This window comes from Bos javanicus, chromosome 1 (genome assembly GCF_032452875.1).
Source record: "Bos javanicus breed banteng chromosome 1, ARS-OSU_banteng_1.0, whole genome shotgun sequence".
Taxonomy (NCBI): domain Eukaryota; kingdom Metazoa; phylum Chordata; class Mammalia; order Artiodactyla; family Bovidae; genus Bos; species Bos javanicus.
Genome location: NC_083868.1, coordinates 131,242,354 through 131,314,442, shown reverse-complemented (window position 1 = coordinate 131,314,442; position 72,089 = coordinate 131,242,354). Strand labels below are relative to the sequence as shown.

Here is a 72,089-nt window from a genome sequence, read left to right as displayed (position 1 = left end):
TTTTTCTGGAAAGTTGCCTATCTCCATTTCATTTCATTGTTTCTGGGATTTTACCTTGTTTCCTTCATCTGGAACATAACTTTCTGCCTTTTCATGCTGATTAACTTTATGTAACGTGGCTTTTGTTTTAGTCACTGTGGTACTATGGTTCTTCTTGCTTCTTCTGTCTGCCCTCTGACGGATGAGGCTAAAAGGCTTGTGTAAGTTTCCTGATGGGAGGGACTGGTGGTGGGGAAAACTGGGTTTTGCTCTGGTGAGCACGGTCTTGCTTAGTAAAGCTTTAATCTAATCGTCTGCTGATGGGTGGTATTGTGCTATCTCCCTGGTAGTTTTTTGTCCTGAGGCGACCCAGCTCTTGGGTCTACAGGCTCTATGTTTGGGTTAATGGTGACCTCCAAGAGGGTTTATGTCAAGGGGGACCTTTCTAGACTGTTGTTGCCAGTGCCCCCATCTCTGTGGTGAGGGCTGACCCACACTTCCACAGGAGACCCTCCAACACTATCAGGTTCAGTCTCCTGTGGGGTCACTGCTCCTTTCCTCTGAGTCTTGGTGCATGCAAGGTTTTGTTTGTGCCCTCCAAGACTGGAGTCTCTGTTTCCCCCAGTCCTGTGGAAGTCTTGTAATCAAATCCTGCTGGCCTTCAAGGTCAGATTCCCTGGGAATCCCCAAGGAATCTTTTAGCTTTTGATGTGCTGAGGTCATGGTACAGAGACAAACCAGAAAAGCAGTCTGACAGGTAGCTGAATATACAGTCACAAGCATCCTTTGGAAACAGTTTGTAAGTAAGAGCCCTTGGAGAGAGTATGCAGACTAAGGATAGTGGTGGTCTGAGAACAACATCTAGAGGTTGACATTTAAGGTGTGAGCCAAAAAGATGATTGATAAGAGAGGAAAGAGAAGCTGATGGATACAGTGGAGGTAGTCACAAGCACTAGAGAGTAGTGGTCTCCCACTACAGACATCTACAATGCTGGAATCTTGAGAAGGGCTGGCCTCACCTACATCTTTTTCCTCACCTCTTACTGGCCCCTCTAACTCTTGCTCCTAATCCAGATTGTATGCCAACCCCTTACTAAATTAATTAGAAAAGCCCTAATAGATGCAATATCCCCTAAAGTGTTATTTAGTTTTGCTAAAGACTTCTGCCCAGTTGTACTCCATTGCACTTTATATTTAGCAAAATAACCCCCTGGCAACTTCAACCTATTCATCAAAAATCACCCCAAATGTGCTGATTAAGACCACAGAGTCTCAGGATCAGACTCATTAGCCAGGGGATCCTTCAGTTTAATTCTCTATGGACTTTCCTCAGTCGTCTTCACCAGAGGGCCCTGCAGCCCTGGACCCAGGAAAATGAGAAAGCATGTCCTGCAAAGGCTTAACCAACCAGAATTCTCTGCAGTCTTCAAGAATCAGAAAAAGGAGGAATGTCGCTGTCCTAAGAAACATATTCTAAACCCACAAAATAGCATTTAAAGAGGGAAAGTAAAGAGCAGACTGAGTGTGGATTTAAACACATGTTCTTAAGGATTCAGAATTCACTTATACCAATAATCACAAATTACATGAATCTCTAAACTGAAAAGAGATATGTTTTCCAAGAGAAAAATGAGTTACTAGGTAACAATGAAAGATTAAATGTTGAGCCATATTATCTTTCTTAAATTTCAGAAGACACAGTCATAACTCACAACCAAGGAGGAGGGATTTAGGTAAATATTTGAATAATCCTGAACTGGAAACAGAATAAATTTTGAAGTAAGAGCAACAATACTGCTGGGAAGAGGATGGAGGGGAGGCTAGAGAGGGTGGTTCAAGGGAAAGAAGCTGGAACTAGATGGAGTTTTAAAGAGACTTACAGCTTTTATGAAAACTCAGAGTATCTAAACATAGAGAAAATTTCTGCACCCACACCAAATTACATGTAGTTAAGTTGTACAATGTGATAATTATATATGTGTGTATATATATACCTTGTTAAATTATTACCACTATCAAGTTAATTAACACATCCATCACTTCACCTGGTTTCCCTTTTTGTTTGGTTGGTTTTGATTTTTGGTGAGAGCACTTAAGATCTACTCTCGTAGGAAATTTCAGTAAAATAATGAAATATAGTGATGCTGAATACCTTTCCATGTAACTTTTGGCCATTTATATTCTTCTTCAGAAAAAATGAGTATTTAGATCTTTTGCCCATTTTTAATTGAGTTATTTGGTTTTTTGCTAATGAGTTGTGTCTCATATTTTTTTATATTAACCCTGTATCAGATACATGGTTTGAGAATATTTTCTCCCATTCCACAGCTTGCCTATTTGTTTTGTTGATTTTTTTCTTTGCTGTGCAGAGGCTTTTTAGACTGATATGGTATTGTTTGTATATTTTGCTTTTGTTGTCTTTATTTTTGATGTCATATCCAAAAAATAATTGCTAAGACCAATGTGAAAGAACTTTCCGCTGTGAATATATCACTTGTGACATATTCTTGCCTGAATTCTTTAATCTGAATCATCAAGTTTTCAAATTTAACTTCCGGTTCCAGGCTGCCCACATGTGACTGACCAAAGTCATTCTTAACCACTTGGGCTTGGCAGCTGACTCATTCAGAAGCTGTAGAGTAGAACGAAGTAACCTAGAGTGCAGGCCCTGGGGCTAGACTGGCTGGAACTGAATTTCACTGGTTAATCTTACTAGCAGTAGAACGTGGGGAAGTCATCCCTGTGCCTCAGTTTCCTCATTTGCAAAATGGGAATGATGACTATATTTGCCTCATAGGGAAGTTCTAAAGAGAAATTATTTATAAATATAAGACCCTTAGGATAGCACTGCACACATCATGAGGGCTACATTGCCACTTGCTGTTATTAAACATCACCTGTTCTTGTGTGATATATTAGTAATGTAACAGGTGTCTGTGTACACCTTAGGGATATGTATATGGTCTTGCCTTGATTTATCCGGCCCTATCTTTCTACCACACTTCACATCATTGTGCCTTGTCTCCCACTCTACTTATTGGATTCCAGCTTTATTCGTCCTGGATCAGTTCCTAGACTATCCATTTCTGTTCCTCCCCAGGACTTCACAAGGTATTCCTTTTGCCTAGATGCTCTTCACACAGATGACTGTTCCTCAGCTTAAATCTCATCTCCATCTTAGTCTGGCTACATGGGCTTTGCCATCCAAAGTGGACTCACTCCATATACCTTTCATACCTGTGTTCATTTTGGGGGGCTATTTTGTTTTGTAATAATGTTATTGATTTACTTTGATATCTGCCTCTGCCTATGATGGTTAGCTCTGTCCCATCTGCTTTTGTAATCACAGTGCCTAGCACAGGGCAGGGCACGTGGAAGAATTCTGTTGATAGTTGTTAAGTGAATGCACAAACTAGAAGAGCCATTCAAGTAATTCTTCTCAAAGGAAAACAAAAAAGGAAAGAAAGAAAGAAATGGTGGCATTATATTAGAGCCAGAAAAACAGTATAAGGGTACATCTTTTCATGGCATTTTCTCTTCCTTGGGAAAAAAAAATAACTGTAAAGTTTTGCTCACTTCATTCCACTGTAATAAAATTGAAAATAATAAGAAATATAGTGGCAGCCAGAATGCAAACTGGAGACAAGCTAATTTAAAGGAGGTACAAAAAAAAAAGACAGAAAAATATAGAAGTAGCAGAACATAGGGGGAAAACTAGCCAGTAAATACTGAGAGACTGAGAGTTTACAACAGATTGGGGGTCTTCTTAAGGAGAACAAAAAAAGAATATCTGAAGAGGGCCATGCCTGCTTCCTTCATGAACTGTATTCCCACAATCACAGGGACTGCCTGGACACTTTACTGCTAGAGCTTACCAGGAAGCTTTCATGGTAAAAATCAATAAGGAAATAGATCAGAAAACAATAGATCAAAAAACAATCAGAAAATTGTTTTTTCTGAATCTTGGTTCCTGACTCTCCACTGCACCAAACTGGCTGTTTTACTTTCAAAGTGACCAGAATGTGAAATCTTCTTCAAATGGAAAGTGAAAAGCAAGAAACATCACAATGTAATCATGTCTAGAATGAGTTAGGAAATAGTAGAAAACCCTGAGTCCTTTAATGAACCTGAATTCAAGTCTCCATGAATTATGTAATCATGTAATCATGTAATCATGAATTACAGGCAGCAGAGATCATCTCAGTGTTACTTTCAACATTAGAAATAGGAACCTGAAGAATGAAGGCAAATGAATACTATTTTAATTTTTTTAGAGATTCCTTAAAAAAACTGGAACTAGAACTGCCATACGACCCAGCAATCCCGCTGCTGGGCATACACATCAAGGAAACCAGAATTGAAAGAGACATGTGTACCCCAATCTTCATCACAGCACTGTTTATAATAGCCAGGACATGGAAGCAACCTAGATGTCCATCAGCAGATGAATGGATAAGAATGCTGTGGTACATATACACGGTAGAATATTACTCAGCTATTAAAAAGAACACATTTGAATCAGTTCTAATGAGGTGGATGAAACTGGAGCCTATTATACAGAGTGAAGTAAGCCAGAAAGAAAAACACCAATACAGTATACTAATGCATATATATGGAATTTAGAAAGGTGGTAACAATAACCTTATATGCAAGACAGCAAAAGAGACACAGATGTATCTGTGTCTTTTGGACTCTGTGGGAGAGCACAAAGGTGGGATGATTTGGGAGAATGGCATTGAAACATGTAAATTATCATATGTGAAACGAATCACCAGTCCAGGTTCGATGCATGAGACAGGGTGCTCGGGACTGGTGTACTGGGATGACCCAGAGGGATGAGATGGGGAGAGAGGTGGGAGAGGGGTTCAGGATGGGGAACACATGTACACCCATGGTGGAAAAAAAAAAAGTTAAAAGACACACTTAAAAATCTACCCACAAATAAGCTTGCCATTGTGTACAGTTAAGTTCCAGGGAAAATCATTTGTCTTATTGAGCTGGCATTTTAGTGCATCTCCCTTCTTCTGCTACTGCTACTAAGTCACTTCAGTCGTGTCCGACTCTGTGTGACCCCATAGACGGCAGCCCATCAGACTCCCCCATCCCTGGGATTCTCCAGGCAAGAACACTGGAGTGGGTTGCCATTTCCTTCTCCAGTGCATGAAAGTGAAAATTGACAGTGAAGTCGCTCAGTCGTGTCCGACCCTCAGCGACCCCATGGACTGCAGCCTACCAGGCTCCTCCATCCATGGGACTTTCCAGGCAGGATTACTGGAGTGGGGTGCCATTGCCTTCTCCGCCATTCTTCTGCAGTTGCAGCCTTAGTGTTACATAAGTCCAAACATGCTTGTGTAACTTCTTCATGATATCACCAACTACTATACACAAACAGAGGACACACAAATGGAAGTCTAACATCCCAGACTATAAGAATTTCTAGACTAGAAGCTCAGAATCCTAGACTAGAATAATTTCTATTAGAAAGATTTGAAAATCCCAACATATCATAAATGTGATCTTTTAGAAAAAAAGGAGAAATCAATCAAAACAAAAGAGTTTACAAAGAACAGACCATGCTACATCATCCCCAATCCTGGAGTTATTAAGAGCAAGGAATATTCTAGAGAACTCCTATCTGTATCTTGATATCAGTAAGCATCTGAAAAGGCTGTCCATGGTACCATTTTGAATCAAATAAAGACTGTAGACTCAATGATATTACCATCAGTTCAGTTCAGTTCAGTCGCTCAGTTGTGTCCCACTCTTTGCGACCCCATGAATCGCAGCACACCAGGCCTCCCTGTCCATCACCAACTCCCGGAGTTCACTCAGACTCACGTCTATCAAGTCAGTGATGCCACTCAACCATCTCATCCCCTTCTTCTCCTGCCCACAATCCCTCCCACCATCAGGGTTTTTCCAATTAGTCAGCTCTTCGCATCAGGTAGCCAAAGTATTGGAGTTTCAGATTCATCATTAGTCCTTCCATTGAATATTCAGGACTGATTTCCTTTAGGATGGACTGGCTGGTTCTCCTTGCAGTCCAAGGGACTCTCAAGAGTCTTCTCCAACACCACAGTTCAAAAGCATCAATTCTTCGGCGCTCAGCCTTCTTCACAGTCCAACTCTCAAATCCATACATGACCACTGGAAAAACCATAGCCTTGACTAGACGGACCTTTGTTAGCAAAGTAATGTCTCTGCTTTTGAATATGCTATCTAGGTTGGACATAACTTTCCTTTCAAGGAGTAAGCGTCTTAATTTCATGGCTGCAGTCACCATCTGCAGTGATTTTGAAGACCAGAAAAATAAAGTCTGACACTGTTTCCACTGTTTCCCCATCTATTTCCCATGAAGTGATGGGACCGGATGCCATGATCTTCATTTTCTGAATGTTGAGCTTTAAGCCAACTTTTTCACTCTCCACTTTCACATTCATCAAGAGGCTTTTTAGTTCCTCTTTACTTTCTGCCATAAGGGATGTGTCATCTGCATATCTGAGGTTATTGATATTTCTTCCAGCAATCTTGATTCCAGCTTGTGTTTCTTCCAGTCCAGCGTTTCTCATGATGTACTCTGCATATAAGTTAAATAAGCAGGGTGACAATATACAACCTTGACGTACTCCTTTTCCTATTTGAAACCAGTCTGTTGTTCCATGTCCAGTTCTAACTGTTGCTTCCTGACCTGCATATAGGTTTCTCAAGAGGCAGGTCAGCTGGTCTGGTATTCCCATCTCTTGAAGAATTTCCCACAGTTTATTTTGATCCACACGGTCAAAGGCTTTGGCATAGTCAATAAAGCAGAAATAGATGTTTTTCTGGAACTCTCTTGCTTTTTCCATGATCCAGCAGATGTTGGCAATTTGATCTCTGGTTCCTCTGCCTTTTCTAAAACCAGCTTAAACATCGGGAAGTTCACGGTTCACATATTGCTGAAGCCTGGCTTGGAGAATTTTGAGCATTACTTTACTAGCATGTGAGATGAGTGCAATTGTGCAGTAGTTTGAGCATTCTTTGGCATTGCCTTTCTTTGGGATTGGAATGAAAATGAACCTTTTCCAGTCCTGTGGCCACTGCTGAGTTTTCCAAATTTGCTGGCATATTGAGCGCAGCACTTTCACAGCATCATCTTTCAGGATTTGGAATAGCTCAACTGGAATTCCATCACCTCCACTAGCTTTGTTCGTAGTGAAGCTTTCTAGGGCCCACTTGACTTTACAGGTGAATGCAAATCATATGTCAACTACAGTAGAAGTCTGGTACAGTAGAAGCCCAGTTCACTCATTAAACAAAAAAATAAATAAATTAGAGTAAAACCACCAGAAACACTTATCTACTTTAAATTTTTATTTGATACTAAACTATTCAAACTGTACAATCACTTGTCAATCTTTAGATTGACAGCAAGATATATTTTTGTTCTCTTTCTTGCAAAAAAGCACATCTTTGATAAATCCTTTATGATTCTAAGTTGTTGGGGTTTTTCTAGCAAACAAAGATTTAAAGACATTCACAATTTGAATGCAAACCACTTTTTCAATTTTTGTGATCTTTTGTCTGTTTTCTAATTTTCTATATTTCTCTCACCCACATCTAAATAGACAGAATTTCTTTAAGCACCTCAGCCTTATCAATTTATTCAAAGCACTTGGCTCAGTTTTCACATAGACAATTTTTCCTTTTCATACTATTATTTCATTGGTTCCCATGATATCTGATTAATTTATATAAAAAGCTACTGTAGCAAGAGCAACTGGTATAAATGGGCTTGAGGCAACTCTTGGAAACATAAGTCTTAACAGTTGAAAGCAGCAGGAATCCCAGACATATCTGAGTAAGTTGCCAGCCTGATTCTGCAAAACACAGAAACTCCTCAGTTGGCTTAAAGACGGTATGGAAAGTACTGGTTACCAGAAATCATTCAATGGAAGCTGGCAAATCTCCACAATGATAATTTAGAAGCTGCAGCAAAATCGTGGGCATTCTCTGGGGCAGTGCTGACTTGCTCTACAAAGTTCAACATTTCTTTCAGTGTCATGAAGAAGATAGACGAATCAAATTTTCCAGTGGCACAGAATTGATAGGAATACTAACATAGCAAGGATCAACTCAAAATCAAAACACTCTCAACTTCTATGAATTTGTCAGATGTTCTTCCACAGGGAATTTGATATGGAAAACAGTGCAACACTGTTAGGTGCTGGATAATTGCATAAAGATTATATTAGATGCACTTATGTGGATACAACATGATCTCTGGAGTGGCCCAGATCTCCAAATGCCTGGATCAGTGCCTGGCATATGGAAGTTGCTCTGCTCAAGAGATATGTTTGAATATATAAATATACTACTTAGAGTGGGAAAAAAGCAAGGTGCTGAAGAATGTACATCATGCATTTGTGCGAAAAGAAAGAGGATAGTCTTTGTTAGTTTGTGTCTAAATAATTGGTGCATAGATAATTACTGGAAAGAAGATCAAGAAATTGATGAATGAGTGTCTCTAGGGAATGTCTCTAGGAAGAGATCCTCCAAGGGATCTTCCCAACTCAGGATCTAGATACCGGATCCTGGATCTCTAGGATATCTGAGATATGAATTAGAAGAAAAATTTACTTTTTTCTATATATTTTTATACTATTCCAATTTTTTCACTGTGTATATATTTTAAATTAACCTAATAGATAATAGTAACTTTAAACTACTTGGAATGTTAGATTGAAAACTGATATTTAAACTACACAAGGATAAAATGTGTAATCCTGCATTTTGCTTAAAAAAATAATTTCCCCATATGAGAAAGACAAAGTCCTGCACACTTGGGTTCTGAGAAGGGTCTCAGATTTAGGCTTTTTACCTTTATGCAGGGGAGCCCTTCTAACAGCCCCCTGTGTCTCCTGGCTGGACCACCTCGAAGTCCTCCCACCTGACCTCATAGTCCCTCCCTACAGACCCAGCCCCACCCAAGACATGAAAACTCACCCAAAGGTAATTTCCCATCATTTTTTTCTCTTTCGCTTTTTAAAAATTGAAATAATAATATACTGTGTTAAAAGGCAAAAAATTTTGCTAAGCTTACCATGAAAAAAGTAGAGGCCCCTGACCCTGCCACCAACACTCCAAGGTTCTACCACCCAAGTGCAATCACTTCCATCTTTTTAGGCTGCTTCAGCTGCTATTTTCTTCTATATTACAAATGTAATATGATGTGATATTCATATGATATATCATCATTGCCTGAATTTCAATGTAAGATATTATCTACTGAGTTATTATTATGTAAGGTGAAATATTAACACACTCACAAAACAGCCCCACACAAAATACAATCCAGCCACACCTTCCTAACCTTTCTATATAAGTGACATCAAAAATTTATGCTATTATGCTTATATTAACATTATAAATGGTTAAGAAATGTATTATTCTTTCTTTTCTTTTTTAATACAATTGCCTATTTTTTTATTTTGCTTGCTTTTCTGTGGACCATCATTGTACATGCTCAGTTGCTCAGTCATGTCCAACTCTTTGCAAACCCATGGACTGTAGCCTGCCAGGCTCCTCTGTCCATGGGATTCTACAGACAAGAATATTGGAATGGGATGCAATTTCCTTCTCTCTGGGATATTCCCAACTCAGGGATCGAACCTGCATCTCTTAACATCTCCTACATCAGCAGGTGGGTTCTTTACCACTAGCGCCACCTGGGAATGCCACAAATGGCATTCATTATTTCATTCTTTTTTGGCTGAATAATAGTCCATTGTGTATATATACCTCATTGAAGCCCATTGATTTTTAACCTAATTTGAACTATCTATTCTCTATCTCTGCCACACAGCCACCATCCTAGGACCATCACCCTGAAAATTCCTTGTACTTCTCTCCTAGGCTGGATTCTTACTCCCCAAATCTGATCTATGTCCCGTTTTGGAAGACCCCATTCTCCAACTGCTTCCTTGAAATGGTGCATGAAAGGTAAACTGAGACATGAATATTAAAATAAGTTTTCATTCTACTCACACTTTTTTTGGAAATTTGGCTAAGTGACACGACTAAGCAACTAACACACACACACACACACAGAGAAAGTTAGATTGGAAAAACACCTTGCTCTACTATCTTTTAGTTTATACTGTTGTTGTTGAGAAATCTGAGTCCATTCTGATTTACGATCCTTTCTATATGACCCATTTCTCTTCTCCAGAAATTTTTAAGTACTCTTTCTGTCCCCAGGGTTTTGAAATTTTATAATGATATGACTTTACATAAATTTTGTTATCATTGTTGTGTTTCATCCACTGAACTGGAGCTCTCTTAAAGGCCCTTTCCACTGGAAACTTAAGTTCCATGGCCAAAGAAAATTGTTTTAAATTATATATTTGTTCATTTTCTCATCTGTGATTTTTATGTTCTCTTTCTGAAAAGCTTTGTCTTCAGATATTAGCTTTCTTGACCTGATCCTCTAGTGTTGTTACCTTTCCTCCTATTTTCTACTTGGCATTCCATTCTTTGACAATTTGTGCTACTGTTTTATCTTCCAAAACCTGTACTGAAACATTCATTTATGCTTTCATTTTTAATTTCCAAGAACTCTTTTTTTTCCTTCTCTCTGAATGTTTGGTTTTATTAGCTTTCTGTTCTTGTTTCATGAACACAATACCTTCCTTATTTCTCTGAAAACATTTGGCCATATGGTTTTATTGTTGCTCAGTTTCCATCAGCCCATTCTGTATTGTCTGTTTCCTACAATATTTCCTGTTTCCTTTTCTCTATTTCTTTATTTTGATCTTCATATTTCACAGAAGAGGTTTTCCTCAAAAGGCTAGTGATGATAGGAAGCCCTGCATGCTTGGCTGTGCTTGCCAGGGCCAGAAGAATCCCCACATGACAATGTCTGTGCATCTTTTCTCTTTGGCATCTTGTTTCTCCTCTCATCCCTGGTTGGGAGGGAAAATTCTGGCTGCTAGTGTTCTTGGAGTTGGTGTCAGAGGCATGGGGCCTTAGTGACTAATACAGTTCTGCTTCCTGCTTCCATCACATCCCTGAAGTCCTAATCTACAGAGCCCTGAATCGTTCCCTTTTTAACCATGTGGGGCCAGGACAGGGGCTGGGCTTCTAACTGCTTCTTGACTCAAACATGTTTCATCATCAGCTGCAGCCACCTTCAGTGCCCCTGATTCCTGAAGATTTTTGGCACTTTGTGAAAGGAATGAGGTTGTTTCTTCATTTACCTCCTCCACACAAGCACCCTCTGCAGGCTTTCACCATTCAGCTTTTTCTAGACTATTGGGTCAGTTACCACTCGTGTATCAGCTTTCCAGCTTCAAGATTGGCTAACATCTCCCTGCATTGTTTTTGTCCTTGGGCTTATGCCTTCTTTTATCCTGTAACTGTTATTTGGGGAGACATAGCATAGGGGCTTCCCAGGTGGCTCAGTGCTCATGAATCCACCTGCCGATGCAGGAGCCAAAGGAGACTCAGGTTCACTCCCTGGGTTGGGAAGATCCCCTGGAGGAGGAATTGGCAACCCACTCCAGGATTCTTACTGAGATAATCCTGTGGACAGGAGAGCCTGGCAGACCGCAGTCCATAGGGCAGCAAAGAGTTGGACATGACTGAAGCAACTGAGAATGTTAGCTAGAGCTCACACATGCACACACAGGAGACAAAGGGGAAAAGAAATTGTAGGAAAATAAAATTTTGTAGGATCAAAGTTTTAAATATGCTCCTCACTTATGCTGTGAGTTTCAGAGGTTAATTAAAGGACTTTTGAGAAATAATTAACAGTTTGGCCATTGTCTGGAGTTTTTCTACTGCCTTTTATATTTTTATATGGGGGATTCTCCAGGCTTCCCTGGCAGCTCAGATATTAAAGAATCTGCCTGCAGTGTGGGAGATGTGGGTTCAATCCCTGGGTTGGGGAGATCCCATGGAGAAGGGAACAGCTACGCACTCCAGTATCCTGGCCTGGAAAAATCCATGGACAGAGGAGCCTGGCAGGCTACAGTCCATGGAGTTTTAAAGAGTCAGACACGAATGAGTAACTTTCACTACTTCACTTATGGGAGGCTCTGCTGTACAGGTTGGGTAAAATGAAGCTGGTTTTGGGTTCCCAACCATGCCCTCTATATTCCATGTTTCTAGACCTCTTCATTCTAGCAGATGGCTCCTCGCCTCTCCCACAGCAGCACGGAGATCCAGGGAGTCGAAGGAGACTGCTTCAGAGGGGCTGTGCTTCAGTGGCAGTATTGTGCAGTTTGAGTAAACTCTGGGAGTTGGTGATGGACAGGGAGGCCGGCATGCTGTGGTCCATGGGGTCTCAAAGACATGACCAAGCAACTGAACTGAACTGAAGTCACTGCACTGAGATGGGATCTGCTCTCCACTATATTCTAGTCGAGTGCTGACAAAGTCAAAGCTAGACATCTCTGAAAGCCTATCTGCAAGCCTTGAATCAACTCTTGCAGCCAGTGACCAGAGCCCAAGCTGGTGACTGTGCACTCCTAACTTGACAGTAGGAGGCAGGACCAGTACAGAGTTCAGTTCCCAGAGCAACTTATTGAAATCATTTAGAAAACAAACACTAATTGACCCTAATGAACCCCTGAACTCTGAAGCAAAATCAGGGTTAAAGATTTTAGTGATGGCTAATTCTGGAAGCCTTCTTGTTTATAGAAGTGAAAACAGTGACAGATTTTATTTTCTTGGGCTACAAAATCACTGTGGATGATGACTGCAGCCATGAAATTAAAAGATTCTTGCTCCTTGGAAGGAAAAGTACAGCCAGCCTAGACAAGGCATTAAAAAGCACAGACATTACTTTGTCAACAAAGGTCCATATAATCAAATCTATGGTTTTTCCAGTAGTCATATATGGATGTGAGAGTTGGACCATAAAGAGGGCTGAGTGCCGGAGAATTAATGCTTTTGAAATGTGGTGCTGGAGAAGACTCTTGAGAGTCCCTTGGACTACAAGGAGGTCAAACCATTCAATCCTAAAGGAAATCAACCTTGAATATTCATTGAAAGGACTGATGCTGAAGCTGAAGCTCCAATCTGGCCACCTGATTCAAAGAGCTGACTCATTGGAAAAGACCCTGATGCTGGGAAAGGGGATGACAGAGGATGAGACAGTTGGATGGAATCACTGACTCAATGGACATGAATTTAAGCAAACTCCAGGAGATGGTGAAGAACAGGAAAGTCTGGTGTGCTACAGTCAATGGGGTCACAAAGAGTCAGACATGACTTAGCAACTGAATAACCACAACAAACATAGGTATACTATAAAAAACAACAGAAAAGGAAAAGTCAGAAAATATCTTTTAAAAGTAGACTGACATATCACTATAAATTATCTTGGCATACTATTGAAAAACACAGCTCATTGATTCCGCAAAATATTTGCTTCTAGAAAAATAGAATTTTTCTAACTCAAGTGTACTCTTCTCATTAATCTAAACTTTGTGACCTTTCTGAATTTTCCACTTGTCTCTGGAAAAGCTTGCCCTCAGTGTGTTTGCTGCTCAACACAACCGAGGATAGTTATAATGTACCAGGCACCACTGTAAATTAGAGTTCCTTCCAAGATCCTCTCTTTATTTTGACTTGATTATTGTTCCTCAAGAAACTATGCAGACAGAATTATCATAAAAGGAAGGTATAAGCATTAGATGAAAATGAAGAATGAACCCACCTTTTCTTGCTGTTGAGGCCATGTGAAGAGCAAAATTTTCAAGGTGCCATTTATTATATAATATAAATTTCACATAAAAAATAGATTAAACACAGAAAAAAATTCTTCTGAGCTTTTCATACTGGTCTCATAAAATTTTAGTGATCACTGCAGGCATTCTCGCTGCTGCTGCTGCTGCTAAGTCGCTTCAGTCGTGTCTGACTCTGTGTGACCCCATAGACGGTAGCCCACCAGGCTCCCCCATCCCTGGGATTCTCTAGGCAAGAATAGTGGAGTGGGTTGCCATTTCCTTCTCTAATGCATGAAAGTGAAAAGTCAAAGTGAAGTCTCTCAGTCATGTCTGACTCTTAGTGACCCCATGGACTACAGCCTACCAGGCTCCTCCATCCATGGGATTTTCCAGCCAAGAGTACTGGAGTGGGGTGCCATTGCCTTCTCCAGCAGGCATTCTTATCAATTCTTAAATGTCATAAACATTTTCTGTGACTTACTGCATCATCATATATGCAGCTTATTGAATCACTGACTTAAGTATCATTCTCACCAATTTCCTTAGGGAATACAGTGATGGAATCATGCACCTAAGAGGGACCCAAGATAGTCCAACCTCTTCCTTTTATTATTGATGTAGTTAGGTAGGTAGAATAGTAGGTAGATAAGTAATAGTTAACTCCAATTTCACAGTGGATTTAAGCCTCTGAAGCAGGTCAGCACCTCCCATACTGGCACATATCCCCAGATATTGATGCAGAAATTAAAACTGGCGACAGTCCAAAACCAAAGTTTTTATAAATAAATAGGCAATGGCACCCCACTCCAGTACTCTTGCCTGGAAAATCCCATGGATGGAGGAGCCTGGTAGGCTGCAGTCCATAGGGTCGCTAAGAGTCGGACACAACTGAGCGACTTCACTTTGACTTTTCACTTTCATACATTAGAGAAGGAAATGGCAACCCACTCCAGTGTTCTTGCCTGGAGAATCCCAGGGACTGGGGAGCCTGGTGGGCTGCCGTCTATGGGGTCGCAGAGTCGGACACGACTGAAGTGACTTAGTAGCAGCAGCAGGAAAGTCTTTTAGGTGGAGTGCACACCAGTCCCTCCAGTTTCATATCCAATCACTTCTGACATTTCCAATACCTACCTGATCCTGGAAGCAACCGCATTTTTCCCCATCAATTAAAACTCTAAATCAGTTCTGTCTAAATAGAACTTTTTGTCATGATGGAAATTTTCAGCATCTATGTTGTTCAATTAGATAGCCACTAGGCACATGTGTCTAATTAAATTAGTTAAAATTACATAAAAGAAATCACTTCAGTTCCTCACTTGCACCAGCTACTTTTCCAGTGCTCAAAAGCCCCAAGTAGCTAGTGGCTATAGTATCGGACAACACAAATTAGAACATTTCCATCACTGCAGAAAGTTCTATTGGACAGTGCTGCCCTAACTCATCAAAAACACTTTTAAAATATTCAGAAGCAGAGGTTCTATCATTGTTTATTATAAATGCTTTCCATATTAAAATATTTCTTCACCAACTATACATGTATTCACACACATATGCACACACACATTCTAAATTCTAATAACATATTTGAAAATCACTTTTTATTTCACAAAGAGCTTTCCCACTCATGATATTACTTTATTTTCACAAGAATTTATGATCAGACAAGATTAATGTGTTGGGTGATGTGCCTTGCAAAACAGATAGTAGTATCTCACTTCACAATTGAGAAAACTAAGCCCTAGAAAGGTTAAGTGATTTGTCTATGTTATAGAGCCAGAAGTTGGAGAGGTAAAGATTTAAGCAAAGGTTTTCCAACTCCAAATCCACATCTCAGTTTCATAAGTCACAAATTTCATAATTCACAAATTCATTCAAAGTCACAAATTCATACCATTCATTCATTTACTTATTTGTCAACATTTGTTAAGCACCTACTCCAAACCAGCCATTGTGCAGATTCTAGAATACCAAAATTAGTAAGACACATTTCTATTTTAAAGGCACTCCCAGTAAAGCAGACAAGATTAATGAGTGAAACTGGCAGCTACAATCCCCAGTGACTTGAGCAACAGCAGAGGAAGAAGGAGATGCTCTAGGAACACAAAGAGGAGCACCTTGGCTGCCATAGTCAAGGCAGGAGGAGGGAATCAACAGAAACTCTGGAGGAAACATCTAAGCTCAGGATGGAAGGAACAGCAGGTGTTGGCTAGGTGAAGAGTGAAGAGTCCTGGAAAAGAAAACAATACATTCCAGGGACTAGAGGCAGGAGTATGCAGGACAAATTCAGCAAACTTTCAAGACAAAGTCAGATTTTTCTCATATGCTCTGATTTAATTTCTTTCCTACTTTCATTCCCTCCAGTCTTCTCTTTCAGTTCCTAGTGTGTTTAATTCTTTTTCCTGATTCCTCCGTTTTCCCACTCCTTTTCCCACTGTCTCCAGTTGCCCAACTCATGACCCCTCTATTATCTCTGCTGCCTTCTCTCTTTTTAACCCCCGAGTTCTCAGTGTTGGCATAGACTTCTGGCACTTTCCTTCCCATAATCTTTGCCAATTCATCCAAAAAGCCTTTCCCAACAAATATACACACAAATATTTGTGCATGTGCGTGATCATACTCCCCAGAGGGAATGCAGAGTGTGCTGCATGCTCTTGTAGATGTTGTTAGCTCAGTTGGCTATTATTTACTGAGTGCCCACAGTGTCCCAGGTACTCACTGTTCCAGACACAAAGCAGCCTTCTTGGAGTACACTTCCCAATTGGGGAGCACACAATAAAGGAAGAAATAAATATAGGAAGTGACAGGTTACAGATATCCATACACATCAGTACATAAATGAGATACCATACATGATTCTCTAAGTTGCTCTTTTTCACTCTACTGTATATCAAGGGTGCGTTTACTCTTCTATACAGATCGATCTTTGTGATCTCTTTTTATGTCCAAGGCGACCTTGAGCAGCATGCAGAGGCAGCCTTTTCCTCCCTTTATTGTGCTTCTTTCTCGCAGAAGCTCAGACCCCTGCTTTTACCCTATACATCATTGCTTGGCTCCACTCTGAATCCAGGTGACCTAGTGAGCCACTTAGAGAGCACATCCTAGTCTCTTCTGTATCCCAGGTTCGTTTGTCCCCAGGGGATGCACATGGCAACAGTCAATGTACCCTCAGCCCACAGTGATCAGTTCAGTTCAGTCACTCAGTTGTGTCCGACTCTTTGCGACCCCATGAATCGCAGCACGCCGGGCCTCCCTGTCCATTGCCAACTCCCAGAGTCTACCCAAACCCATGTCCATCGAGTTGGTGATGCCATCCAGCCATCTCATCCTCTGTCATCCCCTTCTCCTCCTGCCCCCAATCCTTCCCAGCATTAGGGTCTTTTCCATTGAGTCAACTCTTCACATGAGGTGGCCATAGTGATCAGAAGGACCATAACAACTTAGACTACCTTTTAGCCACATCCAAGCAAGTCCACACTGGTATTTCCAAGCAAGGTCACAGGGTGTCTGGTCTGTGCTTTTCTTTCACGCCCTCTCTGGATGCATTATGAGCTCATTGCAATTTCCTTTCTGAGTTAAACAGTGTTTCCTTGTTGTTTGTACACTAATTTAAACACCCCCAAATAAACTTCTTTTGTTCTCCCTAAAGGAATAGATAGATAATTAAAGCTTACCACCCAGGGGTCTCCCCAGACGGCACTTCATATGACACATGCTCCAGGAGACAAGCGTTTACTTTGCTGTCAGTCTGAGCCAAGTCCCCATTAGAGGTTCTACGATCTCCCAACTTGGTGACCTGGGGCAGGTTCCTCTGTGGTCACTCTTCCACATATCATCCACCTTCTGGTAACTCCAAATCACTGGCCCCTTGAACATGCCTTGCTTCCTCTCTCCGCCACGTCTTTACACATTGCTGGTCCATCTATCTGAAATGATAACAAAAACGCCCATCGCTTACTTTGCCCCTGCTATCCGCCAGTCCCTATGTCAGCCAGTTTTTAAAATGCAGGTGCCATGTTAAATTTGTTTATTTTTATTTATTTGTTTGTTTTTGGCTCTGTGTGGGCTTTCTCTAGAAAAACCCTTGAGATAGAATAATTGCCTATTTCTTGGAACCGAACAATGAATCAATTTTCTTTCTTTCTTCTTTTTATACTTTTATTAAGGTACATTCACATACCATAAAATTCATGAATTTTTAAAAAGTAAGCAATCTAATCACTTTAGTGAGTTTACAGAGTTCAGCAATCATCACTACAATTTTAGAACATTCCCACTACTCCAATAAAAAATCCTTCTTGCCCATTTCTCATCACTCCCCAAACTCCACCCCAGGCAACCACTAATCTATCAATATTTTCTATCTCTATAGATTTTTCTTTCTGGACATTTAAATAAATGGAATTATCTCATGTGTGGTCTTTTGTGTCTGGCTTTTCTCTTAGCATGGTTTTGAGGTTCACTTGTATTGGAGAATGTATCAGAACTCTTTTTCTTATTAGTGCTGTATCAGTTCAGTTCAGTTCAGTCACTCAGTCATGTCTGACTCTTTGCGACCCGATGGACCATAGCACACCAGGCCTCCCTGTCGATCACCAACTCCTGGAGTTCACCCAAACCCATGTCCATTGAGTTGGTGATGCCATCCAACCATCTCATCCTCTGTCGTCCCCTTCTCCTCCTGTCCTCAATCTTTCCCAGCATCAGGATCTTTTCAAATGAGTCAGCTCTTCGCATCAGGTGGCCCAAGTATTGGAGTTTCAGATTCAGTATCAGTCCTCCCAATGAACACTTAGGACTGATCTCCTTTAGGATGGACTGGTTGGATCTCCTTGCAGTCCAAGGGACTCTCAAGAGTCTTCTCCAACACCACAGTTCAAAAGCATCAATTCTTCGGTGCTCAGCTTTATTTATAGTCCAACTCTTACATCCATATATGACTACTGGAAAAACCATAACCTTGACTTGATGGACCTTTGTTGGCAAAGTAATGTCTCTGCTTTTTAATATGCTGTCTAGGTTGGTCATAACTTTCCTTCCAAGGAGTAAGTGTCTTTTAATTTCATGGCTGCAATCACCATCTGCAGTGATTTTGGAGCCCCCCCCCCCAAAAAAGTCTGCCACTGTTTCCACTGTTTCCCCATCTATTTCCCATGAAGTGATGGGACTGGATGCCATGGTCTTAGTTTTCTGAATGTTGAGCTTTAAGCCAACTTTTTCACTCTCCTCTTTCACTTTCATCAAGAGGCTCTTTACTTCTTCTTCACTTTCTGCCAAAAGAGTGGTGTCATCTGCATATCTGAAGTTATTGATATTTCTCCCGGCAATCTTGATTCCAGCTGGCGCTTCATCCAGCCCAGCATTTCTCATGATGTGCTCTGCATAGAAGTTAAATAAATATGGTGATAATATACAGCCTTGATGTACTCCTTTTCCTATTTGGAACCAGCCTGTTGTTCTGTATCCAGTTCTAACTGTTGCATACAGATTTCTCAAGAGGCAGGTCATACAGGCTTCTCAAGAGGTAGGTCAGGTGGTCTGGAATTCACATCTCTTTCAGAATTTTCCACAGTTTATTGTGGTCCACACAGTCAAAGGCTTTGGCATAGTCAATAAAACAGAAATAGATGTTTTTCTGGAACTCTCTTGCTTTTTCCATGATCCAGTGGATGTTGGCAATTTGATCTCTGGTTCCTCTGCCTTTTTTAAAACCAGCTTGAACATCTGGAAGTTCACAGTTCATGTATGGCTAAAGCCTGGCTTAGAGAATTTTGAGCATTACTTTACTAGTGTGTGAGATGAGTGCAATTATGCAGTAGTTTGAGCATTCTCTGGCATTGCCTTTCTTTGGGATTGGAATGAAAACTGACTTTTACCAGTCCTGTGGCCACTGCTGAGTTTCCCAAATTTGCTGGCATATTGAGTGCAGCACTTTCACAGCATCTTTTAGGATTTGAAAGAGCTCAACTGGAATTCCATCACCTCCACTAGCTTTGTTTGTAGTGATGCTTCCTAAGGCCCACTTGACTTCACGTCCAGGATGTCTGGCTCTAAGTGAGTGATCATACCATCATGATTATCTGGGTCATGAATATCTTTTTTGTACAATCTTCTGTGTATTCTTGCCACCTCTTCTTAGTGCTGTATAGGATTCTGTGAATATTCTATGAATTCTATAGTCTATGAATATACCACATTCTGTTCATCTGTTCTGTGACTGATAGACATTTTGGTTGTTTCCAGTCTCTGCTACTGTGAATAATGCTGCATACATGTCTTTTTTGTGGACATAGGATAGGATGAAATTATTACTCCCAATACTTCATTCCCCATCAATAAGATAATATTACCACATCTTTGCCATATAATCTTGCAGCATCTACTCTTCTGAACAGAGTATAATTCCCCCCTCCCCCATTAATGTTGGACTTGGCCATGTGAGTTATTTTGACCAATGGATTGTCAGCAAAAGTAATGGTATGACAGATCCAAGATGAGGTACTAAGTAACATGAGAAATGTGTACTCATCCCTCTTGAGGTTAGGCCATCTGCCATGAGAATACACCCAAGGTACCTTCTGGTCTCTAAAAGAGAAGACATGTGAAGCTGATCTGAACCCAATATATAGCCTCTGACAATAAATCCTGCTAATCTCAGCTGAGTCCAGCAGTGGCCCCACCAATTATAGAGTTACGAGTGAAAAAACTATGTATTACCTGTTGTTAGCAACTGACTTTGGGGAATGGTTTTTATGAAACATTATTTCAGCAATAACTGACTAATACATCTTACTCTCTTCCTAATCCTTTATCCAAATTACCATTATATATCCTTATAGCATATACAACTTATCTGATATGCGACAGGATTTCACATGTACTCTATTAAATTATTCTTTACTTCCCTCTGTGTGGTAACTTCCATGATGAACATGAAAGTCCAAGGGATCATTAAGTATAGTTATACTTAATAGAACTATTAAGTATAGTTCCTAGTATGTGATAAGCACTCAAAGATGTTTCTTAAAATATTTTTGGTACATATAGTCTTTTCCTGGCACCAAGAAAATAATTTCCAATTAACACTGAGTATTATCTTATGGGCAAAATGAATTCTCACTTTTAATTTTCTCTTTTCTACCTACTGCTGCTTCTATTTTCCATCATAATTTTTTTCTTTTTAAAATTTATTTATTTTTAATTGAATGATAATTGCTTTACAGTATTGTGTTGGTTTCTGCCGAGTATCAACATGAATGAGCCATAGGTATGTCCCCTCCTTCTTGAACCTCCCTCTCACCTTTGTTCCCATCCCACCTCTAAAATTTTAATCATCTCTTTTATATCCATTTTCTCTGGATCCTCACAATAACCCAGTTTTATTCCCAATTAATAGATCATGATGAGAGAAGAAGTGACCTTCTCAAGGTCACACAGCTAGGAAGGACAGAAGACCTGTTAGGTCTGACCATAGGCCCAGTATATTACCAAGAAAGACGTGCCCCTGGATACAGAGTGAAGTAAGCCAGAAAGAAAAACACCAATACAGTATACTAACGCATATATATGGAATTTAGAAAGATGGTAATGATAACCCTGTATGCGAGACAGCAAAAGAGACACTGATGTATAGAACAGTCTTTTGGACTCTGTGGGAGAGGGCGGGCGATGATTTGGGAGAATGGCATTGAAACATGTATAATATCATATAAGAAATGAATCACCAGTCCAGGTTGGATGCAGGTTACAGAATGCTTGGGGCTGGTGCACTGGGATGACCCAGAGGGATGGTATGGGGAGGGAGGTGGGAGGGGGGTTCAGGATGGGGAACACATGTACACCCGTGGCGGATTCATGTTGATGTCTGGCAAAACCAATACAATATTGTAAAGTAATTAACCTCTAATTAAAATAAATAAATTTTAAAAAAAGATAAATTTCCACCACTATCATAAAAAAAAAAAAAAAGAAGAAGAAGAAGAAGTGCCCCTGGTTATTTCTCACCTGAGTGTTTTTTTGTGTGTGTGTTTTGGCTTTTCTGCTCTCCCAGGCAGTCCATCAGTCATTGGGGTCACAAATTTTTGCTCTGCCTGTTTCTTTTCTGATAAACTCTGATTTTGTTTCTATATTACTGGGCAGCCAACATTATGAATCTTCTCCTATGTGACAGCAAAGGCTGATGTGTTTTCTGTTTTGCATACCTTTGCTTTAAGCACACTTTTTTTTTTCTTATATAGAATCTGGTGCTACTTCTGCTTTTCTTACTTTCAGATGTTTATTTTCAATATGAAATAGTTTGTAAGGCTTATCTACTTGACCAAATTATTCTATTTACTATAGCCTCTATAAACCATTTTTAATAACTTCTTCCACTCATCCATCAATTTCTTCTTTATGAGGACAGCTCTCCTTTAACATTTCTTTGCATATAATGTTCTTGAATATTTACCAATAAAAAATTTGTCTTTTCCTTTCCCCTTTCCCTGATACTTCTTTTTCAAAGATTAATGTTCATAACATTTTGTGTCCCTGTGTATGAATTATTTCAAAAAATAGAAAACACCCCTCCATTCTGGGTATGTTACCTTTTGGTTACTTGTTTGAGAATTCAAGGAGTTCACAACTCTTGAAATAAGTTTAAATTGACAAAACTCTGGGTCGGTAGAGTGAGGATGATGAAGTTACTTTCCCCTCCAATTAAAGCTTTCTTTAGAATGAAATAAAAATCATATGTTGAATGCTAAGAGGGAAAGAAGCCAGTAAGATGACAAAATATGGTAAAAAGCACTCATTGGGACATTTCAAAATCTGTGTTAGCAGAGGAGGAATAAACAGAAAAGGTAAATGTTTAATCTGATAATATTTAAAGCAACAATATTAATTCCTACTGACCTATCTGGAGCTTTTATTCATGCATCCATTCAACATTTATTGATATTTTACTATGCATCAACAATTATCAAAATACCTAGCCTATAAGTTGGCATTCAATAAATATCCAATGCCCTGGATTGAATTCTTATGCAATGAGAATAGAGATAAATACTATAATGAAGATAGTTTGGTCTCTTGAGCTTACAATCTGGAGGATTAAGAAGAGGCTTCATATTCATTGGAGAATGTATTAGGTACTGGAAAGTTTTAACTAATCTCCCATTTAATCCTAATAGCTCATACTCTAAGGATAAGAAAAATAGGGACTAAAGTCACTTAGGGGTACACTGGGAGAAGTAGCAGTAAATTGAATCACCAATGGCCTAAATAAACAGAAATTTGTTTTTCTCACATAACAGATAGGCAGGTGAATTTCTGGATACAATAGGTAAAAATATCAAGATTGACACTTCTATGGCTCTTTTGTTTTTTTCTTTTCTTCCTTTAGTTTCATGGTTACAAGACACGTGCTGTATCTCTGTATATCAATCCATATTCAAGACATAAATAAGAAGAATGGTGCTATATACTTTGATAAGGAGAAAAATAGTGCTATATATTTCTGTCCTTTTTAATAGTAGAGGAAAATCAGATTTAACATCATATTGTTTCCTATGTATTATTTCATTTAACTGTCTTCTCATTGGAATACATTTTTTAAAAGTTCTTTTGGTGAAGATCTGTGGTAGTAAAATTTCTGAGTCCTCATTGTCTGAAAATTTACTTATTTAATGTGCATACCTGAATTACAATTGAGCTAGGTATAAAAATAAGTTCAAAATTATTTTCCATCATGGTTTTGAAGATATTTCTCCATTGTCTACTTGATTTAAATATTGCTAAGTAGAGAATGACATTGAAACATGTAAAATATCATATAAGAAACGAGTTGCCAGTCCAGGTTCGATGCACGATACTGGATGCTTGGGGCTAGTGCACTGGGATGACCCAGAGGGATGGTATGGGGAGGGAGGAGGGAGGAGGGTTCAGGATGGGGAACACATGTATACCTGTGGCAGATTCATTTTGATATTTGGCAAAACTAATACAATTATGTAAAGTTTAAAAATAAAATAAATTAAAAAAAAATATTGCTAAGTAGAAGTCTGGTGTCACTCAAATTATCATTCCATTGTAGTTAATCTGCCTTTTGTAACTGCTCTGTTGTTCAGTCACTCAGTTCTATCCTACTCTTTGTGACTCCATGGACTACAGCACGCCAGGCTTTCCTGTCCTTTATTGTCTCCTAGAGTTTGTAATTGCTATCTTTTTTATAATTCTTATTTTGATTGAAGTATAGTTGATCTACAATATTTCAGGTGTATAGCAAAGTGATTCATTTATATATATGCAAATTTTTTTCAGACTATTTTCCATCATACGTTATTACAAGCTATTGAATATAGTTCCTTGTGTTATAGGTCCTTATTATTTGTCTGTTTTATACATAATAGTTTGTGTCTGCTAGTCCCGCGTCCGAGATCAGGGGTGGCGAAGAGAGGAGTTACCCCGCGTCCGAGGTCAGGAGCGGCGGCTGGGAGGAGATACCCTATGCCCCAAGCCCGAGGCCAGGGGCAGCGGGCGGGAGGAGCTACCCCACACCCCTAAGCCCGAGGCCAGGGGCAGCGGCCGGGAGGAGCAACCCCACGTCCAAGAAGCCGTGGCTGCGCAGGCGCAGGAGGGCCTAGAGGAGCTATCCCACACTGAAGATCAGGAAGGGTGGCAGTGAGGAGATACCCTCTTCCAAGGTAAGGAGCAATGGCTGCGTTTTGCTGGAGCAGCCGTGAAGAGATACCCCACACCCAAGGTAAGAGAAACGCAAGTAAGACGGTAGGTGTTGCAAGAGGGCGTCAGAGGGCAGACACACTGAAACCATACTCACAGAAAACTAGTCAATCTAATCACACTAGGACCACAGCCTTGTCTAACTCAATGAAACTAAGCCATGCCCAGGGAACCCAAGACGGGCGGGTCCTGGTGGAGAGATCTGACAGAATGTGGTCCACTGGAGAAGAGAATGGCAAACCACTTCAGTATTCTTGCCTTGAGAACCCCATGAACAGTATGAAAAGGCAAAATGATAGGATACTGAAAGAGAACTCCCCAGGTCAGTAGGTGCCCAATATGCTACTGGAGATCAGTGGAGAAATAACTCCAGAAAGAATGAAGGGATGGAGCCAAAGCAAAAACAATACCCAGCTGTGGATGTGACTGGTGATAAAAGCAAGGTCCGATGCTGTAAAGAGCAATATTGCAAAGGAACCTGGAATGTCAGGTCCATGAATCAAGGCAAATTGGAAGTGGTCAAACAAGAGATGGCAAGAGTGAACGTCGACATTCTAGGAATCAGTGAACTGAAATGGACTGGAATGGGTGAATTTAACTCAGATGACCATTATACCTACTACTGCAGGCAGGAATCCCTCAGAAGAAATGGAGTGGCCATCATGGTCAACAGAAGAGTCCAAAATGCAGTACTTGGAGGCAATCTCAAAAACGACAGAATGATCTCTGTTCGTTTCCAAGGCAAACCATTCAATATCACAGTAATCTAAGTCTATGCCCCAACCAGTAATGCTGAAGAAGCTGAAGTTGAATGGTTCTATGAAGTCCTACAAGACCTTTTACAACTAACACCCAAAAATGATGTCCTTTTCATTATAGGGGACTGGAATGCAAAAGTAGGAAGTCAAGAAACACCTGGAGTAACAGGCAAATTTGGCCTTGGCATACAGAATGAAGCAGGGCACAGGCTAATAGAGTTTTGCCAAGAAAATGCACTGGTCATAACAAACACCCTCTTCCAACAACACAAGAGAAGACTCTATACATGGACATCACCAGATGGTCAACACTGAAACCAGATTGATTCTATTCTTTGCAGCCAAAGATGGAGAAGCTCTATACAGTCAGCAAAAACAAGACCAGGAGCTGACTGTGGCTCAGATCATCAACTCCTTATTGCCAAATTCAGACTTAAATTGAAGAAAGTAGGGAAAACCACTAGACAGTTCAGGTATGACCTAAATCAAATCCCTTATGATTATACAGTGGAAGTGAGAAATAGATTTAAGGGCCTAGATCTGATAGATAGAGTGCCTGATGAACTCTATCAGGAATGAGGTTCGTGACATTGTACAGGAGACAGGGATCAAGACCATTCCCATAAAAAATAAATGCAAAAAAGCAAAATGGCTGTCTGGGGAGGCCTTACAAATAGCTGTGAAAAGAAGAGAAGTGAAAAGCAAAGGAGAAAAGGAAAGATATAAACATCTGAATGCAGAGTTCCAAAGAATAGCAAGAAGAAATAAGAAAGCCTTCTTCAGTGATCAATGCAAAGAAATAGAGGAAAACAACAGAATGGGAAAGACTAGGGATCTCTTCAAGAAAATCAGAGATACCAAAGGAACATTTCAAGCAAAGATGGGTTCAATAAAGGACAGAAATGGCATGGACCTAACAGAAGCAGAAGATATTAAGAAGAGATGGCAAGAATACATAGAAGAATTGTACAAAAAAGATCTTCACGAACCAGATAATCACGATGGTGTCATCACTGACCTAGAGCCAGACATCCTGGAATGTGAAGTCAAGTGGGCCTTAGAAAGCATCACTATGAACAAAGCTAGTGGAGGTGATGGAATTCCAGTTGAGCTATTTCAAATCCTGAAAGATGATGCTGTGAAAGTGCTGCACTCAATATGCCAGCAAATTTGGAAAACTCAGCAGTGGCCACAGGACTGGAAAAGGTCAGTTTTCATTCCAATCCCAAAGAAAAGCAATGCCAAAAAATGTTCAAACTACCAAACAATTGCACTCATCTCACACGCTAGTAAAGTAATGCTCAAAATTCTCCAAGCCAGGCTTCAGCAATATGTGAACCGTGAACTTCCTGATGTTCAAGCTGGTTTTAGAAAAGGCAGAGAAACCAGAGATAAAATTGCCAACAGCTGCTGGATCATGGAAAAAGCAAGAGAGTTCCAGAAAAACATCTATTTCTGCTTTATTGACTATGCCAAAACCTTTGACCGTGTGGATCAAAATAAACTGTGGAAAATTCTGAAAGAGATGGGAATACCAGACCACCTGATCTGCCTCTTGAGAAATTTGTATGCAGGTCAGGAAGCAACAGTTAGAACTGGACATGAAACAACAGACTGTTTCCAAATAGAAAAAGGAGTACATCAAGGCTGTATATTGTCACCCTGTTTATTTAACTTATATGCAGAGTACATCATGAGAAATGCTAGACTGGGAGAAACACAAGCTGGAATCAAGATTGCTGGGAGAAATATCAATAACCTCAGATATGCAGATGACACCACTCTTATGGCAGAAAGTGAAGAGGAACTCAAAAGCCTCTTGATGAAAGTGGAAGTGGAGAGTGAAAAAGTTGGCTTAAAGCTCAACATTCAGAAAACGAAGATCATGGCATCCAGTCCCATCACTTCATGGGAAATAGATGGGGAAACAGTGGAAACAGTGTCAGACTTTATTTTTCTGGGCTCCAAAATCACTACAGATGGTGACTGCAGCCATGAAATTAAAAGACGCTTACTCCTTGGAAGGAAAGTTATGACCAACCTAGACAGCATATTCAAAAGCAGAGACATTACTTTGCCAACAAAGGTTCATCTAGTCAAGGCTATGGTTTTTCCTGTGGTCATGTATGGATGTGACAGTTGGACTGTGAAGAAGGCTGAGCGCTGAAGAATTGATGCTTTTGAACTGTGGTGTTGGAGAAGACTCTTGAGAGTCTCTTGGACTGCAAGGAGATCCAACCAGTCCATTCTGAAGGAGATCAGCCCTGGGATTTCTTTGGAAGGAATGATGCTAAAGCTGAAACTCCAGTACTTTGGCCACCTCATGTGAAGAGTTGATTCATTGGAAAAGACTCTGATGCTGGGAGGGATTGGGGGCAAGAGGAGAAGGGGACGACAGAGGACGAGATGGCTGGATGGCATCACTGACTCGATGGACGTGAGTCTCAGTGAACTCCGGGAGTTGGTGATGGACAGAGAGGCCTGGTGTGCTGCGATTCATGGGGTCACAAAGAGTCGGACACGACTGAGCGACTGATCTGATCTGATCTGATCTGAGTCCCAAAGTGAATTTGTCCCTCCCCTATTTGCTTTCCCCTTTGGTACCATAAGTTTGTTTTCTATAACAGTTTTTGTTTGTGTTTTATAAATAAGTTGATTTATATCATATTTTAGATACCATATATAAGTAATATCATATGCTATTTGTCTTTCTCTAACTTTCTTCACTTTGTATGATATTTCTAGGTCCATCCATGTTGCTACAAATGACATTATTTCACTATTTTTTTGTGGCTGAGGAATACTCTATATGTATGTAATATGTATATACACACCACATCTTCTTGATTTAGCCATCTCTCAGACATCTAAGTTGTTTTCATATCTTGGCTACCATAAATAGTGCTTCTATGAACATTAGGGTTCATGTATCTTTTCTCCAGATATATGCTTAGGAGTGGGATTACTGGATGACATGGTAGTTCTATTTTTAGTTTTTTAAAGAAAACTCCATATTGGTTTCCATAATGGCTGCACCAATTTACATTCCCATAAATAGGAGTGTTTATTTTTCTGCAGTGTTTGTTATTTATGGACATTTTAAAGATGGCCATTATGACCACAGTGAGTTGATACTTGATTGTAGTTTTGATTTGTATTTCACTAATGTAAGTGTTATTTTAAAATTTTTCTGTTTTTTCTTGATGTTCTGAAGTTTCATACAAAGTTTCTAAGTATAGGTTATTTTTATTTATCCTGTTCTGCACTGGTGGTCTCTATAAATCTCAAAACTATGACCATATCAGGTATTGGAAATTTTCAGATACTGACTTTCTTCCATTCTCTTCATTTTCTCTTCCTGAAACTCTTATCACAGTGCTTAGATTTCATCTATTTTAATTTTTTCTTTACTTTTTCCCATACTTTCATCAAAGAGTAAGCAAAGACATTCAGTTTAGTTAAAAACAAAGATGAAATTTACTTGAATAAGAGGAAGATAAAACATATACAGATTGATTACCAGGGGGAAAATAGTGATACAGGGTTTATAAAAGAAAAAATAAACCCATTTTGTGGTAATGATAAACTTATTTTTATGTCCTTGGTAGATGTTTGGCTGAAATTGTGTGCCCTGGAGCATATTACCATTGTGGTCAGGGAGACAGCTCAAGTTACATGGGTTGTCCACAAAATATTGTGATCTCACCCAGGAAAGTTTGTGGGATGCTCATCACTAGGCAGTGGCTGCTCCTGTCCTTCTGATGGCTTCTCCACTTCAGTAAACCTGAGACTACACATTTCCCTCACTATTATTCTTTATTTTTTAATCTCTTGTTCTTTTTGTATAACACTCTGGAATACTCCTCAGCTCAACGTTTTGGCTCACTGATTCACCCTTCAACTGGTTCAATGTGCTATTTAAACCATAAATCAAGGATTCTTTTCTCAATAACTGTAAGTAGATAATTAGACACTCATGTGACTGACAAGTTGCTGTTTGCTATCATATAGGAGCTCAGCCTGGGCATAATCAGGGGATCTGGCTTCTCATCATGTGGGCCTCAACAATGGGGTGTAGGAGAGTAGCTCAGTCCCAAAAGCTAGTGTCCTGAGAGATCCAGAGGGAAGCTGTATTACCTTTCATGATTTAGCTTTGGCTATGGAAGTACCATAACCACAACCCTGCCTAAATTTAAGGGATGAGAACATAGATTCTATCCCTCAATGAGAACTATGTCCAAGTCATATTATAAGAAGGGAATCTGGAATGGGAATTGTGATGGAAAATTCAGTTCAGTCACTCAGTCATGTCTGACTCTTTGCAACCCTATGGCCTGCAGCATGCCAGGCTTCCCTGTTCATCACCAACTTCCTGGTTTGCTCAAACCATCGAGTCTGTCACGCCATCCAACCATCTCATCCTCTGTTGTCCCCTTCTCCTCTTCCCTTCAATCTTTCCCAGCATCAGGGTCTTTTCCAATGAGTCAGTTCTTTGCATCAGGTGGCCAATGTATTGGAGTTTCAGCTTCAGCATCAGTCCTTCCAATGAATATTCAGGACTGATTTCCTTTAGGATTGGCTGGTTTGATCTCCTTACAGTGCAAGGGACTCTCAAGAGTCTTCTCCAACACCACAGTTCAAAAGCATCAATTCTTTGGCACTCAGCTTTATTTATAGTCCAACTCTTACATCCATATATGACTACTGGAAAAACCATAGCTTTGACTAGACAGAACTTTGTTGGCAAAGTAATGTCTCTCTGATTTTTAATATGCTGTCTGGGTTGGTCATAGCTTTTCTTCCAAGGAACAAGCGTCTTTCAATTTCATGGCTGCAGTCACCATCCACAGTGATTTTGGAGCCCAAGAAAATAAAGTTTTGTCACTGTTTCCATTGTTTCCCCATCTATTTACTATGAAGTGATGGGACCAGATGCCATGATCTTAGTTTTCTGAATGTTGAGCTTTAAGCCAACTTTTTCACTCTCCTCTTTCACTTTCATCAAGAGGCTTTTGAGTTCCTCTTCACTTTCTGCCATAAGGGTGGTGTCATCTGCATATCTGAGGTTATTAATATTTCTCCCAGCAAATTATGAAAATCTGTCACATTTTCTTTCCTTTTTGATGGTGACCTTCTTGAGTTACTGGTCAGTTTTGTTGTGGGTCACTTATATAGTCTGTCCCCTCTTCTTGGGGCAGTCTCATGACAGTGGTGGATTCAGACTCACAGAGACAATGCTACAAGAGCCCAGAGACCACCTGAGCCCTTAGCAGCAGTGTGGTGGCCTCACCTCTCTGCTGTGGTTCATGTTCTACTTTTTCTATCAAGGACTCCCCATTTTAAGTGCACAGACAGTCCCTTTGTTGTTTTATAGCTTGGCTATGTATTTCCTTTTACTATCATTTTGGTGATTTGGTGTATGAAGGGAAGATTTAGCATTTCCTCAACCTATCATACTGAACAGAATTTCCTTGGTTGGAATTTTTATTGTCTACATTTTACAGTTAAAGAATGTGAGGCTCAGAAAGGTTAAGTGACTTGCCTAAGCTTGAGAGGTTGAAATGAGTCTGACTCCAAAGTTACTATGCTCTACCCCATCTCACTTAAAAGTTCTTGTTCATGTCCAAAATATTACTGTAGATAAAGGAGACAGATTTCATCAACCATACATATAAATCCATCCAACTCTCTTGTAATCAGACCTCATATATGAAGTATTTTAGTGCATCAGCAGGAATGGCTTATGAAACTTTGATAGCTTGAATCCAGCAGCTTCTTATCCCATGATTTGAAAAGATATCTCACCATTTTTGATAACAAATTCTTTACCAGGAAAAAATATATATGATTTTATAACTTGCAATGGTCAGATACTAGGTAGCAGGATCATACTTTCTGTATAATATTTTATAATAAACCTAAAATTGTGAGTTTAAAACAGAGCAATTAATTTCTTAACACTTCTTTTAATAATATTTCCAGTGACTCATAGGAACTGATTTCCTTCCTTCAAGCCTGTGAGTATACATCAACTCAGAATAACAAACCAGAAACAACCCCAAGGCATCGAGTCATCATGTTGTTGTTGTTTAGCCTCTGGGTCATGTCTGACTCTTTTGCCCACAGACTGTAGCCATCCAGGCTCCTCTGTCCATGGGATTTCCCAGGCAAGAATAATGGAGTGGGTTGCTATTTTCTTCTCCAGGGGATCTTCCCAATCCAGGGATCAAATCTGTGTCTCCTGCATTAGCAGGTGGGTTCTTTACCACTGAGCCACCTGGGAAGCCCAGAGAGCTGCCTGGAAATAATCATCATAGCCATTTTAGTATTATTGTCTTGGAAAAAGACATTTTGTTTAAATATAAATTATATATAAGTTTGCACTTAGACTCTTCAATGGGCTCTTCCCTTTCACATCTTCTGGGTCATTTCTATTTCATTTTCTTGTCCCTTCTCACCATTTTTCAACTCAACATGAAAGTCCTGACTCAGCTCTCAATATGCTACATGGGGGAGCAGTGGTTCCCACACGTGGAGAGCAGTATAACTACCGACAAAGCGCAAGAAAAGTATCACATACAAAAATGTAAAGCCATGGGCCTAACATGAGAGTTGATAGTTGTTTATTTTGCCAAGTATATTAAAACAAAGAAAAAGAAAAGAAAAGCTACTATCATTTCCAAAACAAGGACACACATACTTTTAAAGATTAAGAAAAATGTAATCTCACACTTCAGATTTTCTTTCTTTTTTTTTTCATTACTGTTTATCATGCGTGTGTGCTTAGTCATTTCAGTCATCTTATTCTTTGTGACCCTACAGACTATGGCCCACCAGGCTCCTCTGTCAATGGGATTCTCTAGGCAAGAATGCTCGAGTGTGTTGCCACCCCAGGGGGTCTTCCTGACCCAGTGATCAAATCTGAGTCTCCTGTGTCTCCTGCATTGCAGGTGGATTCTTTACCACTGAGCTACCAGGGAAGCCTGTATTGTTTATCATAGGATATTGAATACAGTTCCCTGTATTCATGTATATGGTAGGATTTTGCTGTTTATTTATTCTATATTTAAGAGTTTGCATTTGCTAATCACAAGCTCATAATCCAACCCTCCTGCTTGGCAATTACAAGTCTGTTCCTTGTATCTGTGAGCCTGCTTCTGTTTTATACATAATTTCTTTTGTGTCATATTTTAGATTCTACCTATAAATGATATCATACGGTATTTGTCTTTCTCTTTCTGACTTCCCTCAGTTCAATTCAGTTCAGTTGCAGTCGTGTCCAACTCTTTGTGACGCCATAGACTGCAGCTTGCCAGGCTTCCCTGTCCATCACCAACTCCCGGAGCTTACCCAAACTCATGTCCATTGAGTTGGTGACGCCATCCAACCATCTCATCTTCTGTTGTCCCCTTCTCCTCCCACCTTCAATTTTTCCCCACATTAGGGTCTTTTCAAATGAGTCAGTTCTTTGAATCAAGTGGCCAAAGTATTGGAGTTTCAGCTTCAGCATCAGTCCTTCCAATGAATATTCAGGATTGATTTCCTTTAGGATGGACTGGGTGGATCTCTTTGCAGTCCAAGGGACTCTCAAGAGTCTTCTCCAACACCACAGTTCAAAAGCATCAATTTTTCCATGCTCAGCTTTATTTCCCTTGCTGCTGCTGCTGCTGCTAAGTCGCTTCAGTCGTGTCTGACTCTGTGCGACCCCATAGACGGCAGCCCACCAGGCTCCCCCATCCCTGGGATTCTACAGGCAAGAACACTGGAGTGGGTTGCCATTTCCTTCTCCAATGCATGAAAGTGAAAAGTGAAAGTGAAGTCGCTCAGTCGTGTCCGACCCTCAGCAACCCCATGGACTGCAGCCCTCTAGGCTCCTCCATCCATGGGATTTTCCAGGCAAGAGTACTGGAGTGGGGTGCCATTGCCTTCTCCTTATTTCCCTTAGTCATACTTTAATTTTTAAACATGAAAAACTCACTGTAATTTTTTTTTTTGTAGTTCATTCATCTCCCCACAAGACAAAAAACTGACTTGTGGTTTGGGAATATTTGCTCTAGGTAATGTTGGAATTACTAAAGGAGATCAGTCCTGGGTGTTCATTGCAAGGACTGGTGTTGAAGCTGAAACTTGAATACTTTGGCCACCTCATGCAAAGAGTTGACTTATTGGAAAAGACCCTGATGCTAGGAGGGATTGGGGGCAGGACAAGAAGGGGACGACAGAGGATGAGATGGCTGGATGGCATCACCGACTCAATGGACATGGGTTTGGATAAACTCCGGGAGTTGGTGATAGACAGGGAGGCCCGGCGTGCTGCGATTCATGGAGTTGCAAAGAGTCGGACATGACTGAGCGACTGAAATGACTGACTGAATCTTGTTCCAGTGTGATGTCACTTACAGCTGTTACTGGACATCAGCTGGCATATCACTGTCCCTTAGTTTTTCTTCACTCTCCTGCAATGCACCTCTTCCTCCACATACCTGGGGACCCAGTCATGTTTGTCAAAAATAACTGCACAAAATTCTGCCTGCCTACTCTTCAATAATGATGTATTTTTTTGACTTGGGCAGGTATACTGTGTAACCACTAATCTCATTTATCCCAAAGGCTTGTTGGTTTTGGGAATCTATATGTTTCACTTGTGCTTCTTAGTCATATGGGTAAAGATTTCACCACTTTCACAGAACATCCAAGGTCTTCTCACACTTTGGGACATAAGAATCTCTAAGAATCTAGAGCGAACATTTTCTTTAACCCTCAATGAACAGAAGACAGTAGTCAAAGGGGAAGCATCAATTATATATGTATATAGTCTCACACAACAGAAAGTCCAGCTGATGCAGCTGATGGGAGGGACTGGTGGTGGAAAAAAACTGGATCTTGCTCTGTGGGCAGGGCCATGCTTAGTAAAGCTTTAATCCAATTATCTGCTGATGGGTGGGGTTGCGCTCCCTCCCTGTTGACTGTTTGACCGGAGGCAGCCCAGCCTTGGGGTCTACAGGCTCTATGGTAGGATTGGTGGAATCCCCCCAAGAGGACTTATGCCAGGAGGCCCCTTCCAGATTGCTGTTGCCAATGCACCTGTCCCCATGGTGAGCCACTGCCAACCCACACCTCCAAGGGAGACCCTCCAACACTGGCAGGAGGAGATGTGTGCACTTCATTCTACTCTGCCATCTTGAACAAGAAAAGCCTCATCCACCAGAGGGCAGACAGAAGAAGCAAGATGAACCATAATTCTGCTGCAGCTAGAACCAAAACCACATCACAGAAAGTTAACAGGATGAAAAAGTAAAGGGTTTTGTACCAGATGAAGGGACAAGATGTTGTTGTTGTTGGTCAGTCACTCAGTCATGTCCAACTCTTTGCTACCTCATGGACTGCAGCATGCGAGGTTTCCCTGTCCTTTACCAGTGCCCGGAGCTTGCTCAAACTCATGTCAACTGAGTTGGTGATGCCATCCAACCATCTCATCCTCTGTTGTCCCCTTCTCCTCCTGCCTTCCATCGTTCACAGCATCACGGTCTTTTCCAATGAGTCAGCTGTTCACATCAGGTAGTCAAAGTACTGGAGCTTCAGTTTCAGCATCAGTCCTTCCAAAGAATATTCAGGCTTTATTTCCTTTAGGATTGCCTGATTCAATCTCCTTGCAGTCCAAGGGACTCTCAAGAGTCTTCTACAACTACAGTTCAAAAGCATCAACTCTTCAGTGCTCAGCTTTCTTTATGATTCAACTCACATCCATACATGACTACTGGAAAAACCATAGCTTGATATACAGACCCTCGTCTGCAAAGTAATGTCTTTGCTTTTTAATATACTGTCTATGTTTGTCATAGCTTTCTTTCCCAAGGAGCAAGCGTCTTTTAATATCACCATCCACAGTGATTTTGGAACCCAAGAAAATAAAGTCTGTCACTGTTTCCATTGTTTCCCCATCTATTTGCCATGAAGTGATGGGACCTGATGCCATGATCTTCATTTTTTAAATGTTGAGTTTTTAAACCAGCTTTTTTTAACTCTTTTCTTTAACCTTTATCAAGAGGTTCTTTAGTTTCTCTTTGCTTTCTGACATATAGTGGTGTCATCTGCATATCTGAGGTTATTGATATTTCTTCTGGAAATCTTGATTCCAGCTTGTGCTTTCTCCAACCTGGCAGTAAGCATGATGTACTCTGCATATAAGTTAAATAAACAGAGTAACAATATACAGCCTTGGCATACTCCTTTCCCAGTTTGGAACCAGTCTGTTGTTTCATGTCCAGTTCTAACTGTTGCTTCTTGACCTGCATACAGGTTTTTCAGAAGGCAGATAAGATGGTCTGGTATTCCCATCTCTTTAAGAGTTTTCCACAGTTTGTTGTGATCCACACAAGCAAAAGCTTTAGAATAGCAGATGAAGCAGAAGTAGGTGTTTTTCTGGAACTCTCTTGATTTTTCTATGATTCAACAGATGCTGGCAATTTAATCTCTGGTTCCTCTGCCTTTTCTAAATCCAGCTTGTACATCTGGAAGTTCTCGGTTCACGTACTTTTGAGGCCTAGCTTGGAGGATTTTGAGTACAATCTTGCTAGCATGTGAAATGAATGCAATTGTGCAATAGTTTGAACATTCTTTGGCATTGTCCCTCTTTGGGATTGGAGGGAAACTGACCTTTTCTAGGCCTGTGGCTACTGCTGAGTATAACCTAAATCAAATCCCTTATGATTATACAATGGAAGTGACAAATAGACTCAAGGGGTTAGATCTGATAGACAAAATCCCTGAGGAACTATGGATGGAGGTTCATAATATTGTACAGGAGGCAGTGATAAAAACCATCCCCAAGAAAAAGGGACAAGGTAAAACCCTAGAAAAACAACCAAATGAAGTGGAGATAGGCAAACTTCCAGAAAAAAAAATTCAGAATAATGATAGTGAAGCTGATCCTGGATCTCAAAGAATGGAAGTAAAAATTGAGAAGATGCAAGAAACGTTTACCAAAGACCTAGAAGAACTAAAAAACAAACAGATAAACAATATACTATGTACATACTAAGTCGCTTCAGTCATGTCTGACTCTGTGTGACCCTATGGTTCTGCAGCTTGCCAGGATCCTCTGTCCATGGGGATTCTCCAGGCAAGAATACTAGAGTGGGTTGCTGTGCCCTCTTCCAAGGGATCTTTCAGCCTTAGAGACAGAACCCACATCTCTTCTATCTAGTGCATTGGCAAGTGGGTTCTTTACCACTGGTGCCATCTGGGAAGCAAGAAGGAAAGAATAGCAGAATAACTGAGGCAGAAGAATGGATAAGTGACCTGGAAGATAGAATGGTGAAAATCACTTTCTCACAACAAAATATAAAAAAAAAAAAAAAAGAATTAAAAAAAATTAAGACAGCCTAAGAGACCTCTGGAACAACATTAAACACACCAACATTCACATTATAGGAGTCTCAGAAGGAGAAGAGAAAGGATCTGAGAAAATATTTGAAGAAATAATAGCTGAAAACTTTTCTAACATGGAAAAGGAAGTAGTCAACCAAGTTCAGGAAACACAGAGAGTCCCAGGCAGGATAAACCCAAGGAGGAACACACCAAGACAAAATGACAAAAATTAAAGACAAAGACAAAACCTTAAAATCAACAAGGGAAGAATGACAAATAATATACAAGGGAACTCCTATCAGTCTATTAGCTAATTTTTCAACAGAAACTCTATAAGCCAGAAGGGAATGGCATGATATATTTAAAGTGATGAAAGGGAAGAACCTACAACCAGGAATACTCTACCCAGCAAGAGTCTCTTTCAGATTTGATGGAGAAATCAAAAACTTTCCAGAAAAGCAAAAGTGAAGAGAATTTAGCACCATGAAACCAGGTTTGCAACAAATATAAATGAAATTTTCTAGGCAGAAAACACAAGATAAGGAAAAGACCTACACAAAATAAATCCAAAGCAATTAAGAAAATGGTAGTAGGATCATACATATTGATAATTACCTTAACTATAAATGGATTAAATGCACCAACCAAAAGACATGGACGGGCTGGGGGGTGAGAACATGTGCTTGTATGCACTTCCACTTACCACATCACTCTACTTAAAACCCCAAATTGTGTGTAATTATTTTATATTGTTAAGTTAATCATTTTTCTATTATTGATTGTAACTGCAATTATCTTTTCTTCTTATCTGGCTATTGATTGTGAAAACTGATAAACAGCTTTTACTCTCTTGGGGAAAAAAACTAAACATGCTATATTCCATGGCCATCCTTGCCTTCTGTTATGGCCCACACTCTGTGGCTTGTGTTTCTTCCAAGGCCTCTCACTTTCTAAGATGGCCCACAATCTGTGGAGAGTGTTTCTCCTAAATAAATCCACTTCTTACTATCAAAAAAAGAAAAGAAAGTCCAGAGAAATAACTTCAGAGAGGGATGATTTACAAGATCAGTACCGTCATCAGACCCAGGGTCTTCCCTTCATACTATTCTGCATTTTCCCTGTGGGTTTCACCCCTAGGTTGACACCACAGAGCTGTGGCCCTCCAGCCATCATGTTCAGACACATGTCAGAGAGGTAAGGAAGTTCATGTCTTCCTGTATTTCTCTCACAGGAAGGAGAGTGTCCCCAGAAACCTCCTGGAAAATTTTCCCTAAAGTTTCATTGGCTTAAATACACACACATGCCCACTCCTGGACCAATAATGAGCAAAGGTTAAAATTAGACTAAAACAGATTAGGTGTCCTCTTGGAGCTGGAAGTGGAGTCAACTTCCCCTGGGTATTTGATTGCAAGGGAAGGGGTGGCTGCCTAGGAGGAAAATCAGGGTTCTGCTATGGAGAAGCAAGGAATAAGTATCAGGCATGCAAATAACAGTGCATCCCACATCCTTTTAAATAAATTTGTGGTTCATTAACCTGCATTTGGTGGAGAAGGCAATGGCAACCCACTCCAGTACTCTTGCCTGGAAAATCCCATGAACGGAGGAGCCTGGTGGGCTGCAGTCCTTGGGGTTGCTAAGAGTTGGACACAACTGAGCGACTTCACCTTCACTTTTCACTTTCCTGCATTGGAGAAGGAAATGGCAACCAACTCCAGTGTTCTTGCCTGGAGAATCCCAGGGACTGGGGAGCCTGGTGGGCTGCCGTCTATGGGGTCACATGGAGTCGGACATGACTGAAGTGACTTAGCAGCAGCAGCAACCTGCATTTGGAAAACAAGAGTAAATAAATATGTGAGATAATATTATTTATTCATCTCCAAGAAAATAGATTCTGTGTTAAAATATTTTCAGCTACAAGTTCCAATAATATTCAACCAAATGTGGTTTCAATAATTGCAGTTTCCCTTGTGGCTCAGCTGGTAAAGAATCTGCCTGCAGTGTAGGAGACCTGGGTTCAGTCCCTGAGTTGGGAAGATCCCCTGGAGAAAGGAAAGGCTACCCACTGCAGTATTCTGACCTGGAGAAGTCTATGGACTGTATAGTCCATGGGGTCGCAAAGAGTCAGACATGACTGAGCGACTTTCACTTCACTTCACTTTTCTCTTAAACAGAAATATTTTAAGTAGATCATTCCAGGTTTGGTTCAGTGGCTCACCACTATGAGGACTCTGGATCAGCTTTTCACTGATTTTCTTGACTTTTTCCTCATAGTCGCAAGGTGGCTGCTGATGCTTCACATGCCTCATCCCCATAGGACAACAGGAAGGAAGCGAAAAGAGGTGAAGGGAAGAAATGGGAGGGGAGGAGGAAGACAGGGAGTGAAGGATTTCCTCTTCTAAGGATTCTCTAAGTCTGGGCTTTTCTGACTACAAACCCTGAGGCAAAGACTTGTGTGCAAGTAGTTGGTTAGGGAATGTGATTCTTTTGTAAAGAATGAGAGTTTAGGATACAAGCAGTGAAACAGAAATGAAGGGAAAGACAATGCAGGATGACTATTGATGTGGCCACTACTGTGGGAGATGTGCTCAAACTACTGGGACTTTCTGAGGAGGCTTATGAAATGCATCTTCATGAATGTCCATACAGGAGATGAAAGAGAAAAGGTTTACCACCTCTGACCTCCCAGTGGTTGAGGTTTGCCTAATAGGCATTAAGTCACCCCACACCTCCAGATTATGCTGCAGAGAACAAGCTTCCTGTGGACTTTGAAGGTTGTGGCATCAGAGAAGCCCCCGGACAAGAAATGAGAAGCACAGTGCCTGGGCCCAGGTGAGGTCCCGTCAAACTCCACCTGCACAGTCAGGCACTGGCTGGCACAAAGCTGGTCTCCTCAGCAGAAAGGCTGAGGGGATTTTTAAGTGATGCACTAGAGGGGTCCAGTGCAGTTTCTCTTTTCAGTAGGGAGGAAAATCATCCATGAAGTTCTAAGCAGACACTCACTATGTGATGTCTCATGGTCTCATTGTCCACAGCTGGGTGTCATGCTCACCCATAAATGTGTAGAAGGTTATGATGTATGCATTCTTAGCCTCTAGAAGAAAAGGTTGGCTTTGCCAGCAAGACACAAGAGGGTGGGATATGTATTTCTTGATTAGTGTAATGTATTCTCATGAATACATTAAAATTCTATGCTCAAGGAAAATAGAAAAGAGGAACACATTAGGGAAAAAAAGGAAAGAGAGAAAGCTGCCAAGATGATATACCAGAGACCACTGGTTGTGCCCCCGCCATCCCTTTTCCTTAGTAACAGAATATGTGGGATAGGACACATGTACCAAAAACAAAGCCTGCAGTTCCCAGCTCCCTTAACATCCAGGATGGTGATGTGACTCAGGCTTGGACAACAAAACATAACAGATGTAATGTGTGTAACTTCAGGGTGAGTCAAGAGGTTTCTTTGGAGCCATGGAGAGGAAAAGAAATAATGGAGAAATAACACTTTGTTCTGGTCCTATTTTGTTCCAAGCTGGGTCTGTTGCTTAGATGGTATTTTATTTTTGATCCTCAAGTCAACCAGTGGAGAAGGCATTAGTATCTCTTGTATAGTTTAGGAAGAAGAAGCTTAGTACATTTGAAATTTACTGACACAGAGTGAGTCATGTAAAAGCAGCAAGGTTACTTCCCCCAGTGACTGCCCCTATGTTTAGTAGATTTCCCTCTCCCTTCCTCTCTCAAAGGAGCCCAGAGGGGCTTTTCCCTCCCCCAGCCACTGCCATAGTATGAGAGTCACCCACTTGAGGACCAACTACAAAGACAAAATGCCTCCTAACAAAGGATAGAGGATAGGTGCTTATTTGCTGGAGGAGGTTTTTCTACCACCAGACACAAAGTCAGACCCAGTGGGAGGAAGGGGAGGGGAAGGAAGAGTGGGACAACTGAGAAATGTGGACAGGAAAAGGAAATTCACTCTGTCTGAGTGGAGATTGGTGGGTCTGCATGTTGAGAACCAGGGAGCTGGGAACACGCTGAATCCTGCTCAGTGTCACCCACCTGAGTACCCTGCCAAGTCCTCCATGACCCAACTGATATACTGTCTACATAAAACCCACCATGCACTAGTTCCAACACCTGGGGTGGCAGATGGCCAGGAGGAGAAAGGCTCTGCCCTAACCAAAGGGGACCAGGAAAAACCCTATGAGACAGGAGAGCAGTGGACACCTCACCCGTGTTATGAAAGGTATCCAGCACTCTGGTGTGACATGTGGAACATTAAGTTTGGTTTTAAAATAGAAATCTGGCAATTGTGCAGATGAGATAAGTAAAGAAAAGTTCCCATCAGTTCAGGACCTTTTAGAACTAACGCCAAAAAAAAAGATATCCTATTCATCATAGGGGACTGGAATGCAAAAGTAGGAAGTCAAGAAATACCTGGAGTAACAGGCAAGTTTGGCCTTGGAGTACAAAATAAAGCAGGGCAAAGGCTAACAAGTTTTGCCAAAAGAACCCACTGGTCATAGCAAACACCCTCTTCCAACAACACAAGAGACACCTCTACACATGGACATCACCAGATGGTCAATACCAAAATCAGATTGATTATATTCTTTGCAGCCCAAGAGGGAGAAGCTCTATGCCATCAACAAAAACAAGACCAGGAGCTGACTGTGGCTGATGAACTCCCTATTGCAAAATTCAGACTTAAATTGAAGAAATAGGGAAAACCACTAGGCCATTCAGGTATGACCTAAATCAAATCCCTTGCAATACACAGTGGAAGTGAGAAATAGATTCAAGGGATTCGATCTGGTAGACAGAGTGCCTGAAGAATTATGGACGGAGGTTTGTAACATTGTACAGGAGGTGGTGATCAAAACCATACACAAGAAAAAGAAATGCAAAACGGCAAAATGGTTATCTGAGGAGGCCTTACAAACAGCTGAGAAAAGAAGAGAAGTGAAAAGTAAAGGAGAAATGGAAAGATGTCCTTATCTGAATGAAGAGTTCCAAAGAATAGCAAGAAGAAATAAGAAAGCTTTCCTCAGTGATCAATGCAAAGAAACAGGAAAACAACAGATTGGGAAAGACTAGAGATCTTTTCAAGAAAATTAGAGATACCAAGGGAACATTTCATGCAAAAATGGGCACAATAAAGGACAGAAACAGTATGGACCTAACAGAAGCAGAAGATATTAAGACGAGGTGTCAAGAATACACATAGGAACTGTACAAAACAAGATCTTCATGACTCAGATAACCATGATGATGTGATCACTCACCTAGAGCCAGACATCCTGGAATGTGAAGTCAAGTAGGCCTTAGAAAGCATCACTATGAACACAGCTAGTGGAGGTGATGGAATTCCAGTTGACCTATTTCAAATCCTGAAAGATGACACTGCGAAAGTGCTGCATTCAATATGCCACCAAATTGGGAAAACTCAGCAGTGGCCACAGGACTGGAAAAGGTCAGTTTTCATTCCAATTCCAAAGAAAGGCAAAGCCAAAGAATGTTCAAACTACCAAACAATTGCACTCATCTCACATGCTAGCAAAGTAATGCTCAAAATTCTCCAAGCTAGGCTTCAACAGTACATGAACTGAGAATTTCCAGATGTTCAAGCTGTATTTAGAAAAGGCAGAGGAACTAGAGATCAAAATGCCAAGATCTACTGGATCATAGAAAAAGCAAGAGAATTCCACAAAAACATCTACTTCTGCTTCATCTACTATGCTAAAGCCTTGACTGTGTGGATCACAACAAACTCTGGAAAATTCTTAAAGAGATGGGAATACCAGACCACGTTACCTGTCAGTTCAGGCACAGAGTGACAAAAGCTAAAGATAGGAAAGGGAAAGGAGGCAGTAAGATCCCCTGGAGGGGGAAATGGCCACTAAGAAGAAAGACTAAAATGGCCAGTAAGAAGAAAGACTGGGGACTTCCTTGGTGGTCCAGTGGTTAAGAATCCACCTTTCAATGTAGGGGATGTGGGTTCAATCACTGGTCAGGGAACTAAGATCCTACATAGAAAGTGAAAGAAAAGAAAGTGAAGTCTCTCAGTCGTATCCGACTTGGCAACCCCATGAACTGTAGCCTACCAGGCTCTTCCATCCATGGAATTTTCCAGGCAAGAGTACTGGACTGGGTTGCCATTTCCTTCGCCAGGGGATCTTCCCGACCCAGGGACTGAAACCAGGTCTCCCACATTGCAGGTAGATGCTTTTTGAGCCACCAGGGAAGCCCAAGATCCTACATACCATGGAGCAACTAAGTCCAGAAGCTGCAAGTACTGAGCCTGCTCACCACAACAAAAGATCCTGCATGACTCAACGAAGACCGTATGTGCCCCAGCTAAAACCTGATGCAGTCAAATAAATAAATAAATATTTTAATAAAGAAAAAGAAAGACTAGACAAGGGTTGGTGGGTGGCAGCATATGAAAGAAAAGAGAAAAGAAAGAGTTGGTAAGAGTCCCAATATTCCCACTCCTGGTGAATCATGCTACCACATGATTCACCTGAAAGAATGAAGGAAGAAGTTAAACAGTCAGCATGGAAGGAAAGATAATTTCTGTTTTGGACAGAAGGTAAAAGAAGCAATGTCCAGACACCCTCATGGAAATGCCCACTAAGCATAGAGACAGGTTAGAAGTTGGGGAAAAGGTCAGAGGAGAAGACAAATCTGAGTCCATTCCGCAGATACCTGTTGCACTATTAGGCGTGTGTGTGTGCTCAGTAGCTAAGTCGTGTCCGGTTTACAACCCTGTGGACTGCAGACAGCCAGGCTCCTCTGTGCATGGGATTTTCCAGGCAAGAATACTGCAGTGAGTGGCCATTTTCCCCTCCAGGGGATCTTTCCAAACCAGGGATCGAACCCGAGTTTCCTGCATCTCTTGCATTGACAGGTGGATTCTTTACCACTGATACACCTGGCAAGCCCCTGAGCTATTAGGTATAAGATCCTGAATTGTCCTTGGTACTAGGTTAACCAGACTCTTCTTGGCTGGAAGCTCATCTGAACTCAGGTAACAGGTTTTCAATATACAGCTTGCTTGTCCCAGAGAGACAGTGAAAAGGGAGGAATCAAAAGGCTGAAGTCAGACAGAGCTTTCGGGGCAGGTAAGTTTAGAGGATGGAGAGCAGCACCAACTGCTGCAAATGGCCAAGGGAAAACAGGGTTGAGTGAAGGTCATGCCTTTGCCAGGATGAGGCTCTAGCCATCTTGGCTAGTTCCTTTTTGGTAATTTGCAGAAGCGGAAAACAGAAAGCAGTGTGTTAAGAAGGAGAGGTGCAGTGAAGGCACAGAGTCAAAGGCATAGGTTTTCCACTCTAGTTATCTAAAGCAGCATCTACTGTTCCAAGATCATTATAGGAAGAAATTCAGCATGATTCACTTCAATTCCTCCTGGAGTTCCAAACCAAGGACGATTTTGAAAAGGGAAACAGGGACTCTAGGATGGTGCACTGAAAGAGCAGTAGAGTTGGCTTTGTCTTTTGCCCAAGAACAAGCAAACCCATCTCTAGGCAGAAAGAATGACATCTTTGAAGAAGACATGTTAATATAAAGACTCCAGGCTTTATGGCAGGAGGAAGACAGAGGAATGATGCATTGGTGGAAGGAACTTTGAAGAAAAGGAAGGCATCTCTCCCTCTGAGACTTGAAGGAAAGAAAAAGATGAGAAAGAAACAGCCTGGTTTGGACATGGAGGGATGCTGAGAGACCTCACAAGTGAAATGGCTAGAGTCTGATGGACTTTAGTGCAGCCTCATTGAAGGGAGTGTAATCAGAATGACAGATGAACAGAGGGACTGCTGGGCAGCCACAGGCAGCTGCACCAGGACTGGCAAAATCAGCACAATTATAGGACTCAGGATAGAAGCTGAGGGGCTACAATGTGTGCATGTTGGGGAGGAGGTCCAGACCCCCAGTCATATTAGGGCTAACACATTTCCCAGCAGCCATAAAGGAGAGCAGTATCTACTGTTCCAAGATCATTACAGGGAAAAACTCAGTCCACCTCATTCCTATTCCTCCCCAATTGCAAAACTGAGGGGTTATTTATATAGCAAGCAGATGCCAACCCATATAAACTGGTCAGTAAAAATAATCACAATTTTACTACATTAAAGTATGTGAAAATAGAGTGTGTAGCTGAACAGAAAATCCATAAAAAGAAGACTCAGATGTGCATACCAAAAGAGCTTCAGTTCCCACACATAAAAGCTTAGCAGCGGTTGTGTAAATTCAGCTAAGTCCAATTTTAAACAAAACCTGAGATGGTAAAGATGAGGGGCTTTGCTCTCACATAGGCAGCTTTTGACTGCACCAACAGAAAACCTAACCAGAAAGGACTTCAACGATAAAGGAAATGAATTATCTCACACAACAGAAAGTTTCAAAGTTGTTTCGGTTATTTCAGTAGCTCTATGAAGTCATCAAGGAACTGAATTCTCCCCCTTTCGTCACTCCTCATCTTCATCTTATTGATGCATTTTCTTCATTTCATTCTCCCTCATGATCTCAGTAAAATAATGACATGAAGACAATGAGATCTCAAAACAGGAAAACTGGGATCACTTTCTCCTGGGCAACTCTTGTGAAGAGCAAAGAAAACTTTCCCCAGAATCCTACACCACAGCAGGCTCCTGCTGATTGGCCAGACTGTGTCACATGACCACTCTTCAACCAATCACTGACAAGCAGATGTTGAGTCTATTAGTTTAATCAAGCAACCCCTGGGCACTGGATATTGAAAAAAATCAAGGTTAGATCAACAAGAAAAAACAGGGGAAATGACTCTTGACAGATAATCAGCATTATCTGTTGTGTTTGCAAGTCAGGGAATCACAATATGACATTCACACATGAGAAGGAAGTTCTGTGCCAGTCAATGGGACTACAAAAGAACTTCAAGGTATCTGACCTACTTACTCAGCTCAAGACTGGCTTCACATATTTAATAAATATTTCTTATGTTTAGACATCTTTAAGCAAGTATTTTAGCAAGGCAGTCTGGTAGAGTAGGATTAGACAGACCTATGTACCAATCCTGGCCCCATGACTTGAATGTACATAAGGGACCTTGCCACACTATTCCAAGGTGGGTTCTTTTTCTTTTAATCTTGTATCCATTGTGGAGATTAATAAACAGAGAATCTCGGTGTGTAGTAAGCAGTATGAAATACAAGGATTGAGATTATCTTCTAAATTATAATCCAAGGATTATAAATGGACTGCCCTGATTTATAATAAAGGCTAATCATTGCTAAAATTATCCTACAGAATTTAACTCGTGAACATAGGTTGATAAGGGAATCAATCCACACTAGCATCATAAGTACAAACCTAAAATATTTTTAGCAAAGGACTGCTGCAAGATATATTTGGTTAAAACTGTAATAACAGAAGAAAATAAGTCCTCATCAGCAGACTAGACATTCTGCTTTCAGATAAAAGTAAGAATTTATTGAAATAAATGGTGCCTTAGCAGAGACATTGCAAATGCTTATTCAGAATAAATAAGGACAGTAAATAAACACAGTATAACTTCCAATTTCTTCCCATCTCCAACATTTCTATAACATTCTTATACTGAACTTCACAAAGTTTCACTTTTAAAAGAATGTTTTATTGAAGTATAGTTTATTTACAATGTTGTGTTAATTTCTTCTGTACACCAAAGTGTTTCAGTTATACATATTATATACATTGTTTTTCATATTCTTTTCCTTTGTGGCTTATCACAGGATATTGAATATAGTTCCCTGTTCTATACAGTAGGACTTTGTTGTTTTTCCATTCTATATATAATAGTTTGCATCTGCTAATCCCAAACTCCCAGTCCATCCCTACATCATCCGCTTCTTCCCCTTGGCAACCACAAGTCTGTTCTCTGTGAGTCTGTTTCACAGATATGTTCATTTGTGTCATATTTTAGATTCCACATAAAAGTGACATCATATGGTTTTTGTGGTTCTATAAAGTCTCACTTTTAAGCCCCTACTACTCATCTCCAACATGTACTGTTTTGGTTGCTCATCTGATAGCTTGCCAGCCCTCATTCTGGTATCTGAAGATGTCAAAATCTGATCCACTTTACCTCTTCCCAGTTTGTACTGAGAACTTAATCTCATCTTTATGCTGGTTGCAATGCACACACCTTTCCACCTGACTGCTGCCTTCCTCCCCTCAGCATATATGATCTTCCTACCCTTTCATGAGAGTTGGACCATAAAGAAGGCTGAGCACCAAAGAATTGATGCTTTCAAACTGTGGTGCTGGAAAAGACTCTTGGGAGTCCCTTGGACAGCAGGGAGATCAAACCAGTCAATCCTAAAGGAAATCAACCCTGAATATTCATTGGAAGGACTGATACTGAAGCTAATGCTCCAATACTTTGGCCCCCTGATTGGAAGAACTGACTCACTGGAAAAGACCCTGAAGTTGGAAAAGACTGAAGGCAGGAGGAGAAGGGGGTGACTGAGGATGAGATGGTTGGATGGCATCACCAGCTCAATGAACATAAGTTTGAGCAAGCCCTGGGAGATGGTGAAGGACAGGGAAGCCTAGTGCACTGCATTCCATGGGGTCCCAAAGAGTGGGACATGACTTAACAACTGAACGACAACTTTTGTGAAGGAAGAGGGTCAGGGTTTCTGCTCAGGGAGCCTTCTGTGGAGATCTAGCCCTCAAGGATCCACATAGTCCTCCTCTGCCTTGTACCATGCTAAGGCTCAACTCAAGTTCATAGTGGGTCATCCCAAGGGGAGCTGGGACATCAAGATGAGAGCTCTTGAATCAGACAACATCTGAGTTCAAATCTTGGATCTGCTGTTTACCAGCTCTGTGACTTTGGGCAAGTTCTGTCTAACTTTTTAAAGGACCTCAGTTTCCTCTTCTTCAAAATAGGGATAATGTCAGATTTCTCTGCCTGGTTTTATTGACTATTGAATAAACTAATGTATGTAAAGGGTTTTTGCATAGTACCTGGAACATGATATGAGTAAAGAATTAATATAATAATTATTGGCTGCTCACAAAACACTTTCTGGGTCTATGTCTTGGCTTACAGGTTTGACTGAAATCCCTATAGATAATGACCACCAGGAAAAACAGATCTCCTCCTCTGCCCAACTCTTCCATCAGGTCCTGTTGGCCCTTCACCACATGGGAGGAGGTTTTGTGTCAACTGAACTTTCCCTTCTGCCACTAACCCACACTAGAATCAAAGATGCCAATTCTGGGACTTCTCTGGTAGTACAATAGATAGGAGTCCATCTGCCAGTGTGAGACTCATGTTCGATCCCAGAGCCCGCCCTGCCACAACTACTGAGCCAGTGTGCCTAGAGCCTGTGCTCCACAACAAGAGCAGCCACCAAGAGAAGCCTGAGCACTGAACCTAGAAAGTAACCTTTGCTCAGTGTAACTAGAAAAAGCCTGTGCGCAGCAATGAAGATCCAGTGCAGACAAATAAATAAATAAAAACGAAGCCAGCCCTGTCCTGGAGACAGGTGTTCCCTTATAGGTTTTGAGGGAAAGTTATAATAAGAGCAGAGCAACATGCTTGCAGAGGGCAGTATTGCCACAGGGGTGCATGAGGGCACACGCCTCTGGAAAGCAGTGGAGAAAGAATGCCAAGAGGTAAGATGGGGGTGAGGTGCTGGGTGGGGGGGAAGAGGAATTATTCCAGCCTGGAGCCATGGGACTTAAAGAGACCCATGCTGAAGACCGCCATTGTCCTGCCATGTCTTCAATCTGATGAAAACATAAATATATTAGGAGAGTGAAGGAGGGGAATTTACCTATCAAGGAATCACTTAACGGTTTGCACATTTTGTTTAGAAATATGGAGAAGCAAAGTGATTCTGGAAGAAATGAGAAAGATTATCTCTGGAGAGAGGCTCTCTGGGGAACTTTGGGAAGAGTTTCATGGGAGACTTACCAGGCTTTTGTACTTCCTAACTTTTGAAACCACATGAATATACTATTTCAGTAAAGTAAAATTTAAATAATAAAAAAAGGAAAAGACCAAATTGATCAGCATATTCTAAGTCAACACTCCTCATGAACTGGTTTTTCACTCAGAGATATTTTCACATTTTATTTAAATATGGACATCAAGATCATGACTAGTTAAAGAGCAGACAGAGTGAAGTGGTATCATTTCAGAGGTGTTGCAAGCAGCTCCATCAGCATCAACACTCCCTCCAGCTTCCCCATTACAGTCTCACAGACCTGGATCCCCAGCAGTCCTCTTCTAAAATCCTGCTCCAGAAAAGCCAAGTGGTGTTCATGGCCACCACTCAGTGTTTGTGGCTCCAGAGTCAAAACCCAGTTCTGGGAGGCCCCAGAACTCCCCTTACTGATCCCTACTAAGTCAACCCTTCCTTCAAATCCTGAGCACACACATATTTGTATGATATATTTCCACTGGGGCTTAAATATAATCTAGCTCCTCAAGTCCTTTATTGGCACCTTGATAATTAATGAGTGTTTCAGCTCACAGAAGCTGTTAGAAGTTAATAGGACACGGTTTGGGAAGGAGAATGATGGGGGTCAGGACAATGTTAACAAAACTAGAAGGGGGGAAAACTTCCCTGGTGGTTCACTGGTTAAGAATTCGCCTTGCAATGCAATGCAAGGGTTCAATCCCTGGTTGAGGAACTAAGATCCCACATGCCATTGAGAAGCTAAACTCATACAACTGCTGAAGCCCATGAGCTGCAACTAAGACCTAATGCAGCCCAATAAATAAATATTTTTTTTAAAAAAACTGTTAAAAGTGCAAGAGCCAGCTTCAGCAGGGCCAACTATACACTGACAGAGTGAAGTGGTAGAATTTAAAACAAAATGAGGTTCTTGGCACAGTTAAGACCAGAGCTAGCTGTGATTCTGTCCAGAAGAAACAGCATCAGTGAAAGTAACTTAGAGGTATGGTATGTTACTGTCTACAAAGCTCTTCCCACTCTGTTGTCCAGTTAAAGCACATGAGAGTGTCGGGGGAGTGTGTAATTTCCTTGGTCCTGTCTTGTTGCAGCAAAGATTTGAAACGGAAGACCAGTGTTACAGCTCTGTTACAGCTCAGTTTTATTCGGCAAGCAAAGAAAAGTACACCCTCGAGGTGTAAGGGCGGGCTGATCCCAAAGGAGAGGCCTCAATCATCCTTGGCTTCCTCCTTTTATTTGTCTCCTCCCCTGCTGAGCCTGCCCTATGCAAATTGGGCTAACCAAGAAGTGGGTGTGTTTATTTCACCTGAAGTTTTCACTCCGGTCCACGGGTTTTCTTTTCTTTTCTTTTCTTTTTTTAACGGGTTTTCTTTTGTTATGCTTTCGCAGGCTTTCCCCTTTCTTTGTCTTTAAGCCACGGCCATTTTGGACTCCTTTTTCCTACTCTTAACTACCTAACAAGAGGAAGCCTCTGGGACAGTCCCTTGTGATTGCTTCTTTTGATATTCACACATAGTAGAGTTGTCTCCCACAGTGGACCAAGTCTCTGTCTTGGTCCTTCTCAGATCATTTGCACAAAGGAATCAAGCTACCATCCATTCTGTGAGCTGTCTTTAGGGAGAGGCTCATGTGACGAGAAACTGAGGCCTGCCAACAGCCACACAAATGAGCCTGGAAGCAGATCCAACTCAGTTGAGCGTTCAGATGACTGCAGCCCTCACAACATCTTGATCACACTCTCATATAAGACTTTGGGTCAGAGCCACCCAACTAAGCTGCTCCTGAATTCTCTACCCTCAGAAAGGCGATGAGATAATAAAAGTTTGCTGTTTTAAGCCACTAACTTTTGGAGTAATTTGTTACACTGAAGCCAAGAGAAGTCAAGTGATTTGCCCAAGTTCTCATAGTAATTAGAAGCGCTAGGTCTTAAATTCCATTTTTAGAGCTCTTTCTACACAACCATCAACTTGCTCCACAAGTATTTCAATGACTTTATTATTAAATAAAATATTAAGGGTTGCTGGTCTTCAGAACATGTAAAAATGATGCTTTAAAGAAACAAAAGGTACATGAAAATAAAAGTGCTTAATGTAGTCCCTTCTGCAACTGCCGAGTGCCCTAATATTCCCTGCTATTTATGTTGGGAACAGAGGCAGGTACCATAAAAAGAGGAAGTGTTATTCTGATCCTCAGTTGGGGCTTGTTGCCAGAGTTTGGTCTTATCCTCTGCAGTGTATAATTTGTGATAAAATTGGCAAGAGAATGTATGCTCCAATAACTTGGCCGATTGCATTAGGCAAATACAGAGCCTTAAAGAGCATTATTTATGATAAGAGCTGACCAAGGATTTTTACATTAAAAGAATGGGATTCGGGGAGCCCTAATGCATGTGAAACACCTGAACACAATAAAACCCAAAGGAGAAGCAAACAATGCTGGCATTCTTTTGGCTTTTATTCTTAGAAATAAAATGTGTCTTTTCTGTTCTTCATAGTCAGTGGGATTTTTTTTTTAAATCCTAAGAAACCTCACTTGCTCATACACTCCTATATTTCTCAGGCTCGGAGATTCAAGATACCTATATGTGGACTCAGTGTCTCCAGAAAGGGTCAACTCAGAGTACTAAGGCTCTCCACAGGAAAAGAGAAGAACTTTACTTGGTGGGAAGTGGAAGAGTAAGTCAGGGAATCCGTCAGGCCAATAATATTTACAGAACATCAGTGGACATGTTTCCTGAATCATGAATGACTATGACCATCCCTTGGTTTATTCTTTGGCTTCCAGTGGGGAAAGGAGAGAGAAAAGGAGTCCAAAGTAATCAGCAAGGTGGCATTATTCTTTAAGAGCTGGTCAAGCAGCTGACTCCAGGGCCAAGAAAGTTCTGTCCATTTATGAAATTTCAGGCCTATAATTGGCGGTGCAATTCGTCCATAAGCAGAGTGTCAGATAAAGAATAATTTGTGTGTGTGGTTGCTGGAATTGTTTTGAATCATTCTGATGGCTCTCATTCCAATGACTTATCAGTACACTTAAAATAAAACCCAAACTCCTTGTGGAATCTACAAAGGCCTGGGGGGTCTGGATTCTGCCAACCTCATACAGCCTTTTCCCTATACTCTTCCCAGAATCGTGGCCAGGTTTCAGCCATACTGGCTCCTTAAATCCTTTGGGTAACCTCAGTTAAGTCTCTCTCCCAGGCAGTGGTATTTCCTGCTTCTCCTACTTTACTTGCCCCTTTCCCTCTGGTTCCTTCCTTCAGGTCTCTGGGCACCTAGTGTAAAGGAGACCACCCTTCTTCCCTTGGCCAGTGTCTCATCACCCTGATTCACTGTTGGCCACTTATCACTATCAGAAATCAACTCCATATTTATTTAATGATAAAATAATATAATCTGATGATTTATTGGGCATATTCACATGCCAACCACTGTTCTAAGGATTTTCCTCATAATAACTCAATTAATCCTGATAACAATCCATTATCGTTTTCACCGCATCATTGCGGTGAGGAAACCAGGACACAGACAGGTTAAGTACTTTGCCTGAAGTGATACAACTAGTTGGTGACGGAGAGAATCACTCCGGGGTTTGTTTCTTGGTTTATGTCTGTTCTCCCATTGGGCTGTAAGCACCAGGGGAGAAGGGCGTTTGCAGGTTTTGTTCACTGCTGTATCCCAGAATGTAGCATAGTGCCTGACACATAGTACGTCATTCTTTAATGAATGAATAAGATTTCACAGACCTACCCCTACTCCCAACCTACCCCTACTCTCAACCCTTGCTCTTTCTGGGAGGTGTGTGCAGATGATATACAATCCTCTATTAACTTTCATCAAGTCGGTGAATCAAGTGATTTCTGCTCCCAACAGACTCCAGGTACTCAAATTACGGCAGTTCGAAGTATCAAAAATTCTCCTTACCTGGGAACACTCGGAGTTTGAGATAGAAGTGTCCTCCGCGTACCCACGCATGCTCTGCCCGCTCGGGGTCAAACCGGCTGTTGCAGGCTCTGCAAGCGTCAGTCCTGAGACTCGGTTTTGTTTGGTTTCAAAAGGATTCTTGGTGGAAGCCACGCCCTCCTTACCATTTTGGCTTGAGAGACGCTTAGAATTTTACAAAATTTCAAGACCCATGGGGGCTGGGGTGGGTTCTGGAGAGAAGACTCTAGGGCAGTAACCAAGAAATGTTTTAATAAGGTATTTTAGGGCGCTCTCTGAGAGATGGGATTTATATCTCGGAATTTGAAAATACACAGAAAAGGGGGGAAGGAGGGAGGTAAAAGCGGGGTGGGGGGGGCAAATATTTTGTAAAATTTGTAATAAGAAAAAGTAAAAGTTTATGATTTAAACAAAAAGTGTATTATTTCTCAAGATTGATTTTTTTTCATCTGCAGTCAACTCTGGGGAGTGGGGCAGATTAGCTTTCCGGTAGCTGAACACCTCGAGCATGCCTTGCGCTCACACTCCCTGCAGCAACCTGGAGCCCAGGCTACGAAAAGGCTCCCCGAAACCGGCACCTGGAGCTTCCCTCGGTCCCTTTTGGGAATCCCAGAGGGGCCGCAGTGAGCCAGCAGGGCCGGGGGTCCCGCAACACCTCGGCGGTCCAGACGCGGGGCTTCTAAGCTGGCCTCTTTGAAAACCTGCCGGGCGAGAGTCGTGTGACAAGTTCTCCTCTTCTCTTTCACTCCCCGTACCATCTTCTCCAAGCCAGAGTCTGCACATCGTCCTCTCCCCGTTGGGCTGTAGCTCAGTCCGGGAGGCCTAGGAGGGGAAAACTTCTGTCTACTGGAGAGGAGGGGTTGGGGGCTAGCAGGTGGGCAGAACACTGAGGCCAAGCAGGTGGGTCTAGGCTTGTGGGTCGTGACTTTCATGCTAGGTCTACTAGACTGCATTTGGAGTCCTGTCCCCTCAGCTCCAAGGCACGGAGATGCCTGTTAGAAAAGTTTAAGGCTGAACAGAAAGAAATTCTCCAGTGACTTCTTTGCGTTGGGCTGTGTGTGCACCCTGGACACTCAAAGATGAGTAACACGAAGCCACTACCTTCGACAAACTCGAAGTCTGATGGACTGCACGGGCTGTGACAGGGTTCCATATGAGGCTGAGAAAGAGGCCATGAGGTGGAGAAGGTGTAAGAGGGGGAACGTAAAAAGGGGTTTTAGCCCAGGTCGGGAATCAAAGAAGGCTCCCTAGAGGAGGTGAAACCTTGTAGGAGACCCGAGATACGCAAAGGAGTTAGGCAAAAAACCAGGTGGAACGCTCCCTAGAAAGGCACAGAGCCAAAGATAGGAAGGCTTTTTTTGAACCTTGCTGGGGAGCCAGGGGAGAGGGGACAGGGCAAGAAGTGGATGTGGATTGGGTTTTGACTGCTGAAGGCTCTCCTTCCCTTCACGTGAATGACAACGGTTCTCAGAGCGAATCCATGTTGCTCTGTGATCCAGACAACAGGCTTAGGCTGGCACGCGGCGTGCCTTGAGTAACTGCGCTGCGCAAAGAAGCGCGTACTGAGGACGTGCACACGGAGGACGTGCGCGCGGATTCTCTAGGCAAAGAAGCAAGCAGAAAAGGCACCTCCCCGGGAAGTCTTCAGCCCTGGAGTGGCGTTCGACCTTCTGCACGAACTCCAGAACGCGGATTAAGCAGGAGGCGCGTTTAGGTGACCTCTGTCCCAAGACCTGTTCTGGTGGTGACCAAAATTGCTGGTTCTCCCAGGGGCCACTTCTCCAGGACGTCTAACCCGGGATCTAAGCCTAGCAGGGAGGCAGAGCTCAGAGAGTTTACAAAGCAGTCAAGAAGGTAAAGGCATAGGCTGAGACAGCATCAGGCCAGGCCGGGGGATCTGGGGAACTCTTTCTCCAGGCCCAAAGCTAAGAAGTCTTGAATAAACCGGTGGCCAGCCAGCACTATGCAAGGACTGTACGAGGCAGCGTTGTCCGCCTAGGAGACGCCGAGATGCCGAGTGGGGATCGTGCGCTCCTCGATCCTGAGTTCCCTAGCAGCGCGAAGTTCAAGTCTCAAGGCCAAGATGAGTTGCAGGATGCTGTCTCCTGCCAGTCAGTGCAGCGTGACCCAGACAGCCTGGGGCTTCGAATTCTGGGTGGTCAGTGGCGCCCTGCCCACAATTGCCAGCCTGCCAGTGCACGCCCTTTGTAATAATCCGCTGCAGACTTCGGATTTCGAGCTGAGCTCTGAGCGCAAGATGTTTAAAGAGCAACGCGGACAAGAGGAGTAGGTGGAGATATGAGGACTGAAGGAGAGGGCGCACCTGCCCCGAGTTGCCTCGGAGCAAAAGGACTGAGTTGGCCTGGAGGCTGGAAAGAGAGAAAGGGTCTACGACCCGGTGCCAGATCCCCTCCTTCAACAGTTTTCAAGGTGTTGGTGTGCATTAACAGAAACCCCTGAGGGTTCCGGAGTGAGATTTGGAGGGAATCGCTGGACTCTGTACCTCTCTGCAGATGTGAACGTTTCTGTTATCCTTTGCCAAGCCGTCGTGATCGTCCAGTGGGACTCAAATGGCCTGGGCCCTGGACTTCGGATCCCTGGCGGACTCAGCACAGCGGTCAGTCCGCAGGCTGATCCAATCTGAGTTGGAGTTGTCTGTCCCTCTTGGAAGCCCTCCGGGAACTGGGCTGGAAAGGGCTTCTACTTGCTGGTACCTCAAGCTAAATGAAACCTCTTGAAGAGAAAACAGGGGTAGAGGGCAGGGTGAACGCCAGGGCTGGGGCTAAGAGAAGTGTGAAGAATGTGCATCTGCTCGCGAGCCCACGCGGAGGTGGCGCTCCGGGCGCGAGGTATACAAGAGAAGCCAGGTCTCAAGCCAGAGCCTAAGTGAATCAAGAGCAGGCTTGAGAATCAGTCCTCCAGTGCAGTTTATTCGTATGGCAGGTTTCGATGGCTACAGTAGTCTAGTCGAGGGTCCCGCGTTTGGCTTAAGCATTATCTAATCCTCAGACGTGGGGTGGAAAAAAAAAACAAGGTTTCAAATTCTGCACATTGGCCATCACCGCTTCCCACTGGAGTCACTTTTGGCAAATCGCGTAGCCTTCTCAAACTCAGTTTCCTAATCTGTAAAATGGGCATAGCGTCCATCTCTCCGAAGAGCGCGCCGAGGATGAAAAGGGCCCACATCTTTCTAATCGTAGAAGGAGAAGCAAAGACTTCGCCTCAAACTTGACAAACTACAATTCTAAAGAAAGAACCTCTCTCTTCCTGCCTCGTTCTATGCTTACCTCCCCCACCCCCAACCGGCCTAAGCCCGCGGAGCCACGCGCCTTTCTGGTCGGTCCTCCCGAGAGAGGCTGGTGCAAAAGCCAATAAGCCTGGAACACACGCAGGTCCTGCTGGGCCTGGGACAATGGTTTCCATTTAATAAATATTTCCCCCAAGGGCATTTCAAATCGGGCAGGCAATTATTCAAAGGAAACAGGCGCGCAGTTTGGCTCCGCGGGTTATTTCGTCCTCTTTACCCGAGGAATGCTCATCTGACGCAAGAAACGAGTCTCCCTTTTCCCTGGATGGGAAGAGGCGCCCCGGGACAAACCGACCCTGGGTGTGGATACAGCCTGAGACTCCGCTCTAAGGTCTCTGCTGAAACGGCAGAGGGGAAAATCACTCGCCCGCCGCGCTGGCCGACCTTCAGATTGCACTTCCCTAGGTTTGGACAGATGTGGAGGGAAAGTTGGAGGTTTAAATACACTAAACAATAATAACATAAATAGGAATCATGATGGAAATCCTATCCCTCGCCCCCTCCACGAAAGTGAAGAGCGGATCGCGGTGGTGCTCTTCGAGGCTCACCAACCAAGGTTTGAAAATTGTGCCGCCGGAGGCAAGGCCTTAGGGCATCGGCGTGGAACACACGGCTGAGCTCGCCCGGGTGCCGAATCCCGGGGCAGGGTGGAGGCGGAGCCGTGCCGGCGTCCAGTGAGAACGCCGCCAAAGGACCGCCCAGGGCACTGCTCGAAAAGTTTATTTCGCTTTTTAACCTGAGTTTGATATATTCTTTTTCGCTTCCAAGGATCTTTGACGGGGCAGGGGCGGGGGGAGTGCTGTCCTTGCATTTCGTGGCAAGGCTGTCCTATTTATCAACACGCGCTCTCAGCTTGCTCCCTCTGCTGTCCCCTCCCCGGGTCTTTGTATTCGAAGCCCTATTTCTCCTTTGCACAACTGGGAAAGGAAATGGGCACGAAGAGTTTTATTTGTTGACACTGCCAGAAACAAGGTGGAATCCAAATCCGGCGTCCTGAGTCGGCCGCTGGGTTCTCTGGCTCTCCGGGTCTCTCGCTCACACCTCTCCCCGCCCCCAGCAGTCACGCTCCCTCTTTCCTAGGCGGGCGCGCTAGCAGGTGCGCCCCCTCGCCTTCTCTGCTGCTGATTGGCGCCCAGGTTGGGGAGTCGCCGCCCCGCGCTTATGTCAGAGTGCGTGCCGTCCGGGCCCACCTCGCCTTTGAACTTCGCCGCTTTTGGCTCGCGTTCACCAGCCTCCCCGCATTCTCAGCCAGGTGCTGCGCTAGGCGAGGCAGCTCCGGGAAAGCCACGGGCGGGGGGGAGGGAAGCCACGGCCGTAGACACAGGAGAGAAGAGGACCCAAGAAGGCGAAGGTGGAGAGGGAGAGAAGGAGGAGCTTCTTGCCCTCTCCAGCAAATTACCTGGCCACTTAATCCCAGAGACTCCCGTACTTGGGCCCCAGCCTCTGGCACCGAGAGCCCCCCAGCCGGCCATCCTCTCCTTCCCCCGTCCTTCCTGCCCCCGCTCGTCCCCCGGGGCCTGCCTGGGTGCCGAGACTGGCATGATCAGCTGAACTTTGTGGGGTTAGCGCTTCTCTCTGGCTTCCTCTCTGCGTTGCGGAGGCGAGGGGAGCGCAGACCCCCGGCTCAGGACGGACAGACAGGCAGACCGACCACCGCGTCCAGGCTCGCCTGCCGAGCCACTGCACTCCCCACCCCAACCCGCCTAGCCTCCGGGACCATGTCCAAACCTTCAGACCACATCAAGCGACCCATGAATGCCTTCATGGTATGGTCCCGAGGCCAGCGGCGCAAGATGGCCCAGGAAAACCCCAAGATGCACAACTCAGAGATCAGCAAACGCCTAGGCGCCGAGTGGAAGCTTCTGTCCGAGGCAGAGAAGCGGCCGTACATCGATGAAGCCAAGAGGCTACGCGCCCAGCACATGAAGGAGCACCCTGACTACAAGTACCGGCCGCGGCGCAAGCCCAAGAACCTGCTGAAGAAGGACAGGTATGTCTTCCCCCTGCCCTACCTGGGCGACACGGACCCGCTCAAGGCGGCCGGCCTGCCCGTGGGGGCCTCCGACGGCCTCCTGAGCGCGCCCGAGAAAGCCCGGGCCTTCTTGCCGCCCGCCTCGGCGCCCTACTCCCTGCTGGACCCCGCGCAGTTTAGCTCGAGCGCCATCCAGAAGATGGGTGAAGTGCCCCACACCTTGGCCACCGGCGCGCTGCCCTACGCGTCCACCCTGGGCTACCAGAACGGCGCTTTCGGCAGCCTCAGCTGCCCCAGCCAGCACACGCACACGCACCCGTCCCCCACCAATCCGGGCTACGTGGTGCCCTGTAACTGTACCGCCTGGTCTGCCTCCACCCTGCAGCCCCCCGTCGCCTACATCCTCTTCCCGGGCATGACCAAGACTGGCATAGACCCCTATTCGTCAGCCCACGCCACGGCCATGTAACCCCAATCCCGGCCTGCCAGACCTGGAGGGCGGCCTGGAAGCGGGGTCTGCACCCTGTTCTCTGCGCCTAGCCGGGGCCTGCAGATGCCTCCTACCCTACCCCAGACTCTGCCTCTCTCTCTTGCACGGGAATGGTAGGGGCGTCCCGCCGGACCCAAGGCGCAGACAGGTGCCAGAAACTTGTGAACGGTTATGACAGCTATACAGCTGCCCCTACCGCGAAAGTCCCCAAACGAACCTCCGACTGTGCCCTCTTTGGACAAAAAAAAAGTAGGCAGTTTTGCTTTATTTATGTCCCCTTCTCTTTACTCTGATGGGCTTTGGACTCCAGAACTCCCAGATCCTGGTATTATATCTAGAATATGCATATTTTTTTTCTTTTGCACCCTGAAGAAATAGCTGTCTCTTGTGTTTTGCCATCAGACACAACTAGGTGCCATTTGCTCTTCATGTGTGGGGGGAAAGGCTTAAAAGTTTAAAACCACAGAAAGGAAAACATTTCTATTCAAAATCATGCTATGACAGTGTTTGCTTCTTTAAAAGGTAAAACAAAAGGACCCACATGGTTATTTACTTTGTATTAAAGCAGTGCTCCTAGAGACCTAAGTTTACTTTTAGACAGAATGTCAGGTTATAAAGTCAGGAAGTAGAAAGTGAACAAAAATTAAAAAAAAATAAAAACATCTTCAATGGTCATAAATGTTTTGACAATGTCTTGGAAATGTACCTAGAAGGATTTCACCTCCTTACTCTGTTCATTTGTTGAACAAAGATGTTTTGAATAAAGACAATCTGTCATTGCAAAAAAGTAATCTTTGATGTGCATAAAATCTGAAGTGGAGAGGCAAGGTCTGGGGAGCTGGGTGGCTAGGAGGCAGAGTGTACACAGAGCGACTCCAGCAGTGGCGCTGGCAGCTGGCCTGCATGGGCTGAGCTTGGTGGCCCTTGGGGTCGGGTGCCTAGGGGCCCAGAGTCTAGGGTTTGTCCCTATCATGCCCTCTGGATCCACTTTTTGCCTTTAGAGGCTGGACAAAGTTATCTGTTCCTGGGACTTCACTCCTTCCTTGCATTTTTCACAAAGTGGTCAGACCGCTTGAAGGAGCAAATGAACTAAGACAAAGGCCAACCTAGACTTCTGAAATTTGAGTGCATTTTCTTCTTTTAAACCAACTCCAAAGGAATGGAGAAAAGTACCAAGTCTAGAGGGAACCAGTTGCCCACAGAGCTCCATGTCCTGCTGTGGGTGTTTAAGTTCAATGCCAGGGAAAGAGAAGTGGAATGGTTTTTTGGTTATTTGTTTGTTTGTTTTAAATAGGTTGTCTGAAAATGCTGTTTCTAGGTCTTCTGGGGGTTGGGGGTTTGATACTGGTTTCTGTGTTTTATAAAAGTCTAAGAAACATTGAAAAACATGTGGTAGTTTCCCACTCTTGACTGTGGGAGACTTTTTGCTAAGACCCTGCAGATGTAAAGGGAAAAGACAGGCGATAGTGACACAGCTCCCACATGGAATTTTTTTAAACATCATAAAAATTAAATAACTCATAGCCCTTTGTGTTTATTAAGGAAGGGAAATGGCCTTTTTCTTATCCCTGGTGGGTGAATGTTAGCTTGAAGATTACTCTGGTTTTCACAGGGAGAAAGGACCGTCTGATTCCTTCCAGAACTACTCTTTGGAACTTGTTCTCAAAATCGAAGGGTGCCCCCCTAATCCTTGTCTCCCCCCAGTCTCATCCCCACAGCCGAGCTCACCAGTATTTTTGAGGTCGGTTGCTTTTCTCACTGGCTTTGATAAGGTGCGGGGTCGAAGCGGGGCGGGGCGAATCGGGGAGCAGCCTAGCGGCTGGGCTGCTTTCTGCTGCTGTTGAGGGATTTGTGCCCTGCCTCGGTTGTTTCCAAAGAGTCGGTGGCTGCAAGTGCACTGAAACGTTGTCAACAGACACCAAAGCCTAAAACCACGGATTAGCATATTGTCCTCAAAACAATTAGAAGTGTTTGAGGTGTTATTTGGAGCCTATTCATCTGAGCCCCTTTGTCAAAGGGGGATTTTCATTACTGAAAAAAAAAAAAAAAGTTAGCAGTTGTCCATCTGGCTGAGCTGAATAGCAAAGTGATCCGTGTTGTATATGCTTTTCTCATTAAGAGCTCTTTTGAGACCGATGTTAGAATTAAATGGTATAACACAATTAACATACACGGGCGCTGAATAGGAAGGGACGCCTATAAATAATAGATAGATAAATAAATGAGCGATCAGGCGTAGGTAAACAAAGGCGGACTGGGGGACGGGGCGGGGGCGGGGAGCGGGGGGAGGCCGGGCGGGCTGCGCCACGCTTACTTAGCATCACAAAACCCTCTTACAAATCGAGACAATTAGGAAGTGACTTGCCTCTGGTGGCCGTCGGGTCTGGGGGCTCCGGGCGCTTAGGGAAAGCCCCTCCTCCCGCCCCCTAGGAAGCCCTGGAGGCCCAGGGCGGAGGCTTCGCGGTTTCGCTATGATATAACCTCAACTGACAGTCCTGTCAACCGCTCTGATCTCCCTCATAGCTCAGTGTCCCTTAACATCTTCTAAGATGGAGCTTACAGGGGTCTGGGTGTCTCCCCGCAGAGCCCGGCGCACCAACACCCCGGGTCCACAGAGAACCCCAGGCCGAGGAGGAACCCGGCGCACCGCACCGCCGGCCGGCCCAGCCGAGTTCCAGGCGGGGTTAGGCTGGGAAGGGGCACCAGGTGGGTCCGAGTGTGGAGGGCTTCAGGCGGCGGCAGTTGGAAAACTGAAACCCGTGTTCCCGACTGAGCCGGCCCTGGGGACTCGGAAGGGAGCTCCAGGAAACTGGGTGCGCCGTGGCTCCGAGGCGCCGGTGCGCCGGCTGCTGGGTCGCCGAGGCTTCTTTCCAGCCAGCAGGGAGCAGGGGGCCCAGCGCAGGTCCTGGGACCTAAAGCCGCAGACCTAGCTCCGGCCGTTTCTGCCGATCACACCTCCTCTCTATTCCGGGCTGTTGGATATACGCAGCTGTCTGCGCTCCTGGGGTCTGGTCCCAGCAGGGACCTGCCTGAGCTCTGCCTCCCGCGCCCCGCGGGCCGCCGAGCCTCTACCGAGGTGCGCGGCCGGGACTCGCCCCAACAAACCGCCCAAATCCTCCCCGTCAAGCCGTTGACGGGCCGATTACTGACTTTGAAGTCAGACGCAGACAAAAAGAAATCCCCTGGGGGTGGCGGCGGGGGGGGGGGGGGAGCAGTCCCTGTCAAACCTGTTTGCTCACAACTGTCTCTTTCTTTAAAGAAAATCATTAAAGCAAACCTGTAGGGAGAGCAGTGCCCCGCCCGCCGGAGTCGAGAAGAGCCGCTTCTCCCGAGCGCGCGACGCGCAAGGAGCCACCAGGAGTTCTTTCGGGCAGACTGCTCGGTCGGGAGAATGAGCGCTCCCTCTGCGCGCCGGGCGCCCGAGACTCTGCAGGAGGCCACTCCGTCGACCCCTGTGAGCTTGGCGCGCGTCCCACGGCCCGAGAGCCCGGGACTTCTGCCCACCACCCGGGCCTCCTTCGGGCAGGTTCTGCAGGGCAGATCCGGGCCTCTTGCCTGCGGGTGCGATTGCTTCCAGGGAACAACCACAACAAAAATTGACCCAATAGAAGCTGCGCTTGCCCGTGCCTTTCCTCAACTGGGCTTTTGCTAGGAGCGCGGAAACCTGGCCAACAGACCTGTCGCTCGGGATGTCAGCGGGCGGCGCTGGCCCGGCAGAGGCAGAGTTGTTTGGCTGTTAGGTTTTCTTTTTTAAACCTTGGCAGCCGTTTTGTTCAAGGACACACTGGCCACATTCTTCTGGGAGATGCAGGATGGTTGGATCCCCTCCGCCCCTGGCTTCTCCTGGAGACCCTTTGCAGCTTTTCTTGTTTTGGATCCTACTCCAAACACCTTCCCCAGTTTTGGATCCTACTCCAAACACCTTTGATACCCTTCCAGTTTCTTTTTTAATATCAATTTCCTTAGAACTGCTAACTTCATTGATGGGAAAGATCGGCTACTTAAGAGTAAGACGTACTGAGGTGGTAGTGGCTGGGTTCTGAGACCCCTTAATATTTGCATTTTAAAATACGATCTAGGTAACCTCCGGGAATCCCTCCAGTCATCTAAAACGGGATGATATTTCAAACAGGGTAGGGCCTAGAGGACTTTCATTATATCACAACATCCAGAGAACCCACTCTAGCGTGGGCAGCTTCTTTGGAGAGATCCCAGACTGCCAAGGCCCGGGAAACGTGGAGAGCGGTGGCACCAGGATTGCCCTGGAGGACTCGTGTTTTTTTTTTTTTTTGTTGTTGTTTTTTTCGGCTCCTCCTCAGCTCAGGCCTTGCCACCATTGTTCAAGCGGACAATGAATTTCAAGTCATTTGAATTTGAATATCCGGTAACTCACAAGATTGCTGTTAAGAACTCTCATCTCTTTACTGAGCTCACTGTACCTGTGTTTAAGTGTTAAAAGAGGAAGACAGAGGCAGAAGGGGCCCATTAGATTTGGGTTCAGGAGACGCTGGGGCCGGTGCTTCGTGCCTCCGCCGAGGGGCGCGCGCTCCTAGGCTGTGGCCCTGCCCTGGCCTCGGAGACCTCGCAGACCCAGGTGCACTGCTTGGGCTGATTTCTTTCTTGGCGCTATGGAATGAGACTTATCCTGGAGCCAGAAACGCTAGCGCAGGGCCGCCGCAAAGTAATGAAGAAACAACATTAAGTTGGGGGAGGGTGTGCGCCGCTAGAAATCCTGGGGCGTCCACACCACAGACCGCAACCCGAGACTTGCGGTCGCCTTGCCTGAATCTCGGCTCTGTGCGCGCCTGGGGCCGGCAGCTTGGTAGTGTCCGCCGTGGCACTGGGAGGGGACTGAAGGAGAGAAGAGGGAGCTTCGACACTTCCTTCTCGTCCAGCCCCCTGATCTGCGTCCAGCTGAGCGTCACTCGTGAACTCCTCGCCTGTCCCTGGGGCCCGGGTGTGACTTGTGCTCTCGGAAAGCGGGAAGAGCCCCAAGCCCAGGACGTTCTTGGGCAGCCTCCCTAGATTCTCCGCCCTCTTTGCTCACATCTCTGCTCTAGGCATCCTCTCTGACCCCCAAAGGCCCCAAGAATTTGGTACGAGTTGGAAAAGGGAGCAGGTGCCTAGGCCGGATAGAGACCGAAAGAAGTCCACGAGCTTCCTCTTTGCTGCCAAGTGGAGGAGTTGCGCTACTCTGGCAGCCGGTGGCCGTTTCCAAACTTTTTTACTCTTGGGCTGGGAGAAGCAATGCATTCGGGATCCCCGCCTTCGAGGCAGGCACTGAAGGGACTTCGGAAAACTCTGCCGGCCTGCAGGGTTCCACTCGGCCTGGAACTGGGAGGAGACCCCACGGACGCGTGCTGGACGATCCACCGCACATGAGTGCGGGTCCTCCTTGCACCTCCAGGCCTTTGCGCCATTCGCCGCTCCCTGCCTCTCCAGGGTGTTTCAGGGTCCGGCCGCACCTCGGAGCCCGGAGGCTCTGCGGGCGCTAATAGGCGGTGAGGAGGGGAGGTGGGTGGGAGGCGCGTGCCGGGTGCGGCGGGAGAGCTGGAGCGGCGCACCCTCCTAGCTGGCAGAGGGCGGAGATCCCGGAGTCCCGAGTGCCGCTTAGCTGCTCCCGACTTCCTGCAGCCGGGCCAAGCCCCCGCGGGCTCTCCGGGCGCCCCGCCCGGGGACCGAGGGAGGAGGGAGAGGAGAGGGAGGGAGCCGGCGGCCGAGGCGCACGCCTCCAGTCCGCGTTAGCCCGGCACCCCCCGTGGCGCGGCGAGTCAATGGGATTTGCACACTCGAGGTGTAACAGCATTACTGCATTAATTACCATTTCCATTTCACGTCCAGATTGTTTACTTATCTGCGGGAAACATATGTCGGGAGAAGTTCACATTCCGGATTCTGCTCCGCTGCCCAAGGTGCAATTCCGGGGAGGCGGCGAGGGGGAGGGGAGGGCTTCAGATTTTTTATTACACCCTCTAGCCTTATCTGCCGCTGTAAATTATGAGGATCCTCCATTGAGCATATGGAGATTATATACTTTTTTGAATATCGTTTCCCAAAGCCTGCAGATTTTCACTTTGAAATGAAACAATCCTCCGCCTGCTCCCTCGGGGCCTGGAGCCTGCTGCGCTCGTCTGCGCGACCCAGGGGACCCTTTTTGCTGGGCCAGGCTCGCACCCATGTCCCTAGTGCCGCGGCCAGCGCCCAGTGGAGCCCTGTTTCCAGAATCTGAAATAATTTCACTAGGAAAACCTAGTCGTACGAGGTGTTCGAGGACCCACGCGGCGCTCTGCTCGGTTTTCTGCACCTCAACCCCGGACTTCTGCGTAGTTTGCAGCTTTTTCATTTCGGATACCCGCGTAGACGCGAGCTCACTTCTGCCCTCTTCCTACGCTGGGCGGCTCCAACCCCGAGGCGAGGGTCGAGTTGTCCACGCCCGCCCACTGCCGCCTCTCTTGCGCTCGAGCATTTCAAAGGTTCCCCAGGGCTTTGGTCTTGGGACAACCCCGGCTTGAGACCGCTTCTTGCAAACCCCGAACGGAAATCCTGCGAGGAAGGCAACTGCTTCCCATTCCCGGGAGAAGCAGGACCTACCAGAGCAGCGCAACCGAATCCCATCTTTCTTATCTCCCCGAGACTCCTTTCAGGCTGAGATCAGAGAGGGAGGGAAAAGGAAGAGAGAATCATTGTTCTTCTTTTTTTTTAATTTAATATACCAAGCCACCCGTTCAGGTCATTTATATGCTTAATTTAGTGATAAAAGTCAATAAGCACAATCACAGGACTCTCCCCTCTTTCAGTTTCTTTTGACCATATTTTTTTTCACAGTAATTGGAAAACCAGTAAAACATATATGCCACTGATTTCCACCCCCTTCCTTGTTCAATGCTTTGTCTGCAATGCAATTATAAGAAATGTGCTTTTGTAATTTGTTTGGGTTTTTTTTTTTTTAGAACATAAGGGGGAAAAGATACCTTCTATGCGATTATTTTTTATCTTGTTTGGGTTCGATTTGCAGAATTACACACACCCTGTTTATAGACACCCACTCTCAAAAACAAAATCAGAAATTTCCTTGATTTTTATGATTCTAAATATCCCTTGGGAAGCCTAGTGTGATGTTATAGCAGAAACAATTAAATGGACCAAAGTAATGCAATTAAGAAGGAGAAAAAATAAGCCGGTAGAATGTGGAAATAAACAGATTCTTTTCCACTAAGTATTGTTTTGGGATTTCTAATTTTTTCTTTGAGACTTCTAAGAAAATTGTGAGGTGTCACTTCTCTCTTCTGGTCTATCTGTAATTGAATCTAGGTCACTATTCTAAAGCAAGAAAAGTCTGCTTCCCACTTTCTTACATCAGGCTGAAATTTGGGGAGGGACAAGGGTCTCGCAATTTCATTTAAAATGTAATGGTGGATGAACTGATAAGCAAATAGGGAAAAAGGAGTCTGCTAAAAAGAAAAAAGGGGAGGGGGGCATGGTTTTAATATGCTCCAGATGGGGGGAAAATGATTTACATGAGAGTTTATTTCCTCTTTGCTGATATGAAAGAATTACAGATACAAAACTCACTGATCTATAGAATAAAAAAAGAAAAGAAATGTTATTTTCCTGTAAAGGTGTCAGTTCATTTATATTCATTTAACCATCCATCCATCAATTCACTTTCTCACTCCGTGCACATTCTCTCTGGCTCTGTTAAATCTTCCCCCATCATACACTTTGCTGGAATATGCAATGAAGTTTTCTTTCTTTAAAATAATGTGAGAGTGAGATGAAATAGGTAAAGATAGGTAAAGAGGGAAGGTTTTGTTGTTGTTTTCAAATATCCCTGACAATTTAACATTATGATTTTAGGGCAAAATTTTAACCATAGTCACCTTTCATTGTTGCTGCAGTTTGAGCCTGAAAGATTATATGCAGAGAATACACGATTATTTTTTCATAAAATATTCATACAGTAGAAAGAGGTTTACCAGTTGAAAACCTTTGTGTAACATAGAAATGTACCAAAGGATGAATTCTTATGTAGAGTCAGATGTTGGGTCAGTAATGCATTGTTTTATTAAAAGAGTTGTTATGGACATGAGCAAGTTCACATTTCCCTGAAGATTTCCTGCTTGGTCAAGGTATGAGCAGCACAAAATCTTCTGTGTTGAGAGTTGAAAGGTCTAAATACCTGTGAAGCAAAATTTGCATATATCAAGAAAGAAATGAGAGGTGCTCTCATTTGGGGATTCCCAAGGGGAGACAATTACTTAAGAAAAGGTATTACTTTTCTTGAAATAAAAGATGATGATAGATGCTTTTCACCCAAATAAAGTGGTAGTATAGTATCACTTCCTGGAGAAGGAAATGGCAACCCACTCCAGTGTCCTTGCCTGAGACTCCCAGGGACGGGGGAGGCTGGTGGGCTGCCATCTATGGGGTTGCACAGTCAGACACGACTGAAGCGACTTAGCAGCAGCAGCAGCAGCATAGTATCACTTCCAGTTTAAAGTCACCCAAATGGATGCTTGGAGACCTAAGCAAGGACAAGATCAACTGTCAACATCTGATGATGGTTTCACAGTTAAGAAAAACAGTAAATGCATTCCCATAGAAGTTTATCTACCCTGAAGACTAATTCTTTCATTCTCCCCTCCCCTTTCTCGTTCTTCCTCCTCCTACTTATGTTTAGTTTTCCTTTTTAGAATGTGAACACTGCTGTCAGATCAGAAATTTCCTTCATAGGTCTTCATAAATTATCAGCATCATTTTTCATCATGCTGGTTTCTTCCCAGTCTCACATCCTTCTGCTATGGTAATACATTTACTTTCCCATCTAATTTTTAATCAAACCAACTGAATATGAGGCAAAAGGAATAACAGCTTGGCCAGAAGTTAAGATATTTCATGTGTGTTTCTTACCGCAAACTCCATAGATACACTTGAAGCGAGTGCTTATAAGTTACCTGGATGAGATGACACTTTTAAGGCATTTAAAATGTTCTCCTTATCATTGTCTTTTACATCCTGGGTTTTCCGGACTGTTTGCAATACTTGTACCTAATAAGAAGGGTCGATTGGCTTTGAATTCTCTTTGAGAAGGAAATTGACAAGAAAAAAACTGAAGTCATCTGTAGCTGAACTTGGTCCAAATACACTCCTAGTTTACAGTGAGCCATTTATATATGAATATAAATATGCTACACTCTGAGTTAAAGTGAGCACAAACAAGGTGTAAATACAAACAATTTACTATCTGCTGTTGTGACAGCTCTAGCTGTCTCTTGGGTTCAAATCCACCTTGTTACCACTGGCTTGGTAAAATTCAAAGTGTATTACACAACTCACTGTAGCAGTCTTCACAGCTAATTTGTTAGGTGGAGAGGATTGTCATCAGATGGAGGTCATACTGTCATATTAACAACTTTTACTCCCTTTGCAGATGGACGAAGTTACTCCAACAACTTAAAATGTGTTTTAAACAACAATAAAATGTGTTTCTTGAAAACACATTTGGTAGTAAACAGGTTAAATGAGTGATCATGGCAGTAGGCTTGGATTTTTTATTTTAGGAAATTTCATCGGCAAATCTGAAGCCACGCCTGTCATTAGTTCTCTCTATGTCCTAGTCCCATCCTTCTGCAGGTGGTCTCTTGAGGAGTTCTCCTGGCACACTAAGACTGCCCGTCCCTTTGGGGGTTGCCTCTTGCTCTCTCATACCAACTCTCAGAGGACATTCTACAGGGACATTTTATTCTTACCTTCTCTTTTTTTCTTCTTTTAATGGGAACAAAAATTCGGTTATCTCCACTGTCCACCTTTGTGCGATGTGATGGGCTTCTAAGTCATCAAACCCACTGAAAGAAGGAGCCCTCATCCCCTTAGGAGACAATCTGGAGGAAAACAGGTAAATTGGTTCAAGACAAACTGTTGCCAAAAAGAAAATTACCAATATAATTTCACTGTTCTTAGCTGGGGAGGGCTCAAACAAAGGATAAAGTCTGGAAAAAAAAAAATTTGGATTGACACCAAAAGGGATTTGTATTAATTTCTGTCTTTTGGTCATCCTCTGGATATCCAAACAGCATTCTTTAGTTAGTAAGGTGGGGAAAGGCCTTGATCCATGAATGCACTTGTCAACCCCTATGGTTCAAATTCCTTATTTTCCTGAATGGGCAGCTAGTCACCATGACCCAGGGCAATCCAGAGCCCTTAAGTGACAGTTCCACAAAACTGTCAGTAAAACAGGGTGGGAATGGAAAGATGGAGGGAGTGCCATATGACTGCCAGTGAATCATCAAATTCCTAATAATGGGGTTCTGGGTACATACTGATGGTATCATAGAGAAGGAAATGGCCACCCACTCCAGTACTCTTGCCTGAAAAATCCAAGGACAGAGGAGCCTAGTGGGCTATAGTCCATGGAGTTGCAAAAGAATCGGACATGACTGACTAAACAGCAAACAATAACAAACCGATGGTATCAATTCACTCTTACACTCTTTCCCTCAATGATGGCCGGCAGCATCAAAAGTTCTGACTGTCTTCCTAGGAGAAATCCCTGGTACTGAAAGACACAAACCTGGAGAATGATCAGACAAGCCTGGAAGACTCCCAGAGCCCACTGGGCAGCTGTTGCCCTGCATGGACGCCAAAGTCTGAGCACCAAGGCTCTGACAGTTCATTTACCGAATTCCCTGGCTTAGATGCAGAAAAAGAAGTTACAAAACTTGTGTTTTACTCCAAGGGGCATTGACTGTGCCTGGATTGGTGGGTAGAACAGTCCACTGGATTCAAATGGGTAAGATTTTTATCTCTTGAAATCAATGATTTAAAGAAAAGCCAACATTGTCGACTGTTTAGGTACCATCACAGGTAGAGAATTAAAAGATATTATTTCTTTCTCTTTCAGTAAAATGTGTTTTAGAGATATGTTTTAATTGATTATATTTCTTTCCAGGACTCTGAAGATCTGTCTTCATCTTCCCTGGGGAGATGCACTCTGCAATAAGGGAGAACCACAGTGGTTTATTAGATAGGTGTTAACTGTGCTCTCTGTGCAAAGAAGCACGTGAGGTGCCTTAAATATTCCATGTTGTTAAATTCTTCCTAGAGCACCAGGAGGTAAGTACTGCTATTACCTCTGCTTCTCACAGGAGAAAACTGAGGCTCAGAGACATTCATAACTCACCCAAGGGCTTATGGCCCTCACAACAGAAAAGTTATACCAGTGCTCTCTGTCTATTCACTACCACTATCTATACAATCAAGAACTCACTGGAGATGGGTAAAACAAGGAGCCAAGAACCCATAGAATTCATACCTGGGGATGAAACCAAGGAAGAGGAGAAAATGTAGAGTTTCAGGGTAAGGTGAAGGAGCTGCAAAGTTTTCCCTCTCTCAGGTGGATAAGGAGATGCAGAATTGAAATGGATTCACATCTTCTGCCACCATAGATGGAATCCTCTCACTAGCTGGGCCACACACTTCTTCAGTCTTCTTGGCCCAAGATTCACTATCTTCTAAGTTTTGCTGATACACACATAGCCAGGGACCAGGACATCACCAAGCTAATCACAAATCATCACAGAGCAGGCTGCCCTGGTAGCTCAGTGGTAAAGAATCCGCCTGCCAATGCAGGAGACATGAGTTCGATTCCAGGGTTGGGAAGATCCCCTGAAGAAGAAAATGGCAACACTCCCGTATTCTTGCCTGGAGAATCCCATGGACAGAGGAGCCTGGCAGTCCATGGGGCTGCAAAGAGTTGGACGTGACTTCAAGACTGAACAAGAGCAAGGCATAGACACAGATTCCCTGAAGAGCAGACAGTCAAGTCCCTAGGCCCTTTCAGATGCTCCATTTCATGACGTTCATGAAATGGAGGTAGAGCAGAGGGGGACCAAGACAGCAATTAAGGAGGAAGCTGCCTCTGCAAGGGAGCTTAGCAATTGAAGCCATAGTGTGTAGGGGAGGGAAGAAGAAATGTTTGCCCCAATTCTGTTTTGCATTCTCCTGCTTCTAATCAGGTTTAGTTAAAAGCTGCTTCTCTTCTCCTGCCCCTGAATTCCTCAGCCAGATTCTTGAAATCTGCCCAGCCTCTGTGTCTTTGCCTTAAGGTGGGAACACTGATTTTTTGCTTGTTCATCCTGTATTGAGTGCTTGCATATCAATCATGGTATACCAAGGATTTTGCATTTCCTTGCTAAGAATAGTTTGCATTTGTCACGTCTTTGTAGGAAGATCAAAGCAGGGCATAAACAAAAAGTTACTTATCACAATATTTATGTTTAAGGCAATTTGGGGACATTCCAAAGCCTCTTAGTTGCCCAGTCCCTGCTTTGGTGTGATGTTACAGAACTGCTTGGAAACAGGCTCATTGACTCTTTCCTTTTCTAGCTTTAGAATCGCATCCCTGGGCAGCATACAGATGATTCCTAAGTCACATAAAAGAAATGAATGTATGAAGTCAAAAGCAGGGAGTCCGTGAGAGCTGAGGAGCAAAAACCTATGGGCAAGATGTGATAATTTTATAAACACTTAAAAGGAGATTTGAAATGCTATTGGCCTTACCAAACTTTTATTTCTGAAGTGCTCTGGGTGACATGATCACTTGTGCAAATTACAGTTGGAGACCAAAGGACCTCAAATCAGCGACTGGGTGCGTGGGGCGGGTTTCTCAGAAACATTGATGGGAATCCCTTCCAACGTTGAATGGAAGCTGGGAGGGTAGAGCAGAGGGGGATCAAGACAGCAATTAAAAGAGGAAGCTGCCTGCTGATCCTGGTCTCTGCTTTGATAAGGGGCAGAAGGTGAAGGCTGGCTTCTTTCTAGTATCATCCTTCACAATTTTGGTCATATCCATCTGCAATTTTAGTAACCTCATATATTTTTCTTTCACTTAACTCATTCTTTCACTTTACTTTCATCCTACACAATAATTACATGAATCATGAAGTTTTTTGTGGTAGGGGTTTTTTTTTTTAAGATTAATTGAAATTAAAAATACCCCCTGTAAAACAATCATGCTATCTCAAGATAGCATGGAGAAACTTGGAGAAACACTGTTCTAAAGTGTCCACTTCATCATGGAGGGAAATGAAGAAAGATCAGGGGGGTAAAGTACTTTCTCCAAAGTCACACAGCTTGACAACAGCGAAGGGAAGTCTATAGACCAGGTCTTTTGGGTCTTGGCCCAGCACACTTTCCTTCTGTTTCTCTCGTTTTTCTCAGAGGCTAAAAGAAAGCATTAGACAGTTAGCACTTTCTTTGGGGGGAGGAGGGTATGAAGATTGGTTCTCTCATGAATTTTAAGCTCTGTGTTGGTAGTACATGTGTGCTTAATCGCTTCAGTCATGTCTGCTTCTTTGCAACACTATGGCCCGTAGCCTGCCAGGCTCCTTTGTCCATAGGATTTTCCAGACAAGAATACTAGAGTGGGTTGCCATGCCTTCTTCCAGGAGACCTTCCTGACCCAAAGATAGAACCTAAGTCTCCCGCATCTCCTGCATTATAGGTGGATTCTCTACCACTGAGCCGCCAGGGAAATCCTTCTTGGTAGTACTAAATCCTATTTCCTTATTCAGAATGTCTTCAGCCTACTGATTATATTGTATAAAACATAACACAGGGGCTTCCCTGGTGGTCCAGTGGTTAAGAATCTGCCTGCCAATGCAAGGGACACAGGTTCTATCCATGGTCTGGGAAGACCTCACATGCCACAAAGCAACAAAACCCCTGTCTACAAGAGAAGCCACAGCAACAGAAAGCCCAAGCACCACAGCTAGAAAGTAGTCCTCACTCGCCACAACTAGAGAAAGCCCTTGAGCAGCAACCAAGTCCCAGTGCAGACAAAAAAATATAAATAAATAAATCTTAACAACATCAAAAAACCTAACACATTTCCCTGGGAATTGAGGGAAA

The 72,089-nt window shown here is 43.4% G+C and overlaps 2 protein-coding genes across 2 annotated transcripts; one reads left to right on the top strand and one right to left on the bottom strand.

Moving 5' to 3' along the window:
• Positions 1-51,934: 51,934 nt before the first annotated feature.
• On the bottom strand, positions 51,935-63,601 carry LOC133252926 (uncharacterized). Its single transcript, XM_061425944.1, has 4 exons — positions 63,375-63,601; positions 62,964-63,150; positions 61,459-61,914; positions 51,935-53,234 (listed from the first exon to the last, which is right to left on the bottom strand). Exons 1-4 carry the CDS (start codon positions 63,599-63,601, stop codon positions 52,932-52,934), a joined length of 1,173 nt encoding a protein of 390 aa, XP_061281928.1. The 3' UTR covers positions 51,935-52,931.
• SOX14 (SRY-box transcription factor 14) lies at positions 56,919-59,029 on the top strand. Its single transcript, XM_061420880.1, has one exon. It carries the CDS (start codon positions 57,438-57,440, stop codon positions 58,158-58,160), a length of 723 nt encoding a protein of 240 aa, XP_061276864.1. The 5' UTR covers positions 56,919-57,437; the 3' UTR covers positions 58,161-59,029.
• Positions 63,602-72,089: the final 8,488 nt, after the last annotated feature.

Bases quoted from the DNA above. Each gene is read 5' to 3' on its own strand.
- SOX14 (XM_061420880.1), top strand. From the start codon at position 57,438: ATGTCCAAACCTTCAGACCACATCAAGCGACCCATGAATGCCTTCATG.
- LOC133252926 (XM_061425944.1), bottom strand. From the start codon at position 63,601: ATGGCGCAAAGGCCTGGAGGTGCAAGGAGGACCCGCACTCATGTGCGG. The intron at 63,151-63,374 runs GTAGCGCAACTC...GCTTTCCGAGAG, and splicing joins AACGGCCACCGGCTGCCAGA to CACAAGTCACACCCGGGCCC. The intron at 53,235-61,458 runs GTTTGCTTTAAT...TTCCCCTCCTAG, and splicing joins GGGCACTGCTCTCCCTACAG to GCCTCCCGGACTGAGCTACA.